The sequence below is a fragment of the Mustela erminea genome, chromosome 1 (assembly GCF_009829155.1).
Source record: "Mustela erminea isolate mMusErm1 chromosome 1, mMusErm1.Pri, whole genome shotgun sequence".
Taxonomy (NCBI): Eukaryota; Metazoa; Chordata; class Mammalia; order Carnivora; family Mustelidae; genus Mustela; species Mustela erminea.
This window is the reverse complement of record NC_045614.1, coordinates 197444653-197516741: the sequence shown is the minus strand read 5'-3', so window position 1 is coordinate 197516741 and position 72089 is coordinate 197444653. Positions and strand designations below refer to the sequence as shown.

The 72089-nt window shown below is 36.5% G+C and overlaps 1 pseudogene; it reads right to left on the bottom strand.

Moving 5' to 3' along the window:
* Nucleotides 1–15218: 15218 nt before the first annotated feature.
* Nucleotides 15219–52615, bottom strand: LOC116592015 (annotated as a pseudogene).
* Nucleotides 52616–72089: the final 19474 nt, after the last annotated feature.

Here is a 72089-nt window from a genome sequence, read left to right as displayed (position 1 = left end):
TGGAAGAACTGGTGTCTCTCTCATTTCTAAATCTCTAAGTCTTCTAAAATTCATCATCCTTACCACTCATTTGACACTTCAAATACATACAGCTTCATGCTGGTGTAAATTGTTTTATTTCTATTAACCAGACTTCCTTTGCAAAAAATAAACCTACTTGCAAGGGATGAAACACCACTTTATACTTAGTGGGCACACAGTTTTGGCTGCTTAGAAGACTTGCAGTTTCAACAAAAGCAAATTCCCAAGTCAAAAGCAGAGCTTAAACAGCTCAAATCTCATAGATAGAATTAGAAGATTCTTATCACATCTATAGCGAAGTACTCTCTCCTGACATATGGATGGCACTTAAAATGCTCCAAAAACTCTTTAGTCTTGTGTCAAAAGGTGTTTTGAGCTGCAAAGATGGTCTCCCACCTCAGGTCTGAACTTTCATCTGCCATTCTGAAATCTAAAACCTTTGCAATCAGAATTTTCCTATAACTCATTTGAATGAAAAAATATGGTTGGAATTATAACGAAGCTATTTAGAAGGTTTTCTTTGTGTTGTCTTGCTATTTTTAATTCCAATTAATGTGTGTATGTTTCACCCACTTCCTTTCAGAAACATTACTGTGTACTGCCAAGACCCTACTGATGTGTCAAGCAGTAAATATCATATCTCTGACAATCTATCTTACTAAAATATAGAAACCCTGAATTTTGAAACACATTCAGCCCCATAGATTTTGAGTAAGGGATTGCATATCTGTACTATTTATTGACCACATACTGTAGGCCACACTTTCTCAGAAGTGTGCATATGCAAGCAATTGATAAAAAATAAATAGAAGCAAATAAAATCTTCAGTAAATTGGACCAAAATAATTCCTAGCATGGTGAATCTGAGCCTCATTTTTAGAAAACATAAAAGAATTTTTCAGATTCAGTAGTTTAATAAGAATTATAACAATAAAAATCTTCTAAATAATTCAGATTATGTAGAGTCTGTTTCTGTGGAGCAGAGAAAATATACAGTGAAAAAATAATCCATATACTATCTCCTTCATCCTGTATATGTTCTCATATTGGTAATTCATTTTGAGGTTTGGCACAGTTTATTAATATTTAGTGCATCTAACTCAGTGCTTTGCACATTGACTTGAAAATATGTTTGAGAAGTAAATTTAAATGACATTTTAAATTAAACCAAATTAGAAAACATTTTAAAAGATACACACAATAAAAATAATTGTATAATACCTATAAGACAGAGAATACTGAAAAAATATTCTTTTTTCCATAGCTAAAATGTGAATGTTTAGATTTTTCTAGTTTAATAATGCTCAATGACATTTAAATCTATTGCATTTTTAACATTCTCGATTTTTTTTTGTTCGGATATCCAAATCTTCAGTATTTATTATCTCGTTGTTTATCGTTCTTTGCAATGTACAAGCCATCCTTAAGAAACAGAGAGGTAGTGAGAAGGAGAGACACGCACAGAGAGGGAAAAAGAGAAGGAAAGAGAGATTACATTCACTTTCACAGTGAACATGATCTTTACATTTATTGATATAAAAATTGAATTTATTATGTGATTGACTTTAAAAAGCCATTAAGGGTGTAAGTACAGAGAAATTTTGTTTCTGATGCTTCTTAATTTTCTTCCTTTAAACTGAAAAGAATAATTTAAAAAAATACAGAAAATCAAAGCCTTATAAGCTGAGCTTCTTTTCAGCAAAACTAGAAGACTGAGATTATCCTCATAATTTCACATTAATTTTGAGTCATCCCATATCAACCCAGAGTAGTAGAGCCCTTGTGGGAAGACTCAAAACTATGAAGAAAGCAGCAAGGGAAAATAGGAATGGTCAGGAGGTCTTAGCAGTGGCAGATCTCAGAAAAAGTTAGTAAAAACATATTCCCAGAAGGGAAGTATCTCACCCAAAGTGGAAATCATTTTGAATGGGGCCAAGGTCAACCAGAGTACGAACAGTGGACAAGGTAGAGTGAGAAGGAACATGTAGCCTAGAGGTGGAAAATCCCAGCTTATACCAGCACATCTTTCCACCCTAAAGATAAGCATGGTCTGTGCCTTGGAGTCAGGAGCAAGGAGAATCATAGGTAACTCTGAACTGCACAAGAAGCTGTCCTTAAACCAGGGGAGGTGGGAAGAGAGGCAGGAGGACTACATGGGTGCATCATGGTTTACTGAAACAGTCCATCAGTGTAGCAACAGAAAGGAAGGCATTAACTGGAAAATCCCCAGGTCTACCTGACCCCTTCCAATGTCCCCTTCTCTAATTATCCTGCAAATAGGACAGGTAAAATCCAACTAAACATGAAATTTTTCAAAGGAATTGTCAAATCTACCATATAAACGTACCATAAAAAGTTTGAGGGTGGGGACAGCCAAACTTGTCCACAAGAGAAACAATAACAACAAAACTAAAAAAAAAGAAGAAAGATAAGTAGAGGAAGAAGAAGAAATAAAGGTAAATTTAGGCATAGGTAGAGTTCGAACATATTGAAGTGGAACTTGGGAGAGTTAGAAATTGTCACTTGAGGAGTAAGAGTAGGAATAGACTAGAGTGAATAAAATAGAGTTTGTGGGGGCTAGGATAAGCTCATTTGAGTTTTGTAGCTTTAACAGGTTTCTCACGTTATCTGAAAGTTGAGCAAAGTAGAGTGATCCAAGGAAATGTTCCTAAACTGAAAGATGACCCCCACTTTCTGGTAGTTCACATTATGCTGCTTCATTTTTATGAATACTTATTTTTTACTAATCAAAAGAAATCCAAAAAGGATTTCTGCTTTTGGGAAAAAAAAAAAAAGCTATTATTATACTAATTTGGGTACTTCGTAAAAGACAAGTGGCAAAAAGCAAACTCTCGGAAAGCAGGGGATACCTATAACTGGAAAGGAGATCAATCACCTAATTTGGGCTAAAAATATGATTTTTTTCAAGTCTACTGATTGATTAAAAATATTGCACATTACTTCCTGTAACCTCTCTTGTTAAAGGAATCAAGTTTTCTTTAAAATATTAAACAAAGCCTTTTCAAGCCATTTGATAGTTACCATTTATAATTAGATAAAGAACAATAAAATAAAAAGGAATATTGTCAAGATTTAATTTTATTTTTGAAGTTTCAACATGTAAAAAACCCATTGCCCTAAAAAACAAATATGATAGTAATTAGAATGAGTAATTTATTTTTAGTATAAACTATAATAAGGTAAAGCTGAAAAAAATAAGTTAAAATTATAGTAAACTAAAAATAATTTTATTACTGGGATAAAGAATTCTAATTACACTAAAATCATAATCTTTTAAGAAATATTTTTTTCACTACTTGAAATACAAAATTACCAAGATAATTTTATACAAAAGAACAATATTACACTATTATTTTCTTACTACTGAACTTCTGACATCACTCTCTACTGACCAGGATAAAGAACTATTTGAGTAGAAAACAATTCTATTCATGCTTTAAATTATTGAGGCAAAAGAAGATATGCAAATAAAAGAAACTGATGTCTAGTATTGTATTTTTAAAAAATATTTTATTTATTTGAGAGAGTGTGGGAGAGAGAGAGAGAGTCCAAGAAGGGTGAGGGGCAGAGGAAGAAAGAGACTCCCCATTAAACAGGGACCTGGATGTGGGGCTTGATCCCAGGACTCTGGGATCCTGATCTGAGCTGAAGGCAGAAGCCCAACAGTCTAAGCCACCCAGGCACCCGTAGTATCATATTTTTGATAAAATTCTCACCGCTTTGTCACTGCTCTAACTTTATGCAGACATCTGCTTTGTCAAATACTATTTTTTATTCATTGGATATTGTGTAAAGCAATAACGTTTTCCTGCAACATAATATTTCACCTCTGCTGTCAATACTATTTAGCCCCTAAAGAGATGTGGGGTGGGAAAAGGGATAATTAAGCCCTAGAAATGAGTCTTTAGGAAAACAAAACAAAGCAACAATAAATATATTTGCCAATATGAAGAGGTAAAGAGAATTACAAGAAAATAGTATGTCCAAAGTTGTTACCAACTTCTAGACGGTCTGAGAGAAATTAAAGTAAATGTGTTGCCAGAGAAGCATGTGGCCCGTATGCATGAACCTGGGAATCAAATGACTTCTGGTTAAGTCCTGTAAAAACCTCAGATCCTGTTGTACTAGAATGGTTTCTATAAGCTAATGCCAAGATTTTGAAGATTACTTCCTGTTATGCTGTCCAACTCTCTAACACACTACAGTTCAAGTAAGTACTCTTAACACTTTGGAATTGAAACTGGATCCAGTTACTTAATATATGAGCATAAAAAGAAAAAAAAAAGTTGTAAATTGTCCTTTGCACTCAGCTCAGGTAAAAGGCTTTCTCCAGTCATCTTCAGTTATATGTGGCTTATAGGTCATGTGACTGATTTTCCCCACTGACCTACACAGTGTTGATTTAAATCTGTTTTCCCAGTGTAATTATTAACAGCATCCTTCTAACTCTGGAACTGGTTTGGTTTGAATAATAAATTGAAAAGGGTGTCAGGAGTCTGCTATGCACCTGACTTTCTTTCCTATCTGGGGATAGGATGAGGAATAAAATGGTCTTGTAACATAGAAGACACTACTTCACAGTTAACAGCATTTTGCTTCCCAAGGGACATTTGGCAATGCCTGAAGATAGATAGATGATAGAGAGATAGATAGATAGATAGATAGATAGATGGATGATAGAATTTTTTGGTGGTTACAAATTAAGAATAGGAGGTGAGGCTGTTGTTACTTGAATCAAATCAGAAAAGGACATGAATGTTTCTTTTTTTGTTTTTTTTTTTTTTTAAAGATTTTATTTATTAATTTGACAGAGAGAAATCACAAGTAGACGGAGAGGCAGCCAGAGAGAGAGAGAGAGGGAAGCAGGCTCTCTGCTGAGCAGAGAGCCCGATGCGGGACTCGATCTCAGGACTCTGAGATCATGACCTGAGCCGAAGGCAGCGGCTTAACCCACTGAGCCACCCAGGCGCCCTATGAATGTTTCTTTTTAAAAAAATCTTACTAAATTATTTGAGAGAGAGCATGAGCAATGGAGAGGGGCAGAGGGAGAAGGACAGGCAGACTGCTAGTGTCCTTTACAGCAAAGGCAGCTCTTTCCTGGCTCCTTTCTCCCAGGGTAACCCTTAGGACCGGCTATATAAGTGTGTAGGGTCTGATGGAAAGTGAAAATGCAGGGCCGCTTGTTCAAAATCAATTGTTACAAACTTCAAGACAGTGACAGTAACATACTAAGCCAGGCTTAATCCTGAGGGATGGCAGAGATTACACACACATGATTCGGGTGCTGATGCCCATTAGCAGTAGAAAGTTAATTTCTTTTTTTTTTTTTTTTAAAGATTTTATTTATTTATTTGACAGACGGAGATCACAAGTGGCAGAGAGGTAAGCAGAGAGAGAGGAGGAAGCAGGCTCCCCGCGGAGCAGAAAGCCCGATGTGGGGCTCGATCCCAGGACCCTGGGATCATGACCTGAGCCAAAGGCAGAGGCTTTAACCCACTGAGCCACCCAGGCACCCCAAAAATTAATTTCTAATGAGTTAATTTTTTGAAGAAGCAATCAAAAGGTTGAATGCCTAACTATATTTGATTCAACAATAGTTTATTTAAAGAGATGACTTTGTAAATTTAAAACATTCTGCCAATTGGGTTAACTTGGCTAGTTACATATTATTATTTTTTTTAAATAAAAACATTGCTGAGGGGTGACTGGCAGGCTCAATCAGTAAAGGATGTGACTCTCGATCTCGGGGTTGTGAATTCAAGCTTCACACTGGGTGTGGAGCCTCCTTAAAAAAAAGGCTGAAACATTTTTGAAAACTGAAAGCAATAATGTGGGCTTTCTTCTTTCTCCTTATGTCTTAATTTTTTTTTTATTTGAGTATAGTTGACACAATGTTACATTAGTTTCAGGTGTACAACATAGTGGTTCAGCTTCTCTATACCTTATGCTATGCTCAGCGCAAGTGTAGTACCATCTGTTAGTATGCAGCGGTATTACAATATCATCGGCTATGTTCTCTATGCTGTGCCTTGTATTCCTGTGACTTACTCATTCCATAAACGGAAACTTATATCTTCCACTCTTCTTCACCCATTTTGCCAATATCCCCCACCTAACTCACTTATTTATTTATTTTTATTTTCAGAATAACAGTATTCATTATTTTTTCACCACACCCAGTGCTCCATGCAATCCATGTCCTCTATAATACCCACCACCTGGTACCCCGACCTCCCACCCGCCCCCCGCCCCTTCAAACCCCTCAGATTGTTTTTCAGAGTCCATAGTCTCTCATGGTTCACCTCCCCTTCCAATTTCCCCCAACTCCCTTCTCTCTAACTACCCTAACTCACTTCTGATAAACTTCAGTTTCTTCTCGGTATTTACAGGTCTGGTTCTGCTTTTTGCTTCTTTATTCATTTTGAGTTTTTTGTTTGTTTTTTGTTTTTGTTTTTGTTTTAAGATCCCACATATGAGTGAAATAATATGGTATTTATCTTTCTTAGTCTGACTTATTTTACTTAGCATTTACTTAGCATCATATCTTCCAGGTCCATCCATGTTGTCAAAGATAGCAGAATTTTGTCCTTTTTATGGCTGCATAATATTCCATTATATATACACATATATGTATATACACATATATATTTACATAGATGATATATATATGTTGAGATACATGTGTACGTGTGTGTGTGTGTGTATATACACATTCATTTATCAATGAAGACTTGGGTTACTTCCAGATTTTGGTTGCTACTATAAATAGTGCTTCAAGAAACATAGGGTTACATATATTTTTTTTGAATTAGTGTTTTCATTTTCTTTGGGTAGATAGATACCTGATAACAAAGTTATTGGATCATATGGTATTTCATTTTTAATGTTTAGTGGTTGCCCCAATGTACATACCCAACAACAGTATGAGAGTTCTTTTTTCTCCACATCCTCACCTCACTTGTTTTTGTCTTGTATTTTTATTATTTTTTTTTAATTTTAGCCACTCTGACACCTGTAAGTTGATCTGTAGATCTTTGGAAAAATATCTCCTGCTCATTTTTAAATTGGATTGCTTATTTTTTTTGAGTTGTCTGAGTTCTATATAAATTTTGGATATTAACCCTTTGTTGGATATGTCATTAATTTGCCCTTTTTGTCATTAATGGTTTCTTTCATTGTGCAAACATTTTTTTAAAAAATTTTGATCTAGTTCCAATTGTTTAATTTTGCTTTAGCTTTGTTTGTCTTAGAAGACATATCTAGAAAAATGTTGCCACAGCCCATGTGACAAAAAATTATTGCCTGTGTTATAGGATTCTTATGGTCTCCCATTTAGGTCTTTAATTCATTTTGAGTTTGTTTTTTTGTATGGCATTAGAAAGTGGTCCAGCTTCACTCCTTTGCATGCAAATGTTTTCCCAGTACCATTTGTTGAAGAGACTGCCTTCTCTCCATTGCATATTCTTGCCTCCTTTTTCATAGATTAATTGGACATATATGCATGAGTTTGTTTCTGTGCTCTGTATTCTGTTTCAATGATCTAAGTGTCTATTTTTGTACTGGTACTATACTGTTTTGATTACTAAAGTTTTGTAGTTTATCTCTAATCAGGTTTGTTTTCCTTTCTCATAATTGCTTTCGCTATTTCAGGTCTTTTGTGGTCCCATACAAATTTTAGTATTATTTTTTCTAGTTTTGTGAAAAATGATGTTAGTGCTTGACAAAGAATTACACTGTTTCTGTGGATTGCTTTGTCTCCTGTGGACTTTTGAACAAGGATGTCCACAATTATCAGTTTTATTCAACATAGTACTGGAAGTCCCAGGCACAAAAATCAAATGAGAAAAAGAAATAAGAGACATCCCTACTGATAAACACATTAAACTGTCACTATTTGCAGATAACATGATGGTAAACATAGAAGTAGTAAATGAATCCATCAAAGTTTCAGCATGCAAGGTTCATGCCCAGAAATTTGTAGCATATCTGTACACTAATAATGAAGTTGCAGAAAGAGAAATTAAGAAAATAATTCCATTTACAACCTCACCAAAAAGAATAAAATACCTAAGGATAAACTTAGCCAAGGAGGTGAAAGTCCTGTACTCTGAAAGCTATAAAACACCGATGAAAGAAATTAAACATGACACAAACAAATAGAAAAAGATATTCGATGTTCATAGATTGGAAGAATTGATATTGTTAAAATGTCCTTCTACTTTTAAGGAGAGGGAAAACCCATAATGATATTTAGCCTAAAAATTGCCTAATGTACAAATACACACTTGCTTCATTATCTGCTCTGGTCCATCAAAGTTAGAGCACGTCATGTAGACCGTTAAGTATATCCTTTGGCGACATTTACATTAGTGCTCCACCAACATGTTGCTAGAATACTGAAAGTTAGAAAAAATTAACATAGTTGTTCTCCTTCACATGCCAAAGCATATCTACATTACCACTTCAAACATTAAGGCTTAAGATACTGGATCAAGGTAACGTCAACTTCTGTAAAAAAAGAAAAAAATTCTTCACGGTATTTCCAGATCTGGCATTGTCAAAGGGCATGCTTGTCATCATTGTCATTTATTTCAAAATGTAAGGGACATACTTCTCAAATGTCTTGTTTTATCTACTATTTTTTCCTTCTCCCACTTACATTAACCCACCCGACCTTATCTAATCATAGTGTCCTTTCTACAAGTATGCTTTCTTTATATTTGGTTGGCAGCAATAATTCAGAAATTTCCAACCTTACCTCTAAATCATAATTTGGTCACAGATGAAAGAAAAACTCATATAATCATTTGTTTTCTCAAGTCCATGTCCATAGACATTTTTCAGAGATACAGGTTTTTTTTTTGTTTTTTTGTTTTAAAGATTTTATTTATTTATTTGACAGACAGAGATCACAAGTAGGCAGAGAGGCAGGCTGAGAGAGGAGGAAGCAGGCTCTCCTCCCAGCACCCTGAGACCATGACCTGAGCCGAAGGCAGAGGCTTAACCCACTGAGCCACCCAGGCGCCCCTCAGAGATACTATAGACACCGGAGCCCATTCTATAACAAGGTTTTTGAGGGGAGACAGGTTTTCACATTCCGCAGAGCAACTTTTCCTTCTGTAAAGGTAGGCAGCGCCTCCACTTTTAATTCATTTAAACAGGGCTTCTCAACCTCTTGTGCTGAATAATCATGGGAAGGCTCTTCTGTGCACTGTGGGATGTAGATTAGCATCTCTGGCTCTGTTACCTACAAATGGCAGTAACACCTTCCCAGGTGCAAAAACCAAAAATATTTGTAGACATGGTAAAATGTCCCCTGGAGGGAAAAATCACCCCTGGTGGAGAACCACAGCTCTAAAACAGATCTAAAATAACTATATCAGATTTTCAGGCTGAATTTCCCTTTTACTTCCCAAAGGAGCTCAGTGAATTTTCATGTGATAATCCATAAAGCTACCTTAAGAAAGCATATTAGACAAATGAAATAGAGATTCTATTATGTTGATATAATAACAAATCTTCCCAATCCGATGACTGTTTTTATTTTTTTATATTAAATTTAAAAAGAGTTACCTTTAAAATGATTGGCCTGGAATTGTTTCTCGACATGTTAAGCTTGCATATTACCTCCACTGTCATTGTACTAATCTCACAAATTGTACTGAGGTCAAAATGTGCTCTTCTTATATGCCAAAACAGGGGAAGAAAGGCCGCATTGTCTTTGGAGCTGAACATTTGTTCACTTCTCACACATTTTCATATAATCATGTCATCTCAGGCTGTTTCTACTTAACAATACAACCATTTGAACAAAGAAGAAAATCAAACAGCTGCATAAAAGATGAACCCATAACTGTTTTAAGTGATTTTTTTTTTAACAGTCTCCTTGCACAGATTCCCTGGATCTCTTATGTTTATGATTGTCTTTACCTCCAAAGGATGAAGCAATCGCACTGTTGTACTTGAAGAGTATAGATAAAGGGTGAATTAACTGGCCGTTAGGATCGATTCAATTCAATTGGCTGACCTAGAAAATATACTTAGATATATTTCAATGAAGACTGAATTACATACATCTACACAGTTAATTTCCTTATTTAAAAAAAGGTCTCCTAATAATTAGCCTTTATTTAACATCTCCCTATTTTCTGTCACTCAGGATAAATTTTTCTGAAAACAGAATTCCACAGAACTCAAAGAGCTAGAGCAGGACAGACAATTGTGGATTTAACATTGTTTTTACATATTTTCTACTAATGGAAATAAATAAAATGATTAGGAAAGAATAGTCACTTCAACCACAAACTAGTAAGCTTAAGTTTTTAAACAAGTAAAGTTAGATTATAGAAAACTTTGTTTATTTAAAATTTTTTTCTACTTGTATTTTTACTTATTGATTGCTTAAATTAAAAATGAGAAATGATACACTTTTAAACTATCAGTGAAAAAATTATTTCTCTATCTTGACTTTTGTTGCATGTTTTTATTCTATTTATTTATTTATTTATTTATTTATTTTTGCGTCACACTGTGATTAAAATTTAAGGGGAGGTAACAATGGTTTACTAAACATGATTAATAATTCACTAAGTCCGAGCTTTGCTTTAAATGATGTTTATATTCCAGGGAGGTTCTTGAATAAGATTTAGTAAAAGCTTTGATTTTCTAGTATTGGTAACAGAAGACCATGAAACTCTGTTGAAAGGGGACTCCCTTAATGTCTTATATTGGTATAGCATCTAGAAATGCCTCTACCTTGTAATCCAAAATAAAAAAGGATAAGAGTATGCAAATAGGAAAACCTCTAGCATACAGATTCCTGAGTCACTCTTGGTATTACAGTTCTACCACTTAAAAGTGAATTATTTCAGAAAAATATTGCAATCAAGACATGAAATATAATAGACAATCAATATGCAGGATGCCAGCAAAACATCATATAAACTATGCATTTTTCCTTGTTAAAGTCTTATGTGAGCCATGAATTATGCAAAACAACCAAGAGATCCTATTAAAAAGGCGATACATCTTCAGGATCCTAAGACATGAAAGACCATTTGAGCTTTACTTTCAAGGTTATTACAGAGTTATCAGAAATCCTCAGAGTCTGAAAGTTTTAAATGGAAGTAAGAATATATTGCAAATTATCTGCTGGGAGAAGAGAAACACTGCAGAAAAAAATGATTTTTGATGAAGTAATAAAAATCATTTATTTAGTAGGCTACTGATTTGCTCAAGAGCACAATTTATAAAGCAATAGCCCGATGCCCACAGTGATGTCACTGGTTGGAACGTGGGTTTTGAAGAAGTCTCCATTCATATGCACAACGTACCTTCCAATGAAAATTTATATTTACTTGTCTGGAAAAATTCAGCATAGTTTAGATGTGTCTTTTAATACTTTAAAGTATGATTGCCAAATTATTGGTGTTATTGATAATAACACTGCCACTCAAGCATGACTTAGGAGACTGATTAATTCTGAGAAATCACAGAAGAGTGAGTTCAGATGGTCTGTTATGAGCAAGATAATGGATTTAACACTTAGAACAGGTGCCTTGTTTGTAAGCCATCCAAATTCTTGGACCAGATGTAGCGAAACTAGGTTGTCAGTGTTTCTTTAATATAAATATAATCCTCTCCAGTTTATTAGTTTTTCCCTTAAATTATTTTGGCAAAACTGGGGTTGATGAATTTTAGTCAGATGTGTCTACCGAAGCAAAAGAATGGATATCTGGTTAGCCAATGAAAGGAATGATAAAATGTCTTTCAGTACAATTTAAACAATATAATTTTTATCCCCACAGGATGTCTGATTGCAATAGTCTCATATGCTGTTGCTCAGCCCTCCCCGTACAGTTTCAATTTAAATAAATGCATACTACCAGGGTACTTACAAAAAAAGGATTAGAAAGAAACAAAGTATAAAATTCAATGTGATACTATAATTGCAAACACTTGGAAACACTTAGCTTAATTGAGTCAGTTTAGGACTACCTTCCAAAGGGTTTATTTCTCTCTCTCTCTCTCTCTCTCTCTCTCTCTCTCTCACACACACACACACACACACACACACACACACACACAACCCTGACGCTCTCTCTGTGTCACCATTAGTGTTGTGCAATTACTATATTCCTTGCCACAGCCCAAGTTCTCACTGAAAATGGTGAAACGGATAGCAAAGGAAGGTTGTTACCCCATAAATCAACCAAGAGTCAGCATAGCGACTGGCTACAGCAGGGGCTTTGGAACCATAGTGAGATGTGATCTCAGGTGAGTAGGTTGGTGCATTTGAGCCTTTGAAGAGCTGTCTTCCCTTTAAAATGGGCTGAGAAGCTAGCATAATACTTAGGGTTGCTTCAACACATGCTGTCCCTGTGCTTTCAGCTGTTCTGCTTTATATCACAAGTGTGCTATTCCTGAAGGCCTCACATTCATTCTCCAGCAACATTGGCCCATGGGCAGAAGGGACGGAGGCCTTCCAGCTAGAGGAAAGAAGTCGTCAGAGTACACGCCTAGGCCTTCTATATTAGTCAGCCAGGGCTGCTATAACGAAATACCACAGGCTGGGCCGTTTAAACAGATTTTTCTCACAGTTCTGGAGGTGAGAAGTCTAAGATCAAGGTGTCAGCAGGTTTATTTTCTCTGAGGCCTTTCTCCTGGCGTGTAGATGGCTGCCTTTGCACAGTGTCTTCTATGAACTCTCCTCCATATGCACACACTCGTCGTATCTCTTTTGTGTGTCCCAATCTTCTCTTCTTATATGGACACCAGACAGATGGTTCAGGGCTCACCTGTATGATGTCATTTATCTAATTACTGCTTTTAAGGCCCTATCTTCAAATACTGTCACATTCTAAGGAACCGAGGCCTAGGACTTCAACATATGATGGGGGGCGGGGGCTTGGGATATAAGTGAGCCCACAACACTCCCTCTGCTTCTGCGGTTTCCCTAAGAACCATGTATATCCTCCCTGAGTACATCGCTTCCTGGATGTCTACAGTTCTCCAGGGACACTAGCTACCACTGGAGGGATCTGTTTTTCCAGCTTCTGTTGGTCACTTGGGCCACGTGCTCTGACAACCCCTGTTCCTCTCATTTTTCCCTCCCCTTGAAAACTGGTACAGGTTTCTATTGTTGTTAATTGGGATATTCTACCTTCCCTTGTTTAGTTGTTCTGCTCTTGATCAATTCCCTCAATTAAATTTTCTTAGTTTCAAATACAGCTGAATCTCCTTTCCTATAAAAGAAAAAAATAAATAGATACAGATAAGAAGTAAATGAATCAATGTTTGCAAAGTCAGGAGAACATAGCATAATAAGTACCGTGCATGTGTTTTAATAAATGAACAATATTTCCTCATTCTATGAATGACCTTTGTGCAACTTCTTCATTTCACAGAAGATTTACTTTATACACACTTTAAAGTTGCTCTACTCAAGCTCTTTATTATTTGTTATTAGTTCTCTTTTTGATAAATTATTGTTTCTGAAAACCAAAGATTTAGAGTAAAGCTTGAAAAATTTTGTTTTATTTTTCAAAATTAAATAAAAAGAACAGAACAGGTTTTCTGGGCCCAATTATAGTCTTTGCTCTGTTACTTCTAAAAAGAGGTATTTTTTTTTTCTCTTTTACAGTGATGAATGAGTTAACATGTGGGAGTTTTCACAGGTTTTAAAAATCTGTGTTTTCATTCTAGTTGTGCTTTTTTACAACTGTGCTAGTCACCACTTTCTCATCTGTAGTTCAGACAGGGCCATATCCCACTTGAAATTTCATGTAAAAATTAAATGTGAGTTGCTCTTTCAATCTCACTCTTTTCTTGTCTTTTTCTCATCATCATATTGTTATAACGTGACTAAATTTTGCCCTCCCTTAGAGAAATCTCATTATGTCATGCTTTTAAAATGTGAATAAAATCTTACCCCCAAAGGTTTAAAATTTGGCAAAAAAAAAAAAAAAAAAAAGGATTACACCACAAAGAGGTTTTATTAATATATCCTTTTGATATTTCACGTCATAATTTCTACTATGTAACCTGGCTGCTAGCTTCTGTCTGCAAAAATAATTCTCAAGGGCGCCTGGGTGGCTCAGTGGGTTAAGCCGCTGCCTTCGGCTCAGGTCATGATCTCGGGGTCCTGGGATCGAGTCCCGCATCAGGCTCTCTGCTCAGCAGGGAGCCTGCTTCTCTCTCTCTCTCTCTCTCTCTCTCTGCCTGCCTCTCTGTCTACTTGTGATATCTCTCTCTCTGTCAAATAAATAAATAAATAAATAAAAATAATTCTCAAAATTGAAGCAACTTGTTCTCTTTTCCCTTTCTCTTGGTCTTTCTGGTGATTTTACCGTTTGCTCAATCCATTCTCCAATGAAAATCAATGCTTAGATTCTCCTCCTCCTTCTAAGTTTTTTTTCCTCCAACCCATGATCATCCCAAGTATGAATCCAGAAACAAAGCAGCATCAACCCAGCAAAACACACCATGACAAATATACTTTACCATTTTTGTCCCTATAGTGTAATTGTGTAAGTATACTCATTACCTGCCAGCGTAACAAACAAGTAAATCAACAGATGGGCAAAGAAAACACACACACACACACACACACACACACACACGACCAGACAGCTCTTTTACTTTTGCTTCTATGATCCTGGATTTTAACCAGATGTCACCAAAGATCTCTTGCTTTACTCCCAAACTTTATTTTCACCTTTCTTACTCCCTTATCAATTATTCCATCTTCAACTCAATAAATTCCAGTTTTTTCCCTTGTCATTTTATTCTAAATACTCTTATCAATGTTTCCAATGACTTAGTTAGTATTCCCATAAATAGCTTGTCAATATGATCTTCTTTGACCTTTCTATATGTTCAGTATTCTCAGTCACTGAACTGGGGTTTTTTCTTATATATTAAATATATATATGTATATATATATATATATATATATATATGCTGGACAGTGGCTCATAGAACTAAGTATGAGCCTTAGCTGTGGGCTAGAAATGTCCTTAATAAACATCCTTGTTTTTCTGTTTTGTCTGCCTCACTGGAGTGGGAGAAACTTAAGACTAAAGCAAATAACAGTCTTTCCCCACATCGGTTCAAAGCTCACCTGCACATGGAGGGAAGGAAGGTGACGTCCCAGGCAGACTAGAGTAAGAAAGGAGTTTATAGATTTATAAATGCCAAATAAATACCAAAGGCCACCCAATGCCCCCTCCCAGACAGGGCTGTCTCCCCCAACCCTAGGCTTCTAGGGTCTGAGACATCTTGGCCCCAAGCTACAGCCCAGGAGCAGCTGCCAGTCTGGGCTACCAGAGAACTGAGTAGGGATGATCTGTCCAGCCAAGATTCACTCCCTCTGTGTGAGGGGCCCCCATAACCACAGGCCTGTGTCCCCGTATAGGACCCTAGAGGGGCCAGATTCATGGGGAGAAGGTGGTCATCTCAAGTGAGACCTGCTGCCACAGCTCCTTGGTCTGTTTGCTGCGCTTGAGGTTCTGCAGGATGTCGTTGAACTGCATCATACTCATGGGTGTCAGGTGGAAGGCGCTGTGGGCACTGCAGATCGCGTTCACAAAGTCATCGTACTTGGCAAGGGTCAGGAGAATCAGGCGGTGGTGGATGTACTGCATGTAAGCCTGCGGGCAGCGCTGCGCCAGTTGGTGGAAGGCTGGAGCACGCAGGTGGTTGTGGGCATGAGAAGGGCTCAGCCGCTGCATGGTCTCCATGATGATCTCCCAGCTTTGCTGCCAGCCCAGCAACCATTTGACATCATCAGTGTAGGTGGGGGGGAGCGGGAGAAGTTGTTGGGGTGATCGGTGACCCAGCATCTCCAGTGCCAGCATTTCAACACGGTAGGCAGCGTGCAGGTGGTGTAGGCTGTGTGGGTTGACAGGCTGACTGTGTGTCTCCTCCTCGGGTGGTGGAAACACCCCGCTCACCAAAGGGCTGGGCTGCGTAGTCAGGACAGGCAACGAGACACCCTGGATGGCTGGAATTATTTGGTCATAACTTATGTCTTTTTGCAGGCTCCTTTAGTGGATTGAAAAGTTGGTTTTCTGGAAGTTTCTATCCTGTATTTTACTGCCTCTACACAGCTTGATATGTAAGACCTTACTTAAATTATCTAAATAATAGCTACAGTTAGAGCATCATTTATTGCCTATATTTACAAAATACTTATGTCTGAAGCAGATCTTTTCTTCAGGTACCACTTGTCCATATAATTAACTATATGTGAAATATCTGCTAGAGGAAGACCTTCAGGCAGGTCAGTATATTAAATATGTGGACTTGAACTCATCATGTTCTCCCCAAACCTGTCCCTATAGCTATGAATTGTTCTATAATGCAAAATAGTTTTCTAAATCTAAATTATCTACTCCCAATACTCTAAGTATTTTTAGATATACAATCTAAATACATAAACTATCTTCTTTCCATTAATATTGCTATGAAATTTCCTCATATTCTCATCATTTTTATTTAGTGATTTACAAATACCCACCTCATCTTCCTGTTCATTGCCTTGTCTGCCTTCTGCTTGGAGCACCCATTCCCACCCATATCATGTTTCATATAGTTGTAGACTGTCCTTCTATAAACACAGACATGATTAGTTCTCTGTACTTAAAATAATTCCAGTAACTCAATAAAAGCACAGAATAAAATTCATGTTCTTACTTGGTTATAAGATTCACTGTGCCTTGATTTCTTCACAGAATTTCTAGTTCATCATTTCATGTTTTAAATTCTGCCCTCTAGTTATACAAACAGAAGTAGCAAAAAGAAGTAGCTTCTAGAAAACAGAAGTAGCTTGGGAATAAATAAATATGCCATAAGATCTCCATTCAGTAATTTAATTACAGTTCACCTCACTGTTGGGGATCTCCTAACAACTTTTTTTGTTGTTGTTGCTACTAGTTCCAATCAGTATTTTTGTTTGTCTGTTCATGTGTTTTTTAAAAATCCATTTGTATGCATCCACTGTTAGGAGACCTCTTTTGCTTACCTAATATGTATAAATTTTTTAAATTAAAATAAGATAGAACAGTGTCATCTACTACATTAGATTGGCATACTCTATAGCAATAACCTATGTCTTGCTAAATTGCCTGCCCCAGACCACATTGTAACTGGGGTTGTTGATATATTGAAGTTCTGTCAATCAGATGCAATCTCATAAAATCTAAATTTAGAGTTTATTTATGAAAAGACAGAATGCCACCCCTTGGTACTACATGGACTATCCATTCACATTTAATGATCTAACAGAGAAGGTGTGGTTCTAGAATGGAATGTGGAAGTAGTGTGTCCCTAATCCATTGACAGAAGTGACGATTGTATATTTCTGGAGACAAGAGCTACACTGATGGTTTATTTATTTTTAATTTTTATTTTTTAATTTTTTATTTCTTTTCAGCATAACAGTATTCATTGTTTTTGCACCACACCCAGTGCTCCATGCAATCTGTGCCCTCTCTAATACCTGCCACCTGGTTCCCCCAACCTCCCACCCCCTGCCCCTTCAAAACCCTCAGGTTGTTTTTCAGAGTCCATAGTCTCTCATGGTTCACCATCCCTTCCAATTTCCCTCAACTCCCTTCTCTCCATCTCCCCTTGTCCTCCATGCTATTTGTTATGCTCCACAAATAAGTGAAATCATATGATAATTAACTCTCTCTGCTTGACTTATTTCACTCAACATAATCTCTTCCAGTCCTGTCCATGTTGCTACAAAAGTTGGGTATTCATCTTTTCTGATGGTGTATATGTATATGTACATAGTGTATATGGACCACATCTTTCTTATCCATTCATCCGTTGAAGAGTATCTTGGTTCTTTCCACAGTTTGGCAACCCTGGCCATTGCTGCTATATCATCCTCAATGGGAAAAAGCTTGCAGCCTTCCCGTTGAGATCAGGAAAACAACAAGGATGCGCACTCTCACCACTCTTGTTCAACATAGTATTAGAAGTCCTAGCAACAGCAATCAGACAACAAAGAGAAATAAAAGGTATCCATACTGGCAAGGAAGAAGTCAAACTCTCAGTCTTCGCAGATGACATGATTCTTTATATGGAAAACCCAAAAGACTTCACCCCCAAACTACTAGAACTCATACAGCAATTCAGCAACGTGGCAGGATACAAAGTCAATGTACAGAAATCAGTGGCTTTCTTATATACTAACAATGAAAATACAGAAAGGGAAATTAGAGAATCGATTCCATTTACTATAGCACCAAGAACCATAAGATACCTGGGAATAAACCTAACCAAAAAGGTAAAGGAACTGTACTCAAGGAACTACAGAACACTCATGAAAGAAATTGAAGAAGACACAAAAAGATGGAAGACCATTCCATGCTCTTGGATCGGAAGAATAAACATTGTTAAAATGTCTATACTGCCTAGAGCAATCTATACATTTAATGCCATTCTGATCAAAATTCCACTGGTATTTTTCAAAGAGCTGAGGCAAATAATGCTAAAATTTGTATGGAATCAGAAGAGACCCTGAATAGCTAAGGAAATGTTGAAAAACAAAAATAAAACTGGGGGCATCACGTTACCTGATTTCAAGCTTTACTACAAAGCTGTGATCACCAAGACAGCATGGTACTGGCATAAAAATAGACACATAGACCAGTGGAACAGAGTAGAGAGCCCAGATATGAACCTTCAACTCTATGGTCAAATAATCTTCGACAAAACAGGAAAAAATATACAGTGGATAAAAGACAGTCTCTTCAATAAATGGTGCTGGGAAAACTGGACAGCTATATATAGAAGAATGAAACTTGACCATTCTCTTACACCATACACAAAGATAAACTCAAAATGGATAAAAGACCTCAATGTGAGACAGGAATCCATCAGATCCTAGAGGAGAACATAGGCAGTAATCTCTTCGATATCAGCCACAGCAACTTCTTTCAAGATATGTCTCCAAAGGCAAAGGAAACAAAAGTGAAGATGAACCTTTGGGACTTCACCAAGATCAAAAGCTTCTGCAAAGCAAAGGAAACAGTCAACAAAACAAAGAGGCAACCCATGGAATGGGAGAAGATATTTACAAATGACAGTACAGACAAAAGGTTGATATTCAGGATCTATAAAGAACGCCTCAAACTCAACACACACAAAACAGACAATCCTATAAAAAAAAATGGGCAGAAGATATGAACAGACACTTCTCCAATGAAGACGTACAAATGGCTGTCAGACACATGAAAAAATGTTCATCATCACTAGCCATCAGGGAGATTCAAATTAAAACCACATTGAGATTCACTTATGGTTTGTCTCCCTCCCACTCCCATCTTGTTTCATTTATTCTTCTCCTACAATAAGTGACTCTTAATCTCACAAAACAAACTGAGGGTTGCTGGGGGAGGGGGGTTGGGTGAAGGGGGTGGGGTTATGGACATTGGGGAGGGTATGTGCTATGGTGAGTGCTGTGAAGTGTGTAAACCTGGCGATTCACAGACCTGTACCCCTGGGGATAAAAATATATTATATGTTTATAAAAAAAATAAAAAAATAAAAATAAAAAAGAGGGGGGGAAAAGATATTAAATTTCCCAAATTTAAAAAAAAAAAACAACACATTGAGATACCACCTTACAGCAGTTAGAATGGCCAAAATTAGCAAGTCAGGAAACAACGCTTGTTAGAGAGGATGTGGAGAAAGGGGAACACTCTTACACTGTTTGTGGGAATGCAAGTTGATGCAGCCACTTTGGAGAACAGTATGGAGATTCCTCAAGAAATTAAAAATAGAGCTTCCCTATGACCCTGCAATTGCACTCCTGGGTATTTATCCCAAAGATACAGATGTAGTGAAAAGAAGGGCCATCTGTACCTAATATTTACACTGATGGTTTATTGATTCCCCAACATCCTGATTGTGACACAGAGGCACCCATTCTTAAAATTTTTCTGGAGGTTGTAACCAGACCTTAGAATACTCTGCTTTGGATTTATCAGTGATTGTGAAATGCACTGATCCCTATCTTAAGTCCCATTCTACTTAAGCAGCTGAATATCTTCACAACAATTCTATCAGGTAAATAACATAATTGTTTTCATTTCATAGATAAAGAGACTGTGCTCCAGATAGTAAATCTTCCAAGGTTACACAGACAGCAGGCAGTGAATCCAGAACATGAACTCCTGCATTCTCTCCTGAATTCTGCCCAAACTTCTACATCTACATTTTCTTCTATATTGCAAAATTTGCCACAGTCCTGTCTTGCAGGCATTGGAAATTGATTTCTTGAGAACATTTTGGAATTCCATTCCTAGTGGTAGATCTACATTAAAGGAAGTCACATCAGAATGCCATCTGTTAACACAAAAAGAGATGTCCTTTCCACATAGATGGAAATGTTTAATTCAGCCTAACTAGCACTATTTTTTCTGTCCTGTGGGAGATCTATGAGGGAAACAACATCATAATTAAAGTTTGCTTGGTAATATTCAAATAATAATGAAAAAAATTAAAGGAATAAAATATATAATGGCTTCCATATCCATACCCATAAGAGGTGTGGTCTTATATATGGGAGTGGATTCTTGGAAGTTATTTGACTTTAACTTCTTGTACAACTCCTAATGATATAATCAATTTTAACAATAGAACTAGAGTAATTTATTTTTAATTTAGGTAAGCCCACTCCTATAGATAGGTATTTGATTAAAACTGTCTACATTTGGGGTGTCTGGGTAGCTCAGTCGGTTAAGCATATGACTCTTGATTTTGGTTCAGGTCATGATCTAAGGGTCATGATATGAGTCGTGAGATTGAACCCTATATAGAGCCCTGTTTGGTCTCACTGTCTCTCTCTAAAAAACAAAAATAAAAACCTGTCTGCATTAGCTTCTATGATTTCCTTGTATCTTAATTTTTTCCATTGGCTGAACTTTCTTCTGAGTAACATTTTCTTTCTTCAGGTCTGATACTTACATTCAGTAAATATATTGCTTATGTCTTCAGGCTTTGAGACTATTGTTTTCTTCTTGAATTCATTTATCACTCAGAAAGTAATGTTGTTTACCTTACCTTGAATTTCTTACAGAAAACTTAGTGTCACCTCCCTTTACCCAATACACTTACTGTCCTTAATTCTAATCATCCATTATCTATTCTTCCAATGAGAGTGAAAGCTCCAGAAAAGTAGAGACTGTGTCACATTTATCTTTGTAGTCTCAGTTCTTAGCATAACACAGAGCAAGATCCCAAAGCACCCAAAATATTATTATGAAAGAAATAATAATATATTTGAAGGGACTTTGCCAGTTATAAAATGTACACTAATACAGGATATTGATATTGTGAGGTTTGTTGTTCAAAACATACTTTCAGGACTTCAAGATAATTTCAACTGTGTTTGCCAAAGAGCAAATTATTAGAAAAATTTTTATATTCTTTATTTTTTATACATTTCCATAGTGCTAGCTCCCAAGAACTAAATATGGTAAATTGTCATTTTGAGCTCTGAGATAAGAGAAAAAAGATAAATGTATATTATTTCAGCACTTCACACTTTAGAATTGCTCCTAAAATGCATTCTGAAAAATGTGAACACTCAATTGCCTTATTTGGCATTTTCAAAGAAGAACGAGCTAAAGAAAATATAAGATTAATTTGAAATATCCTTACTTATAATAACTTATTTCCAGTGTTTTGCCATAAATATGCCATGGCAGCCTTATTAACTGATTTAATCTAATTAGTGTCAAAGGAAGTTACAGGTCCTGAATACAAGATTGCATTCAACAGTAGCCATTAGGACCAAAATACACATAATAAGAAATGTTTTTCAAAGAAATGTTTTCATTGTGAGGATTCCTGGAAAGATTTTATGGGATGTCAGTTTAGTTCACTCCAACAAATATTTTCTGAGAATTTATCATGTACACAATGTACTAAGTTCTAGGCAGACAGAAATAAATTAAAAACAATCTCATCAAAGAGTTTATAGTTGGAAAATTAGATATTCAATAATAAAGTTGTAATTACATATGACAAGTGCTTTAGGGAAGAAAAATGACTTTAGGGAAGAAAAGAGGAAGATATATAATCCTGCCTTGAAGATTGGAGTTGGGATAGCGATAAGAAATACGGAGACTTTCTGGTTAAGGTAGATCTACACCACATGCTGAAGAATGAGCAGCCTGAATCCAAGAGAATGAAAAGGAAACAGTCTTTTTTTCAAACCAACGGACTTGTGAAGTTGCAGAAGCTTGAAACTAATTGGTAAGTCTGGGAACCAAAAGCAGATCATCAAGGTTGGAATATAAATTCTGAGATGGGGACCAGTGGAAGATTACATCTTTTTTCAGTGAGAGAAAGCATCCATGTCATAGAAGTCCTTGTCTGCAAGGATTAAGAGTGGGTAGCTGAGGCTTCCTAAAATACCACTATAGAAACAGTGTTTTGCACAAAGATGTTCTATGCATGTTACTGCCTTATCATATGCTGTGCAAACATTTAGCAATAAAAACATAAAGTAGAACACTTTTAGTTTGTTTTTAAATAGTTGTCTAAGTAACATTGAATTTAATAAGTATTATAGATAATACTTGAACCTGAAAAATGTAGAATCAGTGGAAATTTCTGCATTGTCATTAAGCAAGTTTCACTGGTGGGTTACATTTGTACCCTATTATTTTATAAAATGTGTCTTTTGAACTTGGCCAAAATTATAACCGGTCTAGCATTCATGCCACCAGGCAGTCTGGAAATTAATGCTGGAAAAATGAGGGTATAAGCTTTACCATAAAGTTGGAAGATCTTTCTTTCTTTCTCCCACACTCCCCCACTTTTTTTTTTTTTTTTGAAGATCTTTCTAACTCACTTTCATTGAAACAAATCTCACATGGAGATTACCTCCTTAATCTGTCATCTATGTCTGCATGCTTTTCCCCACAAGACCTTTTTGAAACTGTAGTATAAAATACTCTTTTTAGGGCACCTGGGTGGCTCAGTGGGTTAAGCCTCTGCCTTTGGCTCAGGTCACAGTCTTGGGATCCTGGGATCGAGTTCCACATTGGGCTCTCTGCTTAGCAGGGAGCCTGCTTCCCCCCCCCCCTGCCTACTTGTGATCTCTCTCTGTCAAATAAATAAATAAAATCTTAAAAAAAATACTCTTTTTAAAACAGCAGTTTTATCCTCCACTTCTACCCTCAGTTTAGAACTTTTTAATGGATTAACATTACATTTAAAATTACAAATTAATGTTTAACATAGCCTATCAGGCCTTGCATATTCTGTTCCCTGTAAGAATCTCTCACCTCAAGTTTTGTTCCCAGGAATCCTCACCCCAAAACCAGGGCCACTGACCTGTTTCTGTCTGTCCCAGCACTAAACCATTGAATGAGAAATTCTCTCTGCCCAAGATGTTTTCCCTAATTCCACCAAATTCCACTCTCTCTCATCAAGTTCATTTGTACTCAACTTTCAGACCTCAACTGAATGGTCTCTTACTTACAGAAGCCTCAACCAACCTCTTTACTGGTCCAAACAGTCTTTAGGGGGTGGCTTAGAGCAGGATTTACCTCCCCTTCCAAGCACTTACTCAGTTGTAATTTCACACTTTATTTTTGCCATTGTTACTACTATCATTTGAATAATAGTAATTCCCCTTCTACAAACTAAGCTCCATGGGTACAGGGACCAGAAATCTTTTAGTTCACCATTACCTCTCCATGGCAATGTTTAATGTACAACTGCTATAACAAAGAGTTAAACTCAAACTTACAGTAAGTACATTTTTTGTATCTTGAAATATTTGCTGGTTCATATGGATCTTTAAAATGGGTTACTGGTAGTTGTTGTTGATTACTCCTATCTGTGATGTATTTGAGGGAGTACATATTGAGGGAAGATTTTTGAGCCAGATTGATCGGAATTGTTTTGAGTCTTAATCTGTTCTCTACCAAAGTAAGGAGTGATATAAGGATGGGATTCTTTTTCTAACTTCATGCTTAGTTAGAAGGGGTTTCAACTAGGTCCTTCCTGGAGCTTATTATATACTTTATGTCATCGGAAAGGCACAGAGAATGAGATTCTGACTCATACTTGAGGAAAGTAGGGACCAATGGCAATAGGAAGACGATCTAAACCTTGAAAACAACTACACACCAGCAGCAAAACAAATATGTGGATTTCTGGATCCTGGTAAGGCAGCCACCATAAGGAAGTCAGCACGAGAGATAGTCTACAGGATGATAGGGTATCAACAGTAGGAGGTTGTAGCCTGCTTCACAGGGAGAAGATGCTAAAGTGTGTACATCTGGGTGGCTGGTTAAAAGAAAAACCAAGCCCATATCACAAAAACTGAGGGAACTAGCAGAGAACTCAGATAATACCTATGAAGGAGAAGCTTTAAACATTTATTCATGAGAATACAAAGCCATCCTTCATAGTACCAATGAATTAACTATTTTTGATTTCTTTACCTCCTATCTCTCCAACCTCTCTGTTCTTGAAGGTGTTAAAATAGCAGAAAAAGAAAGGGAAATTGGTAACTGGCAGTTGAAGAACCATAGTTCTACTTCAAGGCAGCTGGAAACCCACCACAGCTGGCTTTAGCTGGGGAAAAAAAAATCATCATTGAATGATGCTTACAGTATTGATCTATGTATTGGATGGTTTTAATTAGTTAATTGAAGGTGTATTTTCATTATAAAGTGACTGACTTTCTGCTCTTTAATAGTGATAAAAAAATGTCATGGAATCATTCTAGCTTTTCAATCAGGATTAAGGGGAGGATATTCACTTTTGGAAGTTTTAAAAAAGATAGAAGAAAGATGTTAATTTATAACTACATCCCATGAGTGCTACCAATTCAGGGTACCTGTTGCATAGTACCTTATGCACATTTGTTGAATAAGTGAGCTGCATTTTACCTTGCCTTTTATTAATAAGCTGTATGACCTCGGAAAATATCTGATACAATTGGCCTCCTGTGTAAAAGTTAGAAAGTCCATTGAATCTCATAATCCATTTCTAGTCCCAAATGTCTACTATTCTTTCATAACCTCAAATGCTTGGAAATCACTCTGTAGAAAGTTTAGAATACTATAATGTTACCAACTACTTATAACTACTTTGCACTTTTAATACAGAGATAACAAATGAATAGCTATATATACCGGACATCATGGAACTGAACATTTAGCTGAGGGAAAAGAAAATAGATAATTGCAATATATTTTATAAATGAAAGAGCATAGAATATAAGAATATCATATAAAGCATATTTACTATCTTTTTAAAACAGATGTTAGCTTTTGGGGCACCTAGGTGGTGCAGTCAGTTGAGCGACCAACTCTTGGTTTCCCCTCAAGTCATGATTTCAGGGTGGTGGGGCTGAGTCCTGCATCAGATTCCCTGTCTGCAGAATGTCTTCTGGGGATTCTCTCTATCTTTCCCCCTGCCTTTCCTGCTTATGCTCTCTCTCTCTCAAAATAAATAACTAAATAAATCTTAAAAAAAAAAAAACTTAATGGTTTCAAAAAATAGATGTTGGCTCTTTGTATGCAAAACTTTAAAACCAGAATTATATTCAGGATATTGAGAACTTCCAAGTCAACCTAAATTAGAACCCAAAATAAATATCTGTTATATAAAACTAAGAAGATCTTTTTAAACAATGTGTTTTATAAAGTAGATTTATTTCTTTATTTGGTTTCATGAATTGCTTATTTGTGTGGACAATCATAGCTTAATGTTATGTTTCTTCCAAGCACCTTTGAATGCTTGACCAGTTTAATCTCCAAGTATATGGATTCAATCCAAAAAAAAAGGGTGTGGTGTGAACTGTAGGATTAGTTGTGTAAGGCAGCATTTCATGAGTATGTAGGGAATGACATAAACATCATATCTTCTATTTGTTTCTGAGAAAAGGAAAATATTTGGCCCCTTTCTTGTTAATTCCAGTCAAATTTTATTTTGATTAATATTATAAAACAGACTTCATAAAATATTAAGTAATTTTATAACATGAGTACATTTTATTTAAAAATGTTTGGGAAAAATTTAACAGGATTAAACTTTGAAAAATACAATCTTGGGGAAATAATATAAGAATAGATTTCCAGTGGGAAGAACAACCTGGACTATTGTACTGCCAGAAGATATCTAATAGTCACAGGCAGTGGATTAGACATCAAATATAATGTAAAAAAAATTTAAGATTTGTTTATTTTAGAGAGAGAGAGCAGGTGCACAAGCAGGGGGAAGGGCAAACGGACAGGAAGAGAAAGAATCCTCAAGCAGATTCCTCACTGAGTACAGAGACCATAGCAGGGCTTGATCCCAGGTCTTGAGATCATGAACTGAGCCAGAATCAAGAGCCACGTTTAACCAACTGAGCCACACAGGTGCCCCTCTAATGTGAATGTTTTTTATTATTTTTTAAAGCCTTAAAGTTTTGAATTTTCTATTCACTTTATTTTGAAGCATGTAGAATTTTCAATTCAATTGCATGAATTTGTGTAGGGCTAAGAGAAGTCATAAATCTGTAAAATACTTTTCATTCGCATAGACTGTTGACTCAAATGAAGGTACCCATTCAAATTGAGGGGGGGAAATGACACAAAAAGTCCAGATTATCTGTTTTATTTTAAGACAGCTGGCTTGGATTTTCATCACAAATTTCAATGTGTGTGTGTATGTATGGTAGGGGAAGGGTTTCCCCACATCAACAAGCAGTGCTCAAGATATTGGCTAGGTGTCCTGCAGTTCAACTCAACTCTGACACTATCTACCCAGGGATAGCATCAGATTCCACAGAGGGCAGAGCCCCACAAGGCTCCCCTCTCTCCAATTTCAAATACTAGTCACAAGTCCAAGTTGCTGCTTGGTATTTCTGACCAACTAACTATAGATTGCAGATTTCCATCATCATTTCCTCTTTGGATTCTATTAATTTGCTAGAGAGGATCACACAACTTCAACATTTTGCTTACTATATTACTGATTTATTACAAAAAGATATATCTTGGGAACAGCCAGATGGAAGAAATGCATAGTGCAAGGTATGGTGAAAGGACACAGAGCTTCTGTGTTCTCTGGTAGTGCCACTGTCCCCAAATCTTCACATGTTCATCAACCTGGAAGCCCTCCAAATTCCATACCTTGGGGTTTTTATAAAGGCTTCATCTCATTGGCATAATTAATTAAATCATTGGCCATTGGCCACTGACTCAACGCCCAGTCCCTCTCTCCTCCCCAGAGGTTAGGAGAATGGCACTCAAAGTTCCAGCCATTTAATCAGTTGGTTGCTTCCTCAAAGCCCTCATCCTTGGGAGATCTAAAAGTTGACTCATTAACATAACAAAAGACTTTTTTGGTCTCTCTCACAAATTCAGAAATTCCAAGGATTTTTGTAGCTCTATGCCAGAAGGGATAAAGACTCAACATATATTTCTTATTACAAATCATAATATCATAGCAACTTAGAAATTGTTCTTATTATTGAAAACACAAGAACCACATTTTTAATAATAGTAAAATTAAAGACATTCAATTGTTTTAAAAATATTTATAATATTTTGGAACACTTAAGCGCATTAGGACACAAGTGAGAATAGCTTAGAGAACAATATCTACTATACTAAACATAAACTAGGGTACAAATTTAAATTTTGGTTAACCATGTAGAGTTATTCTCTCAGTAAAAATTCAGAATGATAGTAACAAATGCAAGTTTTAAGAAGTCTGACATGATTCTCAGACCTGTACCTCTGGGGCAAATAATACATTATAATTTAATAAAAAAGGAATTAACAAAGCAAGAAAAAAAAAAAAAGAAGTCTGACAACAGAAAATTAAAAGGAAATGCAGAGGCATTTGCCTGGCTCAGTTGGTAGAGCGTGGGACTCTTGATCTCAGGGTCTTGAGTTTAAGCCCCATGGTGGGTGTGGTACAAGTTAATTAACTAATTAATTAATGGGAATGCATACAAGATTTTGTAATAGTCTCAGCAGGCACTAGGTAGAGTGTGAAATACTGACATCGGTAGTCAATCAATGTATAATTCAGAGTAATTAAGCTTGTTAACACCAATAGAAAAAATTTCCCCCATTTCTTCAGCTCCTAGAATTGTACCCCTTCTTTTTCCTCATAAAAACCCCTTACTTTCTTTCTGTCAGCTGGACACTGGGTTTCTACCTGAATCTGTGCTCCCTGAAATGCAGTTCTCTGATCCCAGGGAAACCTTCCTTTACCTCTCATTGTGTGGTTCTTTATCTTCAGGTTAGCAGATGCTAAGTAATACAATATATAAGAGGTAAAAATGGCAGATAAATATTGGTCGGATAGAGGGCGGGCCAAAACAAATGCTGCTCTAGTCAACATATTCTTTCTTCACAGTCCTTCTATATACTGAGAAGAAAAGTACTTTCATAATTTACTATATACAATTTAGAGCATTTATTACTTTCATAATATATCTTACTTTATACAACACTTTAAGGTCTCTTCAATGCGTTCTCTAAGGTTCTACATATTCTTTGGACACATCAAAGTGTAAAGACATGACGGATGCCATCTAATAAATGGTCATATATTTAGGCTCCACTAAAGATTACAATTCCTTAAAAAAAAAAATAAAAGAGCATCTGCCAGGGACTGAAATTAGTAAATAATAACATGAGCACTCTCTGTGTGTGAGGAAGTCTCGAGTTTCGGTCAGTTTGTTATATAACCTCCCTGCATCCACCAATAGTGGCAGGACTAGATCACTAATTCAATCTCTCTGTTGGTTAAATTGTGCCTAAACTAAAAATGATGCCTAGAGAAATTAAGAATCTCTTATAACATCACAAAGCTACACACTTTATTTTATTTCCCCTGCCTGGTCATTTCTTCTGTCTATTAATAAAAATGTTTTACAGATCTTACAAATGTTCTAAATGTCTATACTTTCCTTGCAGGAAGGTAAGACTTTTGTAGGACTTCATTATTGCTGTGGAAGCCAGCCTCCAGTATTGCCCCAGTAATGCTCAGAATATGACTTTAATGCTAAATCATAAAAGGGATGTTGACGTCTTTGCTTATTGCATCCCTCCCTTTGGGAGAATTCAGCTGCTCCATTCTAAGTCATCCCTAACACCCCTAAGGATAGCACTGAGTGGTGAAAAACTGAAAACTGCCGACAGCCTGATCAGTTTGCCAGTTCTAGAAATGAGCCCATCACAAAAACAGATCCTCCAGCCATGTCAAGCCTTCAGATCTCCGCAGCCACAGCCACAATCCTAATAGGAACCTTGTGAGAGATTCAAAACTAGAACCATGAACTAAGCTACTCCAGGATTCCCCACCCACAGACAATGTGTGAGATGATGTTTATCATTTTAAACCATTAAGTTTTTGGATAATTCATTGTGCAGCTAGGTAACTAACACAATTGCTAATCATAGTGGCAATTTGCATACTAAAATTCATTTACAAATTGTATGTATCAGTACATTTTATTCTTTATGGTCACTTTCCACTTGTTCTCCAGATATTTAAATTTTATTTTTACATTTATAGATGTTAGAAAAAAAAAGAAAAAACTACTCACTCCACACAATGGATGATTTCCTCAAGAGAAAAATAGTGAGTCAATGTTAATTTCTTCCAAATTCTTGGTATTCATTCCCTCAGAAATATTTTAAGAGTCTATCATGTGCAGATGGAGGTAATAACATATAAAAGGCTTTCCCTCATGTAGATTACATTCCAGAGTGGGGACATAGGAAGTAAACGATGAAGTAAACCAGACTTTGGTGAGTATCATGGAGAATAAAAAATCCTCTGGCAGGAGGAGAAAATTTCTGTGTGACATGAGCTGACTTACATTTTAGTAGGATCCCAAGGCTGCCAGCACCAACAGGCAGAGTTCTGGCACCTCACATTGTTGACACAGCTACCAACAGATGCTGGAAAATGCAACTGCTGTGTCTAGAAATTCAGCATGGTACCTGATTTTTCATATGAACATTTCCAGTTGAAAATGGATAAGGTATCCAATTGTTGGATTTAGTCATGTGACTAAACTCTAACCAGAAGATATCAAAAATGTGGAAAACAATAAGGAGTCTGTACTTTTACCCCATTTTCCAACTAATAGGTTAGGCTGCCATAGAAAGTCAAGAACCAGGGTGTGGCTGGGTGGCTCAGTGGATTAAGCATTAAACTCTTGATTTCAGCTCAGGTCATGATCCAGGCTCCTGGGATAGAGCCCCACATTAGGCTCTACACTAAGCTGCGAGTCTGCTTGAGATTCTGTTTCTCCCTCTGCCACTTCTGGGGGTGGAAGGTAACTCACGCTCTCTCAAATAAATAAATAAATATTAAAGAAAAAATGTCAAGGACCATGCTGCCATGCCGAGTCCATTCTTTTTGTTGAGTGTTGGGACAGATGTTGAATTCATACCTATGGTAGGCTAATAAAATGCAGATGACTCCTTGGTCAGAGACAAACACCATTTATCACTCATATTTGTTCCCTACACATCAGTTCCCACAGGGAAATATGAGAGCCAGAAGTTATCTGCATATGCTGTGAGGTGCCTCACAGGAAGGAAATGTCAGAATGAGAAAACTCTGATCTTATGTAGGACGGCTCATGACCTGTCTACCCTCCCCTCCAGAGAAAGAAAGAGCAACAGGAATATTATCTTTATTGCAGAATATAAGGAGATATGAGAGTGAGAGAGAAAACATATCTATATATATTATCTTGGGATATAAGCAAATCTCCTCCAAAAAAGGGGAAAAAAACCTTAAAATCCTGGACTGTTTCCATACACAAAAATTGACTACATACTTTGGCTCAAGGGACTCCAGCTGCACAGGGATGAAATCCATGGGAAAACTCTTCCAACACAAGGAAGGCTAAGGAAAAGAACATAAGGCATTTTTGGATTTGGTAGTGAGTTTTTGGGCTCTTCTTCAAAAAAGTGGAAGATTCTGCAAATATACAGAGCAAGTCAGATGCTGGATAAACAAGAGGAATAATAACTTCTAAAAATGAACTAAAATGTGGCTGATGTATTGGCACCACAATGTGGACGGAAACTTAATTTCTTCTCATGTCTTCATTATTCCACCATTTTGGTTGATTCCAACTTCAAGCTGTTAAAAAAGATAGTACAGCAGTCCCAGAAATCATGTAAAAAAAAAAAAATAACATCAACAATAGGAATGGCAGAAGCAAAAATAGTGGAGTTTTAAAAATAGAAGAGATACTGTTATTTTCCTGTGACTTTCTTTTGTGAATGAGGAAACTTTTATTAGAAGTCTTTCAATGGAATTACTTCTGGTTCTGTTGTCTAGAATCGGATCACATGTCTTTTTCTGACACTGCACAGGGTGTAGAGTTTGGGATTTACTGGGGTTGGCTTAAATTAATCAACTAAGGTGGATATGGAAATGACCACCAGAGGGTGCAGTGGGAATGGCAACTTCCTGGCTTTGAAGGCTCAAGAAACATTCTGAAATACCAGACTGGTAGGTTAAGTAGGAACTACATGGTTGAAGGGAGTGAAAGAAAGAGTTGCCAGTAGAAAATACAGCACAGGAAAATGGTGGGGGCAGGCATAGAGTTTTTCTAGGAATAAAGGGGACTTCAATTTAAATGGAACTTTGATTTCAAGAGTATAGTTTCCAGAAATAAGACCAAAGGGACAGGTTAAGTTTAATCACAAAGAATCAAGTATAAGAATGTTTAAATTTCCTAAGGGCTCTCTTTGTATCTGATTCCAAATAACAATTCCAGCACAACTGATTCTTTAACTCCATACAATGACTCTCCTATACTAACATGAATTTCAAAATTTGGAGTTACTGTTATAAAGTTTATTTATATTTATTTCAGTCTTCTGACCCCTTAATGGTGAATAACTTTTTATTATTCCATAGTGTCCTATGTGAGACTTGGTTCAAGGTGAGACCAATGCTTATGGGTAATGAGGGGATGGTGTATATTAATCATGACAGAACAGAAATGTTGGAAAGGATAGCAGTTTAGAAGTTTTTTAAGAAATTTGTAACGTGATGGTTTTGTTATCTCTACTTAATAGTTCATGTTTCTTCCTCTTCCAAATATTTCCAAGGCCCTTAAGGAGAATTTTTTTTTTTTTTAATTTACCAAGCATTTGTTTTGAGTTTCTGATTTTCTTTACTTGGAATTTTTTTTTTTTTTTTAATTTACCAAGCATTTGTTTTGAGTTTCTGATTTTCTTTACTTGCACGGCTACAACAAACAAGACGGTATGGAAGATTTTTAAGAATAAAGAATTGTGACCAATTATACTTTCACAATGGTTTAGCAACATTAAGATCCTCTGAGGTTTATTTTCATGAGTATTAACTACATGAAATATTCTGTCCAGAAAAGATTTTCCCTTCTTCCTTCATTTTTATCCTATCACAATGTAGTAAGATATTATGCTCTCATTGACATTATTAAAATGGGAAACATTTTTCAGAAGAAATTCCTGAGTCAAAATGAGTAAGAGAACAAAATCTTAAAACATACATGATTAAATTAGATAAACAGTATGAGTCAAAATATAATTTTGCAAAAACAAACACAGTACACTTTTTTTTTATTCTAAAATGACACATTTCTAATTGAACACACAAGACAATGAGACAAATTTTATGGTATGTTGCTTCTTGAAAGTAAGTTATCACCTTACATGACTGTAAGAGATTTTGGCGGATCCATATTTCCCTTTTAAATGCAGTTCTTTTTTTTTTTTTTAAAGATTTTATTTATTTATTCGACAGGTAGAGATCACAAGTAGGCAAAGAGGCAGGCAGAGAGAGAGAGAGGAGGAAGCAGGCTCCCCGCTGAGCGGAGAGCCTGATGCGGGACTCGATCCCAGGACCCTGGGATCACGACCGGAGCCGAAGGCAGAGGCTTTAAATGCAGTTCTGTCAAGGGGTAGAGGTGGGGTCATAAAAATCATATATACTGTATGAAGAAGGATTATAAAGAAAGAAATAAGCAGCTTTCATGGAATTGTCAGAAACCCTGAACTCTGATATAATAGTTACACATCTTAGAAATGGACAATCAGGGGGTGCCTGGGTAGTTCAGTGGGTTAAACCTCTGGCTTCAGCTCAGGTCATGATCTTAGGGTCCTGGGATTGAGCCCCGCATAGGGCTCTCTGCTCAGCAGGGAGCCTGCTTCCCCATCCCCCTTCTCTCTGCCTGCCTCTCTGCCTACTTGTGATCTCTGTCTGTCAAATAAATAAATAAAATCTTAAAAAAAAAGAAATGGACAATCAGTGGAACCAAAACATGTTACTCTAAGAAAGAAAGCAGATGTCCTTTCATACTCTGTTTCCCATCCTGCTTTTGGGAAGGATACAACAAAACTGTATATTGTGGTTTAGGAGAATTTTTATCTTTTTTTTTTTTTTTAATAAGATTTTCCTTATTTGAGAGAAAGAGAGAGAGAGTATGAGAGGAGAGAGGTCAGCGGGAGCAGCATATTCCTTGGTGATTAGAGACCCCAGTGTGGGACTCAAGGATCATGTTCTGAGCCAAAGGCAGTCGCTTAACCAACAGAGCCACCTGGGTGCCCAGACGAATTTTTATCTTGAGAAGACTATGATTGGTGGGTTCAATTCAGTATCAAGTGATCTAATTAGCTAATAAGAAGGAGAAGTATAATTTTAATTTCCCTGGTTTAAAGAAATAACATGAATGCACCATCATGAGATTTTTTCCCCCAGGTTGGCCCTGTCCTGCTCACCTTATGGAATTTAGGTCTTCATGGCAGATGTTCTAATCAAGAATAAAAATTATGGCTCTGAATAGAATCATTCAAAGTCCAAGTGTAGGAAAATTAAAAGGTAAAGTATACAGCAGGCATAGGAACTGAAAATAAGCCACTGTCAACAATGCCATCACCTCTTCCTGCTTCATTTGGCATCAGCAGTGGGTGATGGAGACTGCTGGAAGGAGGCAGAGCACGGACAGCCCCCAGGAAATCAGTGGAAAACGTTAGAACAAAATCAAGTGATAACTAGAAAGTACTGAGAAGATTTCACTAACATATTTCTCCAAAATTGCAATTCTTTTTTTCCCAGTCAAATGGGCATCCGACACCAATGATGACAACTAGATTATGATGTATATTTTTGGATGTAAAAGTAAGCAGTTCTGTTTTCTTATTTTGTGGCTTTTATTCCTTTGGTGATTTCATACTACTATCATCACCTTCACAATTTTCTCTCTTATATATTTACCTTTGAAACTAAGCTTCTAGAGTGGTGAATGTTAGCTGGGTGGTGTGGAGTGTGTTCATGGTTGGTAAGAGAAATAATTTTTCTTTTCCATCCATATTCAGCTCTCTCAACTTCTCATAGAAGGATGCTGAAAATAACATTTCTACTTAAGTATTTATAGCATTGCAACTCTTCGTGTCCAGCAGAAAGAATACAAAATTTGTTCAACAATGTCCAGCTTGTTTCAGGATAGGCAAAGTGGAATAATTCATACATGCATAGAAAAACCACTGAAAAAGATGTCATGAAAATTTTGAAAGCCCTGTGCCTTTTATTATCTCCAATTTCCCTCTCTTGTAAAATTCTATTCAATTACCCATTCCTTTATTCTTAGCACATATGTTCTCAATTTGCACTGTATCAATTTGCATTTATTTGTAGATTGCTGTTGGTAAAACATTTCTTAATGTTGTGTGAATGTACATTTATTTTTTTATCTCCACAACTGGATTGAAATTTCAAACAGGACAAGCACTTAATTGACTCTCTCTGCCTGTAAGCTAGGACAAGTGCTCAATAAAAGTTTATTGAAAATGAAAACTCTTGCCTCAAAACCACTTTTTACCACCAAACACGGAAACCATAAAGGAAAAGATTGATTGACTGGACCACACAAACATTTTAACTTCTGTGCTTTAAATACTGATGAATGAGCAAAATTGAAAAGTAAATAAAAATGGAGAAAACAGTCAGCCTTTATAATGTACAAAGCTTTAATCATTACTAAAGAGGTTAATTTAAATCAGTAGTAAAAAATGAATACTTCAACATATGAGTGAGAAGGACTTATGATCATGCAATTTGCAATGAAGATGATATATACATACATATGTACATGGATTTATTATAATCATAAGAAAAAGACACTGAAAGCAATACTAATGGAAGAAAATATTATTTAAACAAATGCAAAACTTGGGGCTCCTGGGTGGTTCAGTGGGTTAAGCGCCTGCCTTTGGCTCAGGTCATGATCTCAGGGTCCTGGGATCGAGCCCCACATCGGGCTTCTTGCTCAGCGGGGAGCCTGCTTCTCCCTCTCCCTCTGCCTGCTGTTCCCCCTACTTGTGCTGTATCTCTCTTTCTGTTTCTCTGCCAAATAAATAAATAAATAAAATCTTAAAAAATAGCTGATATTCATACTTTAAGTTTTTATTCAAATAATTACTTCACAACATTTCCCTTTATCAATAACTTAGACCTTCTAAACTTAGACTTTAGTTCTTGTATGCTAACATACAATAATCACCCAAACGCAATCTAAATGAGATAGACAATATTAATCCCCTAACAAGATCAGAGTGTATAAAATTGTTCATTTTTGTGACTACCTCTACTTTTTTTTTTTTAACTGTGTTCAGGATTATTTTAAACTTGACTTATTTCATAAATTAGTAGTATTAAATGCAGTATATTTTTTTCTTGCTGGAATTACAGATAATACTGATGATTATGTTATAAATAACTGAATTTCAAATCACACACTATTCCATAGTAGCTAGGGTATCACAGAAAGTCGGTCATCGATCTATAACTGGTACTATGCTAGATTCAGAATGACCAAAGAAAAACAATTGTTCTATATAATAAGTAATCAATCAGCAACTTCCTAGAAATGTAGGGGTAGCATTAACAGGACCCTTTGGGGGTATCACCTTTAATGGATTAGAGAAAATAATGTTAACTGCACTTTAAGTTTGCTGTTGTTTCTCTTGGCCTAGCATATTTTCTACATTTTTTTGTGAACTAAACATCTGTTTGCTTTGCTTGTGGTTATAATACCAAGAGAAAGAAGTGAGACAGATAGCAATTTGGTGGTTATATCTTTCCAAGTGCAAAGATGAAGTAATAAGAAAAATAGTGATCATGTTTTGAAGTAGTGCAACATGTAATCCCTTAAAAAATTGAAGTGCCTCACATGTAGCAGAACAACTATGGCCAATTCAAGTTGGTGGCTACAGGGTATATTGGAAAACTACTCCAGAAAGATTAATGGAGAATACTTTTTAGGAGAAATAGTATGGTTATTCACAATATTTAACTTGCAGAGTCATGAAAAGGTTGAATTTGAAAGCAAACCTAAAAGCCTGTTTACTTATGGCTCCTATGCCTACTACTTAACTCTAACTCTCAATTGTGATTTTCTACACATAATTTTTGGTAGATTTATGGCTATATATATATATATTTTCCAATTTTTGTTCTCTCTGGGGCAAGCCGCTCAGTTTTCAACTGCTGCTGAAGTATCTCTTGAAGGTAAATAGAACAGTTGAAAATCTATGAATAACTTACTTTCTGGAAGTAAGAGAAAGGTTCTCCTACCACTTGTAGTTTTCAACAAAGGTTCATACCAAGAACCCAAAGACTCAGACTGAGGGGCTAACTCTACAGCTCAAGATAAAATGCAGCACTCCTCACGTCTCTGATCTCGTTGTGATAACAGCCTCAGCATTTAATAAAAGGGCAATGTGGGTCCCACTACATGACATTCTGGAAAGAAACAAAACTATGAGACAATAAGAAGATCAGTTGTCAGTAATGGGGGGTGGCGACGAATAGATGGAGAAGAGGGGATTTTTAGGCAGGGGAACTATTCTGTATGATACTGTAATGGTGAACACATGTCATTATACATTTGTCAAAACCTATAGAATGTACAAGACAAATATAATGTGGACTCTGGAGCTAAAAATATATCACTATTTGTTCATCAATTATGATAAATGTACCACACTAGTGGAAGGGTGCTGACAGAGTTTGTAGAAGTTCATCCTTTGTGCCACTCAGATCCACCTGTTTCTCATAATAATTCTCTCTGTGTACCAATGCTTCTTTTTCATGATGGCAGCAAAGCATAATTTATTTAGGAGAAAAAAAAAAACCTTATAAGAGAAAAAATAATAGAAAATCCATAGCAGTCGCTGTTGCAGTTGGTACTGAGGCTACAAATAATACTCATCATGTTCTCTTCTACCACTTGGCCAGGTGTAGTTTGCTCACTGCATGGGATAAACCAGACCTTCATTCTCAAGGGATTGAGACCCTGTTTCCATTGTCAATCTATGGTTACTATGATTGTTACCCAATGTAAATATGCCAAGAAGAGACCCAAAGAGTCAACTCAGGTCCAGCCATACACCTTCCTGTTCCTACTGTGTTGCAACTACCCACCCTTCCATGAAAACCAGAATCAATTACCCCTGTAAGAATATTAACTCTGAATGGTGCTTACTGATTTGCTGTCAGGTGGATAGGAAATGACCAAACAGCACCAGTAAAGATAGATTTAGTGAAACCCTAAGAAAAATTCAGTTGACCTAGAAAGGGTTTGTCTGGGAAGTTTTGCTTGGCTAGGTTCTGAAGTTGGAGATGGGGTTCAGGTCCTCACAATGTGTTATTTTGGCTAAAGGAACAGTGCCTAATATATCCTAATAGCATAAGAAGTAAACCAAAATATGTGAACATACTGAAGAACTCTGCTCTGATCAAACGTATTCACATTTTTGTAGGCATATAAACCCATCTATTGGCAAAAGTAAGGCTCAAGTCCAAATCATACTTCACTGGGCAAGGTAATAAACTCACCCACAATGGATGGAAGAGAGAATGACTATTTGCTGAACAAAATTTATATATATATATATATATATATCTCCCTGGTACAAAAAGAAACAGTGATTCTACTGCTATAACTCTTCAAACTATCAGAAGTAACTAACCAGATGATAACTTGATAGAGTTAGAAAAGTTTTAATCTCTGCAATATGAATACTATGCTGCATTAGGAAGAAATTCTTTTCCTGAATACTGAATGCTTAAATTTGTTTTTCTTAAATAAAAATCCCAAGACTAAAGTAAATCTTCAAGTTCAGCTTCCTTAAAATAAATTTAACTTCATTGTAGAAAAAGTGTTACTGAGGCAAAATTTTAAATATGGCAAGCTGAACATCCCTATTAGAAAACCAATCGTCTATGTCAGAGAATGTTGGCAAGGAATCCCTATCAGTGAGCTGTATAGTTATTACTTACATTGAGAGATACCACATCAAAAACATCATTTGTGCCTTAGGATAATATTTAGAGTTTGTATTTGGAATTCAATGTTAATACGTTGAAAATAATAAGAAAGAGATTCAAGACCTCTTTTCAAATTTTCTACTCTTCCTGTGATAACCACCATTATGTTGTAAAGTGTACCTTTTAAATACTGATGTACACGATAGAACATTTTTCTTTCTTATAATCATTTTTATGAAGCCTGTTATTTCATCATATAAAACTATGTTTCATATCTATAAATAATGTAACCATGTCTGAGACAATGGTCATAAATGGCTTTCTAACATACAGCCATCCACAAGCTGGTTACTATATGTGACATAAGAAATAAGACTATAGAAACCCTGAATGGAAAGACCTCATAGGTGTGAAATTAAACTAGAACTATTAAAGAAATCTTCACTCAAGCCCTTTAGATTATCTATTATTTCTCCCCATAATATCCAACCCTCCATCTGAACACCACACTCTAGAATGATGATTAGATCCTACAAGATGGTAGAAATCCAACCAACATGAAGTTAGTGGTGACCTTTACAGCCAGCAGACACTCCTGTTGAACAATGTGAATTGGGAACAATTTTCTAGGAGTAAAATCAGATTGACACTTTGATTTTAATAGATCATGAGGTAAGAAACTAAGTCTGGAATTTAAATTAAGATTTTCGCAAGTAAGAATTCCACTATATATTATATCTCATCCTATCATAACAAAGCCCATGGTAACCCATATGTTATTTAAAATACTTTCTACAGATTGATTAGACAAATGTATAGTTCTGTTTAAAAAAATTAGAATTTGATGATCCATTTTGCTCTATTTTCCCATGTCTATCATTGGTAAGAATGTAAATCTCTTATTTGAATATACTGTCGTTCTATCTTTTTAGCTGTGACATATATGCAAGTTGATGACCTCTGCTATTTTGAATATTAAGCTATAAATAAGAGAAATAAGAAAATGACTTACTTTAGCTGGAAAATATCTGAATTCGGTCACATTCATGTATGAACTATTTTCTGTCAACCTCAGAGACATTTAAAGGAAATTTGTGTTTTCTCTTGGAAGTTATTAGATCTATAGAAATATTGCTAGGTATTGTGTCATCTCAGCACTTCAGCATGGTGATGAAAACAGGTTCCTCTTTTTGCTCCATTTTAAAATCTGCTATCATATTGAAAAGAAGAATGAGGACTTGTGATATTATTGTGTGTAAAATGAAGTCATATAAACTAACTTCACAATTACGTCAATCAGATAAAAATCCTATGTGCTGAAAAACTACCTTAAATTTCTAACCACTAGCTTTTGTCAAAGCAGAATTTTTTTATGCAGACTAAAAAGTTTGTAACTTGATGCTTCCATATATATATATATATATATATATATATATATATATATATATACACACACACATACACACACACACATACATACCCATATACAAGAACACGCCATACTTAGTCTATGTTTGGACATACATCCACTTAGGACTTTCATGTATGACATGTATGTTTTGCATGATATAATCTGTATAATAAGATGAATAGCATAATAAATACCCACAACTATGAATAGATATCACAAATCTAAATGCTTTCTGTTATAAGTTGAATTGTGTCTCCCTCATGAAAATATGTTAAAGCCCTTAATTCTAGTACTTCAGAGCGTGACTTTATTTGGAAATAGGGTTTACAGAGGTAGTTACATTAAAAGGAAGTCATTAGATTTGGCCCCAACCCAATATGTCCTACATACTTTTCAAAAGGAGAAATTTGTGCACAGGGACAGACACACCATGAGGAAAGACAAAGTAAAGCCACACAGGGAAAAGATGGCCATGTGACTGGAGAGATGCCTTTAATGAGCCATGAGACAACAAGGATTGCAGATGTCAGGGGAGGATAAAAGTTATGCTGTCCATGGTTCCTCTAGCTGGATTAAGAATCAAATTTACATGGGGCAGATTAATAGGAGAAAGAAATCAAAGTTTTCTATGTGTCCATGGAAGCCCAACAATGACATCAAGACCTAAAGAAATGGACCAAGACAGACAGTTCTTATGCTTTTTAAACAGAGACACTAAATCTGTGAGGAATAGGATAATAAAAACTTAACTTTGGATGTCAATTAGTAAGGAATTCTAAACAGAATTTGGGCTATGGAAGAAAATGGGTAAAAGTGAAAAGTGTGTATATAGCCTTCTCTGTTTTGAAGTCCCTATCTCTAGTGATAACGGATTCATCTCTTCCATACCTCCTGGTTCAGGGAGGGTAGCTTCACATGGGAGATTTATTTCCTGCTTTCAGGGGTATTGAGGACAGGCTGAGTATTCCTTCTTCACAGATGTCTCTTAGATAACTTTTATTTAAAACAATCAATATGCCAAAGTGATGCACTTAGGGCAACCTGTCCTTTGCTTCTACACAGACAAATAGCAGAACTTAGAAGAAATAAGTAAGGATTCTCCCCTAGAGTCATCAGAGAGAGCACTGCCCTGCCAGCACCTTGATTTCAGACTTGCAGCCTCTAGAACTAGGAGAGAAGAAATTTCTGTTGTTTTAAGCCTCCCAGCTTTTTGACATTTTGGTTCAACAGCCCTAGAAAACTAATATACCTTCCTGTGCATTTAAAAAATAACTGTACTGGCTAATGAAGATACTTACATGAATCAAATTCAGCCCTGGAGACTTTGTTTTGCATCCTTAAGCATAGATGCACTTTAATCAAATTTGTGGTAAACACAAATGTGAAATTGCTAGTTAATATCATAGATGTCAGCATTAAAGATTTAGAATTATCTCAATACTCTGGAAACATGGGTTGAAACCAAGAGCTATCATCTTAATGGGGATAAATGAAGTGTGAAAATGCACAGACTCCAATTGATGTTAAAAATCATGGAGCGCTTGCTAGTCACAAGTATGAGGCAACAAGGACATCAATTGCTTTAAAAATTGACATAATTTTAGAGGACTACATTTAAAATATTTCAATCATGAGAACTATTCTATAATTCCTATCCAGGCTGCATGGAATAATATGTAAAAATCATGTCTAATTAGAAATGTCACAATATAAGTGAGATTATGCAGATTCCAGTTGTCAGGGTAAAGACATCTGTTAAAATAGCAATAAGCCCTGGAATGAATGAACTGACCTGCATTTTATTACAAACCTGGCTGCAAACTGTATGATTTAAAGCAATTCACACATCTTCTTATAGCTTAGAACCATATCTCAAGCAACAGGCTTAAACTCAGTGCTTATTTTCTAAGATCATTTAGAGCTACAAGAGTCATCCTTTTATTTATTCATATAAAAGATATTTATTGAATATACTATGTGCTAAGAATTGTGGTATATTTTAAGACTTTAATAATGAAGAGGGAAGATAGGTTTCATTTAGCAGGGAACTTATTTCAATGTTTGAAAACAGACAATGAATAAGTGGTAAGAAAACTAACATGATTGTAGGTACTGTAATGTTGGGGGGAAAAATATGAGACCATAAAGCATGAACGTGGCATAAGGGATCACAAATTTGTTGAGCTGTATGGAAAGTATTTCATGAGAATAGTTCACGGAATTGTGGATATCATCTTGAAAAGAAAATGTTAATATAAGAAATCATAGTACCTTGAAAATATCTAAACAGATAAAATTTTTCAGAAGGAGATTTGTTTTGTGTGGCCCATAGGTAGAAATAATAGCAGTAAGTGAAAGATAATAGTCATAGTTTTGGATTCTTTAGAAGATCTTTCTGAAAAGTATACAAATAAAATAGGATGGATTTTCTTAATATCATGAGTTCCTTAATGATAACTTGACAGGATATTATAGCAGAATTCCAACATTGACTACAGTACCTTCAATCACTGATATTTAGCATAATTCTTATAACATAAATAATATTGGGCTCATAAATTTGAATAAGATGCTCATCACTCTGGGGGAAAAAAACTGAGAAAAAGTAGCAAACCAATAGAGTTTTAATTTCAGTTTTACAACCTGAGAGAGTAACATAATTACTTCAAATGTTTGTTTTATCTAAGGGTGCTGGTATGCGGGTGCATGTGTGCGTGCACGCGCGCACGCATGCGCACTTCCCTTGAAGTCATGCATAATTGTTCAATCAAATTTTTAATGGGTAGATAATTAAGAAAAAGTGGGAACTGAATCGCAGAAGTGGAGTATCAACTATTTTAGCATGAAGACATTATGAACAGGAGATTTAGGAATGGAATGTGCCCGAAAGATGGACAAGCGAAATGTCGAGTTTATTAGCGTTGTGTTGGAAGCAGGTTCTCTTCTATCTAATTGTTACTCTGGGACTTTTTTTTTTTTTTTTTAAGATTTTATTTATTTATTTGACAGAGAGAGATCACAAGTAGATGGAGAGGCAGGCAGAGGGGGGGCAGGGGAAGCAGGCTCCCTGCTGAGCAGAGAGCCCGATGTGGGACTCGATCCCAGAACCCTGAGACCATGACCTGAGCCGAAGGCAGGGGCTTTAACCCACTGAGCCACCCAGGTGCCCGTTACTCTGGGACTTTAATGTATTCTCCCTGCAGAAATGTCAGACCTGGAGATTTAAGGGTGTGGCAGAGAGACACTGAAGAAAAAAAAAATCCAGTAATACTATATCTGCTACATTATAATTTTAGGCTTACCCAAAATATGAGTTCAATAGGACTCCAAAGACCGATATGACTCCAAAGACTTTGAATATTTGATTCAAAATCTTAAAACAATTCTTTTTCACACTAAATTTTGAAATTATTTTGATTTCACCATATCTTTTTTTTTTAAAGATTTAATTTATTTATTTGACACAGAGAGAGAGAGATTACAAGTAGACAGGCAGGTAAAGAGAGAGGAGGAAGCAGACTCCCTGCTGAGCAGAGAGCCCCATGCGGGGCTTGATTCCAGGACCCTGAGATCATGACCTGAGCTGAAGACAGAGGCTTTAACCCACTGAGCCACCCAAGCGCACCTGATTTCACCATATCTTATTTTTTTTAAACCAAGACTGCTGATTTTCATTCTTGGTTATATGTCTGAATATCTGGGAAGCCATTTCTTATTCTCTCATCAGTTCAGTAACCCATTTATAAATGGATATGATATTTAAATAGAGACAAAGGGCCATGTTAAAATTAATACATTTTTACACGGCACACTAAGATTTTTGCTTACTGCCTCATTTAAGAAAAAAATAATCTCGGCCTAAAAATATCTTAATGATAGAATAGAATTATTCCCAAAAATTTAAGTGTCAGCTCTGTCCCAGTAATTTTTCAGAACTAAGTAGATATCTGAATTTCAACCAGACATTTTATACCAAGGATCTCCATCCAGTACTCTTTGATGAGTCCTAATTCGAAGGAGACAGTGTGGTGTAGCTGATATGAGCTGAAGGGTGTTCTTTCTTGGTTTCTGGAGGATGATGCAGGGGAGAGTTATGAACAATAATTACAGTACAGACTACAAGGCTGCAATTAGGGAGACTGTTAATAACATGGGCATCCTAATAGGGTGAGGATTTTCTTCCTTTCTTTTCATATTTCCCTGGAAAATCTACTTAAATAAAGGAAACAATATTCCACAGTTTTCCAAATGTATTCAATAAAAGGGGAAGAGAGTGATGCCATTAAGTTGGTAACATAGGAGGTTCCTGAATTTCCCTCCTCCCATGGATGCAAAGAATACACAGATACACATGGTGCAATTTCCACAGAGAGAAACCCAGAAGCCAGATTTGAATGGCTCCTACACACTGACACTGAGAAAATGCCCACACTGAAACAAGTAGAAATAAATAAGACATTCTCACCATAAACCCTACCCCAGCACAGTGCCTTACAACTGGGCCTTCCCAACTCCCAGGTTTTCCCTGACAAGCAAAGTGTTTGGACCACACATATAACTCCCCAACTTTTAAGGCTGCTATCTAAGGGACAGGTCCCCAAATCACCCAGCTCTCCTAGCCAGTGAGGATTATATTCATGAGTGTCACAGGAAAATGACAAACACATAAGCAGTTGTTAAAGGGACACACAAGCACTACCTCTGGCTATTGTTTCTAGACTCCGTGCAGAGGGAGCTGACGGAAAAAGCCATCTCTCAGTTTTTCCATGGAAGCGTTTGAGTGCATACCTTACTAGCTATTGTTTGAAGGTTCAGCTTCTAATTAGCCTGAATCTAGTGCTGATTGAGATCCTTCCAGGAACCCAAAGGAGCCAGTTGGCCCCATCTTCCCTCTGTCTTGCTCAACAGTAAGACCGAATCTTCAGGTTCATCCTAGGAAGATCTCACTCATAACATTTAATAATTCAGTAATACAACATTTAGGATTGCCACCCAAATGGCGTCTTCCCCACAATTACCTATCTCTGATGGGCAGTAGGGCATGCATTCCTGAGTCACACAGAACAAAAAAGAAGCAGTTTTTAAATGAGTGCAGAAACACTCTGCAACTACCACCCAGGCTCAGCACAGAGGACAAAGGCAAAAGCTCCCATCTCCCAATTTTTCTTGAAATGAGTTGACTGAATACTTTCCCAGCTGCTGGCAAAAGTTCCAGTTTCTAATCACCCTGCACATGGGACCTGGCTGGGATCTTCCCTGGAGCCTGAATGAGCTGTGGGCATGTCCCCCATTGTCTCGTCCTTACCCTACATACACATTTCTCCAACAGAATAACCAAGTCTTCAGTTTCTCCCTAGAAGAAGCTTGTCCACATATATAGCACTCCAATTTTCACTTTCAGTCAGAGAAACTGGATCCCAGATCACTGAGCTCTGGAAGCTGATGAGGCTCAGCAAGCCACAGTCTCCCAGGATCACCCAAACCAAGAGGTGGTTCTATTATGGAGCACAAAAATTTTTCGCAACTATTTCCTCTGGGTCAGCACAGTGTGAGTGAACGCACACCCAGTTTTAGTTTCTCCTTGAAAAGGAGCTAGATTGCATTATCTCACGTCCACTGCTGCTTGAAAGTCAGGTTTCCAATTTGTCTGCATTGGAGAGCCAAAGGATGAGACAATTATATCTGGAATCTTGACCAAGCAGATGGGCATTTCTTATGGTTTGGGGACAATGATGGGTTTTGGTACACCTCAACTATTAGAAGCTTCTGAGAACAAACAAAGAAACAAAAAAATGGCTTGGACAAATCACCAAGGTTTGAGAGACAATCAAAATCTCAGGCCAGGCTGATTGACAAGATTCAACTCCTACATAAGACCATTTTGTCAAGACTAGGAGAGATAGCTGTTTTATCTACTGCATGGAAACCAACATAGAGAGTCAAAAAGAATAAATAGGGAAATATGTTCCAAACAAAAGAACAATATCAATATTCAGAGACTAACCTAAATGAAATGGAGATAGACAATTTACTCAATAGAGAGTTCAAAATAACAGTCATAAAGATGCTTACTAGGGTCAGGAGAGCAGTACACGTACAAAGTGATAATTTCATCAAATAAATAAAAATATAGGGGTGTCTGGGTGGCTCAGTGGGTTAAAGCCTCTGCCTTTGCCTCAGGTCATGATCCCACAGTCCTGGAATTGAGCCCCGCATCAGGCTTTCTGCGCAGCAGGGAGCCTGCTTCCCCTTCTCTTTCTGCCTGCCTCTCTGTCTACTTGTGACATCTCTCTGTCAAATAAATAAATGAAATCTTTTAAAAAATAAAAATATATTGGAAAGTATCAAACAGAAATCATAGTGCCGAAGAATACAAGAGATAGACGAAAATCTCAGTAGAGAAGTTCAACAGTATAATAGAGGAAAAGCTCAGTAGAGCAGTTCAACAACACGCTAGACCAAACAGAAGAAAGGATCAGTTAAATGGAACACAGGGCAGTATAAGTCATGTTACTCTATTGTTACATGATGGAAGAGTAGAAGTTCAGTTTTGCTTTTCTCCCATTGATAACCAATATGTTTTGATCAACATAAAATAACTGGACATTAAACAACTCTGTAACTATTGTGTCTGTATCTTACTCTTTAATCATCTTCCCATTAGCTCATTTAAACTTCTCTGTTATTGTAAAAGGATACAGGAAACTTCTTTAATAGGATTTTTACCCAAATTCCTTTGTACCCACTCGCTTGTACCCAAGCAAGTTCCCAGTGGTCTTCATGAGCAAGTACAGATTCCTTTCACTGTTCATAGGCTATTTATTTTCTTGCTTCTAACATCCACTACAGGATGTTCTCTTACTACTCTGTAGGTTATGTCCTTCTGTCATTCTGTGAATTATTAGGTATCGTTAGAATTCTTCTCTTTTCTATCTCCATCATTTTGTGTATGGTATTCCAGCCATCTGGAATGTACTACATCTCACCTCCCTACCTGCTCTAACATATTAGCATGTACATAAGAACATGCACACACACACACACACACACATACACTTACCTGACTTAGGCTAGATTTTCCCAGAGGCAGACTTTGCCAAAAAGATTTGAGTACAAGTAGTTCATTATCACAATGCTTATGATATTGTAAAGGCTGTATCTCATGTATATATGAACAAAAGCATGATACTTTATGATAAATAATAACTTACTAATATTTGTTTAGTATACTAACATTACTGAAGTGTTTTTATATCCACTGCATTAATCAAGGCAGTAGAGTCATTATCCACCTTTTTTTTTTTTCCTCAGGCACCTCTATGACAACTTTATTTTATTTTATTTTATTTTATTTTTTATTTTTTATAAACATATATTTTTATCCCCAGGGGTAGAGGTCTGTGAATCACCAGGTTTACACACTTCACAGCACTCACCAAAGCACATACCCTCCCCAATGTCCATAATCCCACCCCCTTCTCCCAACCTCCCTCCCCCCAGCAACCCTCAGTTTGTTTTGTGAGATTAAGAGTCACTTATGGTTTGTCTCCCTCCCAATTCCATCTTGTTTCATTGATTCTTCTTCTACCCACTTAAGCCCCCATGTTGCATCACCACTTCCTCATATCAGGGAGATCATATGATAGTTGTCTTTCTCTGCTTGACTTATTTCGCTAAGCATGATACGCTCTAGATCCATCCATGTTGTCGCAAATGGCAAGATTTCATTTCTTTTGATGGCTGCATAGTATTCCATTGTGTATATATACCACATCTTCTTTATCCATTCATCTGTTGATGGACATCTAGGTTCTTTCCATTCTAGGTTCTTTGGCTATTGTGGACATTGCTGCTATAAACATTCGGGTGCACGTGCCCCTTTGGATCACTACGTTTGTATCTTTAGGGTAAATACCCAGTAGTGCTATTGCTGGGTGGAGGTTCCTCAAAATGTTGAAAATAGAACTGCCCTATGACCCAGCATTATCCACCTTTTAACTAAAACAAAATTTTTAACAAACCACAAAGAGAAATGTGTAGATTTAGTATTTTGGAAATTTCTGGCTCTGTAGTTCTGTTCAAGAAAGCTTCAGTTGCTAGGCAAGCTTCTAGAAGAAGAGCATATTTAACATTAGTCTTTGTACTCTCGAGGCTTAGTTTTACAAAACCAGCTGGCTTCCCTCTCCATATAGGCCCATGTTGTCTAATTGAGAAAATCATCTCCACAAGACCCTGGAGTGCCTACTCTCAATTTCTATTTTAACAACTGATATTATATATTTCAACCCAGTGGTCAAGTTTCAGTGTTCTCAAAATTTTGTTCTATGGCATTCTCACTTTGCATTGTGACCTCTGCTCATCATGTGGAGTTAAGTCCCAAGTGATAGACTGTAATGACAGAAAGGGATTTGGAGGACTAATCAGTTCAAATTTCTTGTTTCACAGTTGAAGCTGAGAAAGGATAAGTTTGCCCAAGTTCACCAGCAGAGGAAGGGTGATATTTAAAATATTTAACGACTTGTACAGCTGGGTACCAACCAGTTAAAATGGAGCATCAATAAATCAGAATGAACACTGGTCACTGAGCACAGCTATGCTAGTGCATGGAGAGTAAATACAGACCTTTCAGCAGAGACTATCATATATATCCCAAAAGCTCATGATGCTGCTGATAATGCACCACCATGGCCTCTTCTCTGCCTGCCCCTTTTCTGCATATTTATAAATAGAACTGGTGTCTTTAATGCAAAACTTTCACTACTTTATACTTCATTTATTCTAGAATAATCTAAGAGCAGGAACCACTTGTACAGAAGTTTATGTATACAGGTGGGAAGTTATGTAGGAAAGAATAGGGAAAGGTATTTGTTTTCCAGAGTGGTATCTTTCTGGCTCATTTCCAAATCAAACAGAATGTTCCAAACAAAATCTAATAAGTATTTAAAGTAAAATAAAATTTTTAAAGATTTCTTATTTATTTATTTTACAGAGAGAGATCACAAGTAGGCAGAGAGGCAGGCAGAGAGAGAGGGGGAAGCAGGTTCCCTGCTGAGCAGAGAGCCTGATGAGGGGCTTGATCCCAGGACCCTGAAATCATGACCCAAGCCAAAGGCAGAGGCTTGAACCACTGAACCACCCAGGCACCCCTAAAGTAAAATTTTAAAAAAGAAAGTAAGAATAAGAAAACAGTGGTTCTAAGACAAAGAAAAGTAAGTTACCAGCACATGATGGCTCAAGTAAAATCAAACTAGTACCGTAATGGTCTGAATACTCAAATTTAAAAAAAAAAAAAAAAGTGAAATAATCAATAACAGTAAAAAAGGATGTTTTATATTAGTAATGGAAATTAGATATTATTTCTGAAATTCTTTGCTTTACTTGTTTGAAATCCCTCTAAACATTTCTGATAAATGAGCTTCATTATGATCTTAATCTTGGTATATAGATACATTACTCTAAACATCTTCCAACACTTTAAAAAAGGTTTAAGAGGAAAAAATTGTATATCACAGCCTATTTTTGTATTAATTCTATGAGGGTTTAACTTGGAACTGAATGTGTAATTTTTTTATTTTAATGCACTAATATTATTTTTTGAGGAGATCATTTTTGAAGCTCTCATTGCAACATTAATTTTCATAGAGTTCTATATTATCACATTTGTTAGCAAGAAATTCAGCCCAACGTAGCTTGGAAATAATGATTACTTTCTGAGTGGAAATAAGGGCCATTATATTTGATATAGTTCCTTTTCAATAGTGATTCTTTATCTTAGCAACCCTAATTATAGACCATGAATGTTGGTGCCCTGTTTTCTCTAAGAAAATCATATGGAATTTTTAAACTTTGATATTAAATATAATTCAATTCCCATTTTTAGGGTAATATAGATCCATCTGTTGATTATATTAAAAGTAATTAATTTTAAGTTTGTGTATAAATTTGGACACATTTATACATGTATATTGTGTAAACTGCATTTTTTGATAAATAAAAGTGAAATAATTAGCTAGGAGGATACTAAAATATTTAATGCATCATAAGGAGAGTGTTTTGAATTGGTAGACATAATTTCTCTCTATCTCCTTTAATTAGTTGATAGGTTCTTTGAGGTCAGAGTTCTGAAATATTTGTGCCATCACTTAGTTTCTCCTGCACCTGGCACAATAGCTTGCTTATTAATGTATTTTCAATAATAGTATCATGATTGAAATTATTGAACTTGCTTAGCAAACAGGACACTTCTGTGAAAATTAGAGATGGCAAATGTTAAATTCTCACACAGCAATGTGATTTACAGTAGAGACTTATTATTAATAGTAGTGAGATGCATTCTCTATAACAGAATCTTGTTACTATTGTGATAGAGAACCATCTTTGAAATAGCGTTTTACAAACACTTATTCTTCTAACAGTAGACATAGTTTATGAATTTTGTACAAAATTCAAACATTTTCAGAAGAAGAAGGTGTATCATTGAAAGATTGTTAGTGTATTTATGTAACCATTTAGAACAATAACAAATAGGAGGGTAGCATTCATATTTTTAATTCATGCCAGGGTGCCTGGAAATGCTTTTTATTTAATAATGTACATAAGTTAGTAAAAGATAGTATGTATAAATATGCTCATTTGGAAATTATACTTAGGTAGCACTTAAATTTCAACATAGTCAAACAGTTTAGCTTTGCAAAAACACATTATGATTCTAAGACGTTGCAAGAAGAATCTCCTACTCTTCCCTTTCCAATTATTCTCTTGTAAAGGCTGAGACAGAAGATAAAAAAAGTTTCAAAAAAAAAAAATCAGCCTATAACTTGCCTTTTACCTTGTATGTCCATATCAATTTTTATCACAAAATTTATATTTTTTATACTCCAGGCATTTCTTTTTTTAATCAGTAAAATAAAAAACAATAATGAAGAGTGGAAACATGAAAATAAACTTGAGACTTAGAAAAAAATTCCTTTAATGAGTTATACATAAGCGTGACTTATAAGATGGGTCAGTTCTAGGTTTAACAAAGGTCTGTTAGCCTTTGTGGATGATTGACATGTTTTCTGCACCTTTCAAATGTTGAACAGCCCTTGCAATTTAATATTTAAATTCAAAACACTCTTTAGAGTTGGTGGGGAAAGTAAGAGACAAGTAGAAGCTAAGTGTAGAATTGGATAAAGCATAATTACAAACTAGGTAAGGTGAATTTCTGCAAATAAACTTAATAGTTAAGGGAAGTGATGTGACACAAAAAAATAAAGGTTTCTAGGAAAAAAAACAAAAAATTAGAATCAGTAGCTCATAGACAAATGGATGACTACTAGTTAACTGACTAAACTTTCTGAAGTTTCCTCAGTAAATTAACTTTCAAAAATATTATATTAAATAAATTAATTTTTTTAGAATATATGTATATACACTCATAGATATGCACACACAGATATTCATATATATATAGATAGATAAATGCACACACAACATATGTAATGTGTGCACTTTGATCCAAGGTATCCATTTAGAAGCTAGTTTCTTAGCCTTCAGCTGTGCCCTAAATTTCGTCTTTTGGGCAAGTTACATAGTTGAGCATGAAAGACGGGGCTTTATAATAGGGATCCTGACAGAACTTTAATTATCCTGGTGTTATTTGAGTGCTACTATACTTAATTCTCTCATATACTGATAACAAAAGCAACAGTGACTTGTAACCTGCAGCTAACACATTTTTATTAACTCTTTCTACAATTTTGATATTTTATTATAGATTTTGGCATGTTATTTTGCCTGACTCCCTTTCTGTACTCAATCTTGATTTACTTCAATATATTGAGAAAGGATATTTACTATTTACTTTGTAAATATAAATAAACACTACATTTTTAGGTAACTCAGTGTATTGTTTTGACTCAGTGAGTGATAGCTTTACATAAGATCCTCCAATCAATCCAACTGGTTGTGTTTATGCCCTATGATTACAACCTGGAGCTTATAAAATAACCAGTTATCTCAAGACACTTCCCCATAATACCATTTCTAAAATCTTTAATAGTGAATTCTTAAACTAACCAAAGTATTAACTAAATACCAAATATTGACTAGAATTTTTTTCTAATATTATTATTATTTTTAAAGATTTTATTTATTTATTTGACAGAGAGAAAGATCACAAGTAGGCAGAGAAGCAGGCAGAGAAAGAGGGGGAAGCAGGCTCCCTGCTGAGCAGAGAGCCCGATGTGAAGCTCGATCCCAGGACCCTGAGATCATGACCTGAGCTGAAGGCAGCAGTTTAACCCACTGAGCCACCCAGGCACCCCTGACTAGAATTTTATAAAAAATTTCTTTCAGATTAGCTCCAACCTTACAGTTTAAAGGGGGACACGCCATGTTTGTACCACAATCTCTACTACACACTGTACTCAGCTTTATGTGGAAAAGGTCATGTCTTAATTTAATATTTGGAAGCTTAGTACAGATAGGATTTGTTAAAGGGAATAGAAAAAAATTCATGTAAACTTATGCATTGCTTTGGGGGGACAGGGTTTAATGGGACTGTACATTTGCTTTGTTTTGGAATTATGTATATGAAGGTGTTCAGTTAATTCCTTCCTTTCTCTCCATCCATGTATTGTTAACTCATTAATCCTCCACAACTCTGAACATACCTTTTCATCATTCAGTCATATTTCTGCTACTTTCAGGGTTGTGTCGGATTTCCAAGCATGAGTTGAATGTGTAGAGTTTATGACTTGGTCCTTCATCCTTTCTCATCCCATTTCCAACTGTTGTCACCTCCAAACTCATGCAAAAGTCAAGATCGCGTTTGAATTTCTTTCCCATGATGACTGTGTTTTTATTCACTTAAAAAAAAAAATTTTTTTTTAATTTACTTGGTGAGGAAAAATACTGAGTCAGTAACGCACTTAAAAACATCCAACACAGTAAAGCTCAACTGCCACCTCCACTAAGACACCTTACTTACCCCATGAGACAGTAGGATTTCTCTTGGTTTGTTACCTGTCTCAAGAGATGACTTGAAGAATTTGAAATGCAGGGACTTGAATTGTGCCTCTGTCAGGGACCAGCTGTGGAACACTGAGTTTGTTTGTTTGTTTGTTTGTTTTTGTTTTTGTTTTTGTTTTTACTCTCTGTATCTCAATTTCCTCCTCATAAAACTGGGTTGTGACGATATTACGGGTCTGTAACCTCTCGTTCTATTTTGAAATCCAAAACTCCCCAGAAAGTAAAAGCTTCTTCTATTAACTCAGACAGCTACAAATTCAACCGATCCAAGTTGTTTCCGAAGCTAAAGCTGACTTGAATTAACCTTACGATCTTCATAATACTTAGTGTGAATATTCACATTTTACTCCAGAAGTATTTTATTCCAAGTTGCTCTCAGATCCTCCTGGGCATGTTAAAAATACTTTTCTGTATCCTCAATAGCGGTGTGTAAACAGAATGTTTAGAAACCAATGAACTGCTGTCTTAACAATTAGATGGTGATGGTCCCAGTCCAGTCTAATTGTCCACCCCTTCATGACTTGCATTTTTTAGAACTTGTACATTAAATTTAAAATGAATGCCTAGATTAGATAGTCACTACCTTTGTAAATGTGTCTTAATAACAAACTTGATGAAGAGCAAATCTAATACAGCTTTAAGGGAATTTAACCTGAAGTTCTATTTATTTAAGGACAAATACAGCATATAGGAAATCCTGTTCTTTATCAAAAAGGATTTTCAACTAGGAAGGGAAAAAATGAGAGAAGTAGGTACATTTGAACAAACATGAAGAAGATCCAAGTTAAGGTTAGGTTTAAAAAAAAAAAATCTCTCTCTAGGGTGCCTAGGTTGCTCAGTGGGTAAAAGCCTCTGCCTTTGGCTCAGGTCATGATGTTAGGGTGCAGGACCCTCTGCCTACTTGTGATCTCTGTCTGTCAAATGAATAAATAAAATCTTTAAAAAAAAAAACTCTCTCTAAAATGTGCACCATGAATTTCACTACAATTCTGATTAAACATACCTCTTTTAACTCTCCTTCATATTCTTTGATCTCATATTAGAAGCTTTCCTCCAAAACAAACAAACAAACAAAAAACCCACTTTCCTTTTCTTGGATTTTTTAGTTTGCTTGTTTTAATTTTGTTATTATAAGTCAGATGAAATTTATGCTGAGCCCATCCAAGTTGCCACACCTCAGTCAACTCATAAGTGGGCCATAGGGGAAATCAAAAATGGGTCACAATTATTCCAGAATATATACACAGCATATGGCATTTTATAAGTTTGGGGACTGTGGGCCAAGTGTATATTCAGCCTTTTCATCCAGAATTGAGGATTTAGCTTTGTAATTAAAGAACCAAAGAATTCTAAATGTAGAGGTAGACGAAGGGGGAAAAGTAGAAAAGAAGAACCCATGTTCCCTCTAAGCATTCACAGTTGAAAGTGCCCAGCACCATAGGTAAATTTCCATATTCTTAGTAGAGAAAAAAAAACATAGCAGATACATTAGCCAGCTTAGATTTCCCTAACAAAACACAACAGACTGGGTAGCTTAAACAACAAAAATTTGTTTTCTCTCAGTTCTGGAGTCTAAGATCAAGGTGCCATCAGGGTTGGTTTCTGGTGAACTCTTCCTGGCTTGTAGACAGCCAAATTCTCATCCTCAAAGAGCTTCTACTATGGTGAGCAGAGAGGGATTCCTGGTGTCTATTCCTCTTCTTACAAGAACACTAGTCTTTTTGAATTAAGGTCCCATCTTCAAGACCTCACTTCACCTTTATTACCTCCTTAGTGCCCCAATTTCCAAAACAGTCACATTGGGAGTTGGGGCTTCAACATATCAATCTGTGGTTTGGGAGGGACACAATTCAGTCCATAATCCAGAAAAAGATACCTGGTAGGACACTGTGGATTTCTTGCAGACTCTCATATTTTTCCTCTTTCATCAAGAACCCTGATTTCACAGCGTATCCCTCCCTTCTTCATCTGGCACCTATGCCCCAATAAAAGCTGATCACATCTCAAATTTCAGGATTTGACCAGTATGACTTTAGGTAGAACAGCAACATAATTTATTATCCAAAATAAGACATTTTTAAGAATGAAAGGGGACTGCTATTTAATTATGAAAGAAAACAGGTAACATTTTGGGGGAAACTGCGATGTAAGGTCACAGTTGGGCATGTTTGGTTCAAGAATGAGCTCATGGTTCAGTTTGTGGCAGTGTGTTGTGAAGGTATTTTCTGGGGGTTTTAAGGAAGTCCTACTTTGGACAGGATCTTCCCACACCCCATGTAGAACTTTTAAAAGCTGTTATTTTGTTGTTGTTGTTGTTCCACCTAAAAATAAAGTAGCCTCATGAAGAGAATCTTAGAGGAGTAGAACTAGAGCCACTATAGGACTGAATGTGTTCATCCTCAAAACCCAAATTATCCCAACACATACAGCTGCACTTCTTGGAATAGGAAATTTTTCTTATAATTTAAGTTAGAGAAGACTCTTCTGTCATAGCAAGGAGCATTGCAAATGGTTTGGATTTGCATTGAACCCCACTAGCTCCATTTCTTTCTTTCTTTTTTTCTTCTTTTCTTGCCACGATTATCATTCTTTATTGGCTTAGTTCAGGTAATACCATTATGGTTCCAGTCTCCTTGAGGGTCCTTGGGCTTTAAATCTTGTTCTGCCAAACACATTCATAAGCCCTTCTTCAAACTCTGGCTTTCTAGGACACTGGATGTTTTTAGCTAAAACTAATTAAAATGTTTGAACACAAAACACAGACACTTGGGGGTTTAAGGATGTAGAAAAATAAATCACTATAAAAGTAACAGAGTACCACTAATTAGTGGCTACATTTGAGTAAACAAGTAGCTTTTAACAGAATATTTGCAAAGCGGTGTTTGTAAGTTATTTAGAGTTAAGTGGGATATTTTTAACCTGACTTCAATTTCACAGATACGTCTATTTCTATGTCTGCATCTATGATGGTCTCTCTCTCAATCTCCCAGAATCTATCTTTTTGTCTCTCTCTCTCTCATTCTTTGTCTAATATAATCATATTATATTTACAATTATTATGTATCATTTAATTGCATAATTATTAATGCATTGATATTTAATTATTAGTTAATATTAATATTATAAACATTAATTATATATAATAGCATTACATTGAGGATTTGCAGAAGAGATAAACTGATGTAGAGAATACACTATTTCTCTATGTATTAGATATAGGTATTACATATATATTTTTATATATTACATGTAACATATTAGAAATAGGGGCGCCTGGGTGGCTCAGTGTGTTAAAGCCTCTGCCTTTGGCTCAGGTCATGATCTCAGGGTCCTGGGATCGAGCCCCGCATCGGGCTCTCTGCTCAGCAGGAAGCCTGCTTTCTCCTCTCTCTCTGCCTGCCTCTCTGCCTACTTGTGATCTCTGTCTGTCAAATAAATGATAAAATCTAAAAACAAAACAAAACAAACATATTAGAAATAGTGTATCCAATTGTATAATATATTAGAAACAGTATATCCTCTATACCAGTTTATCTTTTCTACAAATCCTGATTATAATACTAATACTAACTGTCCAAACATAATAGGAAGTATAACAAGTTCATTCTGGATAATACGTTTAACATCGTAACTGGTAACTCTGAAAAGGCAAGTAACCATGGCCAGTCTCTAAGACTTGAGTCACACAAGACAACAGAAGTACAGTTAGAAACAGTGTTTTAGACTGACTGTAACATAATCAGATAATAACATTCTGAATTTGATTTGGAGTAATATTTTTTAATGTCTTCCAAGTAATTCTAAGTGGGAACAAACTACAGGCTAAAAAAGTGCAACAAAACAAAACCTACACATATAAAAATCAGAGACTTTTAAAACTGCCAGACATTACAGTGAGATATAATGACATTCCTTCCAGCATGCATTCTCCATTTCTTCCTTTTAATCAATGAAACTCCCATCCAGAGTTTAAACTGGGCACTTCACAACTTTCCTTGATGTTAAGAATGGTCACATAAATGAGTTCAGGCCAACTGGGAGTGGACCGAAATGGTCATTTCCCTTCCAGGCCTTGGCATTGAAGTGTCATGTATGAGCATGATATTGTGACTTATAATAAGAAATATATATTTGGTCTTCATTCCAGTCCCCAGCACCAGCTTAAAAAACTCTTGGAATTTCCTAAGTGAGAAAAGGGGCAAAGTTGTCCTTTATTATGTTAATAATATTAACATTAGAAACAGATTCCACCCAAGTTTGTGGGTTGGTTGTCCAGAGCCCAAACATATGATTAGAGGGTTAGAAATTTCAGTCCCTCCCTAGACCTCCAGGGAAGGAGATGGAAGTTGAATCAACCAATGATTTATTCAATCATGCTCTTGTAAGGAAGTATCTATAAAGCCCCAAAGTGTGACATTTGGAGACTGGTAAAGATGTAGAGGTGTTGGGAGAGTGGCATACTTGGAGAGGACATGAAACTCTGTACCCTTTCCCCAGACATTGTTCTATGTATCTCTTCTATCTGGCTGTTCCTGAGCTATATCCTTTAAAATAATCTGGTAATCTAGTAAGAAAAATGTTCCCCTGAGTTCTTTGAGCCACTCTAGCAAATTAAGCAAACCTAAGGATGGGGCCATGCACAACTGAAATCTGTAGCCAGTTGGTCAGAAACACAGGCGGCAGTCTGGACTTATGATTGTTGTCTGAGAGTGTGTGGGGACATCTTGTAGGACTGAGCCCCTGCTTTGGATTCTGATGATATCTCCAAGAAGATAGAATCAGAATTGAGTTGAATTGTAAGACACCCACCCAGTGTCTGAGAATTGCTTGGTAGTTTGGGAAGAAAAAACCCACACATTGGAAATGGACACAGAATATTAATGACGTAACCCATTCTCTCTTTTATTTCCTTACTGTGGGCTGGCACAAGAAGATGAAAGACTCATTCTTACTGATGCAGAAGAAGATCATGGCCTACATGATGGAGAGCAACAAGCTGAACTCTTTTTTTTTTTATTTTTTATATTTTTATAAACATATAATATATTATTAGCCCCAGGGGTACAGGTCTGTGAATTGCCAGGTTTACACACTTCACAGCACTCACTATATCACATACCCTCCCCAGTGTTCATAGCCCCACCTACCCCCTTCCCCTCAGTCACCTTCAGTTTGTTTTGTGACAGTATGAGTCTCTTATGGTTTGTCTCCCTCCCGATCCCATCTTGTTTCATTTATTCTTTTCCTACCCACCAAACCCCTACATTGCATCTCCACTTCCTCATACCAGGGAGAGCATATGATAGTTGTCTTTCTCTGACTGATTTATTTCGCTAAGCATAATACCATCTAGTTCCATCCATGTTATCGCAAATGGCAAGATTTCATTTCTTTTTTTTTTTTTAAGATTTTATTTATTTAATTTACAGAGATCACAAGTAGGCAGAGAGGCAGGCAGAGAGAGAGGAGGGCGAGCAGGCTCCCTGCTGAGCAGAGATTCCCAATGTGGGGCTCAATCCTAGGACCCTGGGATCATGACCTGAACCAAAGGCAGAGGCTTTAACCCACTGAGCCACCGAGGTGCCCCAAGATTTCTTTTCTTTTGATGGCTGCATAGTATTCCATTGTATATATATATCACATCTTCTTTATCCATTCATCTGTGGATGGACATCTAGGTTCTTTCCATAGTTTGGCTATTGTGGACATTGCTGCTATAAACATTCAGGTGCACATGCCCCTTTGGAGCACTACATTTATATCTTTAGGGTAAATACTCAGTAGTGCAATTGCTGGGTCAAAAGGTAGCTCTATTTTCAACTTTTTAAGGAACCTCCATGCTGTTTTCCAGAGAACAAGATGAACTCTTGCTTAACTTCGTGGAGCAATGCTGAAATACCAACCATTTTTTGTAAGCAATTAGATTTTTTCTGACATCAATTTAGCCTTTATCTTCCATATATACTCAGTAAAATCCACTGCCATTTAAATACTTGCATGTGGTAAACAAATCATACCTTTATCCTTATCTTTAATTTGTGTGTCTAATATAAGATCAAATCCAGTCTCTTTTTTTAATTTAATTTAATTTAATTTTTTCCAGTGTTCCAAAATTCAATGTTTATGCACCTCAGCCAGTGCTCCATGCAATACGTGCCTTCCATAATACCCATAACCAGACTCACCCAACCCCCCCACCCCCTCCAAAACCTTAGTTTTTTCTTAGAGTCCACAGTCTCTCATGGTTTGTCTCCCCCTCCAATTTCTCCCAACTCACTTCTCCTCCCCTTCTCCCAATGTCCTCCATATTCCTTATGCTCCACAAGTAAGTGAAACAATATGATAATTGACTCTCTGTGCTTGACTTATTTCACTTAGCATAATCTCCTCCAGTCCCGTCTATGTTGATACAAAAGTTGGGTATTCATCCTTTCTGATGGAGGCATAATACTCCATAGTGTATATGGACCACATCTTCCTTACCCATTCATCTGTTGAAGGGCATCTTGCTTCTTTCCACAGTTTGGTGACTGTGGTCATTGCTGCTATGAACATTGGTGTACATATGACCCTTCTTTTCACTACATCTGTATCTTTGGGATAAATACCCAGTAGTGCAATTGCTGTCATAGGGTAGCTCTATTTTAAATTTCTTAAGGAGTCTTCACACTGTTTTCCAAAGTGGCTGCACCAACTTGCCTTCCCACCAACAGTGTAAGAGGGTTCTCCTTTCTCCACATCCTCTCCAACAATTGTTTACTGTCTTGTTGATTTTGGCCATTCTAAATGGTTTAAGGTAGTATCTCAATGTGGTTTTGATTTGAATCTCCCTGATAGCTAGTGATGAAGAACATTTTTTCATGTGTCTGTTAGCCATTTGTATGTCTTCTTTGGAGAAGTGGTTGTTCCTTCTGCCCATTTTTTAATGTGATTATCTGCTTTGTGTGTGTTGAGTTTGAGGGGTTCTTTATAGACCTTGGATACCAGCCCTTTGTAGTGCCATTCGTGAATATCTTCTCCCATTCAGTGGGTTGCCTCTTTGTTTTGTTGGCTGTTTCCTTTGCTGTGCAGAAACTTTTGATCTTGATGAAGTCCCAAAAGTTCATTTCCACTATTGTTTCCTTTGTCTTTGGGGACATGTCTTGAAAGAAGTTGCTGTGGCCTATTTCGAAGAGATTACTGCTTATGTTCTTCTCTAGGATTTTGATAGATTTCTGCCTCACGTTGAGGTCTTTTATCCATTTCAAGCTTATCTTTGTGTATGGTGTAAGAAAATGGTCAAGTTTCATTCTTTTATATGTAGCTGTCCAATTTTCCCAGCACTATTTACTGAAGAGACTGCCTTTTTTCTACTGGATATTCTTTCCTGCTTTGTCAAAGATTATTTGACTATAGAGTTGAGGGTCCATATCTGGGCTCTCTACTCTGTTCCACTGGTCTAGGTGTCTGTTTTTGTGTTAGTACCATGTTGTCTTGGTGATCACAGCTTTGTGGTAAAGCTTGAAATGAGGCAACATGATGTCCCCAGTTTTTTCTTTTTTGACATTTCCTTAGCAATTCAGGGTCTCTTCTATTTCCATAAAAATTTTAGGATTATTTGTTCCTGCTCTTTGAAAATCAAATTCAGTCTTTTCTAAACATATTAATCCAAACATGAAGCCCATGGACACACACACACACACAAACACACACACTTAAACTTACACACACATTCAAATAATAGAACAAAGAAATCTTAACCATTTTCTTTCATATAAGCACATCTTACTTCATTGAATATGTTTAATGAGGATTTCCTTCTCAGCACCTACCAATAAGTCAATGTTAGCTTCCACAATCACTAGGCACAGGATACTCACAGAGATCTCCTTTACCGTGGGGCTTAAGAAGATCTGATTTATACATTTATTTTCAGGATCAGCTTTCCAACATCCAAATTGTAATGAAGTTTTGAAAAGCATTTAACCTTCATGAGGCATCTGAAAATAAGTTCTTATGAAAATGAAGAGCTTGGCACCCTCCAGAGGTCCTAGATCAATCCTCATATTCATTCTCTTCATTTTCATATTCACATGAAATTCCTGGTAATAGTAGTGTAGGCAACAAAATCTTCAATTACTGCTGGACAACAGTGATGTATGCATGCTGAAACTTGATCAAGCTGCACTTAATAAAAACTTGAATCTCAATATCTATTTGAGTTTTAAAATGCATTAGATTGCAAAGGGAAATTTTTTCTGTTTCATTAATTTTATAGTGAATGGCAATTTCCCACACATCTCATCCTACTGAATAAATTTGTTCATTAACACAAAACAATAATTCATACAATACTTCATCTAGGTGAGTACTCAATTTTTATGTGCAGTCATGGTGCATTTAAAAAATTTATTTAACATTTTAGAAATGAATTTTAACCATAGCTTTGATTTCTTATGTCACGTGGACTCCTTTCAAAGAACAAGAATATGCTAGATACTCTGATTTAAACAAGAACAACAACAAAAAAAAAAAAACAAGAAATATCCAGTTTGGAAGAAATAAACTCATATAATTTTATATAAACACAGAAACATATGTATGCATATGCATGTAAATATATGTAACTATATATGCAGATATGTATATGTGGGTGCATATATATAGTAAATATGTATTGCTTATACAATTGATAATGTGCAAATAGACGTCTGTCTATATATACAACTGTATATTATTAAAGGCATTGCAAAGCAACAACATTCATGGCAGAAATAAATGTCACCAATTTTAAAATTACAAGTATCTTCGGGGTGCCTGGGTGGCTCCGTGGGTTAAGCCTCCGCCTTTGGCTAAGGTCGTGATCTCAGGGTCCTGGGATGGAGCCCCACATCAGGTTCTCTGCACAGCAGGGAGCCTGCTTCCCCCTCTCTCTCTGCCTGATTCTCTGCCTACTTGTGATCTCTCTCTTTCTCCATTGAATAAATAGATAAAATCTTAAAAAAATTATAAGTATCTTCAAAATGTCAATTATTATGTCAGGCTGATGATTCTGATATAAAGTAGTCTTCATCTTCAAGGAATTTTTCATTTTAGAAGGCTTTTGATTTTAATTCACACAAAAAAAGTTGTACTTCAGTGTGATAACTGTTATCATACCTATAAAAACTGGGTATTATGCAATTTCTGGTAAGAGGCATTTAACCAGGTCTGATATGGGAAGAGACTGGAAGAGGTAAGATTTTTAAAGTGGATAATTTTGAGATTATCTTGAACTTTAAACAGGAGATAGAGAAATGCACACAGGCTTAGGCTATTTCAACATAGAACAGAAATGCCTGTGCAAAGAGAAAGTGTAGGTGAACTGAATTTGTTGCCTCACACTGTGTCTCTTTGGAATGCGGATTATTTGGGGTCAAGCATTTTATTTATTTTTTTAATTTTTATATATTTATTTTTATTTATTTATTTTTTCTTACCATAGCACATACCCTCCCCAATGTCCCTCATCTAGCCATGCAATCCCTCCCACCATCACCCCTCCAGCAACCTTCAGTTTTTTTTCCTGAGATTAAGAATCTCTTATGGTTTGTCTCCCTGTCTGGTTTCATCTTGTTTCATTTTTCCCTCCCTTCCCCTATGATCCTCTGTCTTATTTCTCAAATTCCTCATATCAGTGAGATCATATGGTAATTGGGGCCAGTCATCTTTAAAAAATAGAAGTCTCAATACTACATCAAAAACAAATGAGGAGCACCTGGGTGGCTCAGTGGGTTAAAGCCTCTGCCTCTGGGTTGGGCCCTGGTCTCAGGGTTCTGGGATTGAGCCCTGCATATGGCTCTCTGCTCAGTGGGGAGCCTGCTTCCTCCTCTCTCCCTGCCTGCCTCTCTGACTGCTTGTGGTCTCTGTCAATCAAAGGGATAAATAAAATCTTAAAAAAAGGGGAGGAGTCAAGATGGTGGAGAAGTAGCAGGCTGAGACTACTTCAGCTAGCCGGAGATCAGCTAGATAGCTTATCTAAAGATTGCAAACACCTGAAAATCCATCGGCAGATCGAAGAGAAGAAGAACAGCAATTTTGGAAACAGAAAAACAACCACTTTCTGAAAGGTAGGACCGGCGGAGAAGTGAATCCAAAGCGACGGGAAGATAGACCCCGGGGGGAGAAGCCAACTCCCGGCAAGCGGCGGAGCAACTGCGCACAAAATCAGGACTTTTAAAAGTCTGTTCCGCTGAGGGACATCGCTCCAGAGGCTAAACTGGGGCGAAGCCCACGCGGGGTCAGCGTGGCCTCAGGTCCCGCAGGGTCACAGAAGGATCGGGGGTGTCTGAGTGTCGCAGAGCTTGCGGGTATTGGAACGGGAAATCCGGCTACAGAGACAGAGCCGACAGTAAGCTCACAGCTCGGGGTTACCTTGAACTGGTCGCAGGCTCGGTGAGCTCGGAGCGCGGCCGGAGGTCAGGCAGACGGGAGTTACTGGGCGCTATTCTCTGAGGGCGCACTGAGGAGTGGGGCCCTGGGCTCTCGGCTCCTCCGGCCGGAGACCAGGAGGCCGCCATTTGTATTCCCGTCCTCCGGATCTCTACGGAAAGCACTCAGGGAACAAAAGCTCCTGAAAGCAAACCCGAGCGGATTACTCACCCCGGCCCCTGATAAGGGCGGTGCAATTCCACCTGGGGCAAAGACACTTGAGAATCACTACACCAGGCCCCTCCCCAGAAGATCAACAAGAAACCCAGCCGAGACCAAGTTCACCTACCAAGGAGTGCGGTTTCAATACCAAGGAGAGCAGCAGAATTCCAGAGGAGGAGAAAGCAAAGCACGGAACTCATGGCTTTTTCCCTATGATTTTTTTTAGTCTTGCAGTTAATTTAATTTTTTTCTTTTTCATTTTTTGTTTTTTTTCTCGCCTTCTGGTTAAATTTTTTTTAACTTTTACCTTTTTCTTTTTTAACGTTTTTTAACTAGTTTATTTAATATATATATTTTTTCTTTTTTATATTTTTCTTATTTGTTTTCTTTTTTTTTAATTCTTTTCTTTTCTTTTTTTTTTTTTCTTTCTTCCTTTTTGAACCTCTTTTTATCCCCTTTCTCCCCCGTCACGATTTGGGATCTCTTCTAATTTGGTTAAAACATATTTTCCTGGGGTTGTTGCCACCCTTTTAGTATTTTACTTGCTCCTTCATATACTCTTATCTGGACAAAATGACAAGACGGAAGAATTCAACACAAAAAAAAAAAAGAACAAGAGGCAGTACCGAAGGCTAGGGACCTAATCAATACAGACATTGGTAATATGTCAGATCTAGAGTTCAGAATGACAATTCTCAAGGTTCTAGCCGGGCTCGAAAAAGGCATGAAAGATATTAGAGAAACCCTCTCGAGAGATATAAAAGCCCTTTCTGGAGAAATAAAAGAACTAAAATCTAACCAAGTTGAAATCAAAAAAGCTATTAATGAGGTGCAATCAAAAATGGAGGCTCTCACTGCTAGGATAAATGAGGCAGAAGAAAGAATTAGTGATATAGAAGACCAAATGACAGAGAATCAAGAAGCTGAGCAAAAGAGGGACAAACAGCTACTGGACCACGAGGGGAGAATTCGAGAGATAAGTGACACCATAAGACGAAACAACATTAGAATAATTGGGATTCCAGAAAAGAAGAAAGAGAGAGGGGAGCAGAGTGTATACTGGAGAGGATTATTGGGGAGAATTTCCCCAATATGGCAAAGGGAACGAGCATCAAAATTCAGGAGATTCAGAGAACGCCCCTCAAAATCAATAAGAATAGGCCCACACCCCGTCATCTAATAGTAAAATTTACAAGTCTCAGTGACAAAGAGAAAATCCTGAAAGCAGCCCGGGAAAAGAAGTCTGTAACATACAATGGTAAAAATATTAGATTGGCAGCTGACTTATCCACAGAGACCTGGCAGGCCAGAAAGAGCTGGCATGATGTTTTCAGAGCACTAAATGAGAAAAACATGCAGCCAAGAATACTATATCCAGCTAGGCTATCATTGAAAATAGAAGGAGAGAGTAAAAGCTTCCAGGACAAACAAAAACTGAAAGAATTTGCAAACACCAAACCAGCTCTACAGGAAATATTGAAAGGGGTCCTCTAAACAAAGAGAGAGCCTACAAGTGGTAGATCAGAAAGGAACAGAGACCATATACAGTAACAGTCACCTTACAGGCAATACAATGGCACTAAATTCATATCTCTCAATAGTTACCCTGAATGTTAATGGGCTAAATGCCCCTGTCAAAAGACACAGGGTATCAGAATGGATAAAAAAACAGAACCCATCTATATGTTGCCTCCAAGAAACTCATTTTAAGCCCGAAGACACCTCCAGATTTAAAGTGAGGGGGTGGAAAAGACTTTACCATGCTAATAGACATCAGAAGAAAGCAGGAGTGGCAATCCATTTTATCAGATCAATTAGATTTTAAGCCAAAGTCTATAATAAGAGATGAGGAAGGACACTATATCATACTCAAAGGGTCTGTCCAACAAGAAGATTTAACAATTTTAAATATCTATGCCCCCAACGTGGGAGCAGCCAACTATATAAACCAATTAATAACAAAATCAAAGAAACACATAAACAACAATACAATAATAGTAGGGGACTTTAACAGTCCCCTCACTGAAATGGACAGATCATCCAAGCAAAAGATCAGCAAGGAAATAAAGGCCTTAAATGACACACTGGACCAGATGGACATCACAGATATATTCAGAACATTTCATCCCAAAGCAACAGAATACACATTCTTCTCTAGTGCACATGGAACATTCTGCAGAATAGATCACATCCTCGGTCCTAAATCAGGACTCAACCGGTATCAAAAGATTGGGATCATTCCCTGCATATTTTCAGACCACAATGCTCTAAAGCTAGAACTCAACCACAAAAGGAAGTTTGGAAAGAACCCAAATACATGGAGACTAAACAGCATCCTTCTAAAGAATGAATGGATCAACCGAGAAATTAAAGAAGAATTGAAAAAAATCATGGACACAAATGATAATGAAAATACAACGGTTCAAAATCTGTGGGCACAACAAAGGCAGTCCTGAGAGGAAAATTTATAGCGGTATAAGCCTTTCTCAAGAAACAAGAGAGGTCTCAGGTACACAACCTAACCCTACACCTAAAGGAGCTGGAGAAAGAACAAGAAAGAAACCCTAAGCCCAGCAGGAGAAGAGAAATCATAAAGATCAGAGCAAAAATCAATGAAATAGAAACCAAAAAAACAATAGAACAAACCAACGAAACTAGGAGCTGGTTCTTTGAAAGAATTAATAAAATTGATAAACCCCTGGCCCGACTTATCAAAAAGAAAAGAGAAAGGACCCAAATAAATAAAATCATGAATGAAAGAGGAGAGATCACAACTAACACCAAAGAAATACAAACTATAAGAACATACTATGAGCAACTCTATGCCAATAAATTTGACAATCTGGAAGAAATGGATGCATTCCTAGAAACATATAAACTACCACAACTGAACCGGGAAGAAATAGAAAGCCTGAACAGACCCATAACCAGTAAGGAGATTGAAATAGTCATTAAAAATCTCCAAACAAACAAAAGCCCAGGGCCAGACGGCTTCCCGGGGGAATTCTACCAAACATTTAAAGAAGAACTAATTCCTATTCTCCTGAAACTGTTCCAAAAAATAGAAATGGAAGAAAAACTTCCAAACTCATTTTATGAGGCCAGCATCACCTTGATCCCAAAACCAGACAAGGATCCCATCAAAAAAGAGAGCTATAGACCAATATCCTTGATGAACACAGATGCGAAAATACTCAACAAAATACTAGCCAATAGGATTCAACAGTACATTAAAATGATTATTCACCATGACCAAGTGGGATTTAATCCAGGGCTGCAAGGTTGGTTCAACATCCACAAATCAGTCAATGTGATACAACACATCAATAAAAGAAAGAACAAGAACCATATGATACTCTCAATAGATGCTGAAAAAGCATTTGACAAAGTACAGCATCCCTTCCTGATCAAAACTCTTCAAAGTGTTGGGATAGAGGGCACATACCTCAATATCATCAAAGCCATCTATGAAAAACCCACCGCAAATATCATTCTCAATGGAGAAAAACTGAAAGCTTTTCCGCTAAGGTCAGGAACACGGCAGGGATGTCCATTATCACCACTGCTATTCAACATAGTACTAGAGGTCCTAGCCTCAGCAGTCAGACAACAAAAGGAAAATAAAGGCATCCAAATCGGCAAAGAAGAAGTCAAATTATCACTCTTCACAGATGATATGATACTATATGTGGAAAATCCAAAAGACTCCACTCCAAAACTGCTAGAATGTATACAGGAATTCGGTAAAGTGTCAGGATATGAAATCAATGCACAGAAATCAGTTGCATTTCTTTACACCAACAGCAAGACAGAAGAAAGAGAAATTAAGGAGTCAATCCCATTTACAATTGCACCCAAAACCATAAGATACCTAGGAATAAACCTAACCAAAGAGGCACAGAATCTATACTCAGAAAACTATAAAGTACTCATGAAAGAAATTGAGGAAGACACAAAGAAATGGAAAAATGTTCCATGCTCCTGGATTGGAAGAATAAATATTGTGAAAATGTCTATGCTACCTAAAGCAATCTACACATTTAATGCAATTCCTATCAAAGTACCATCCATCTTTTTCAAAGAAATGGAACAAATAATTCTAAAATTTATATGGAACCAGAAAAGACCTCGAATAGCCAAAGGGATATTGAAAAAGAAAGCCAACGTTGGTGGCATCACAATTCCGGACTTCAAGCTCTATTACAAAGCTGTCATCATCAAGACAGCATGGTACTGGCACAAAAACAGACACATAGATCAATGGAACAGAATAGAGAGCCCAGAAATAGACCCTCAACTCTACAGTCAACTAATCTTCGACAAAGCAGGAAAGAATGTCCAATGGAAAAAAACCAGCCTCTTCAATAAATGGTGCTGGGAAAATTGGACAGCCACATGCAGAAAAATGAAATTGGACCATTTCCTTACACCACACACGAAAATAGACTCAAAATGGATGAAGGACCTCAATGTGCGAAAGGAATCCATCAAAATCCTTGAGGAGAACACAGGCAGCAACCTCTTCGACCTCAGCCGCAGCAACATCTTCCTAGGAACAACGCCAAAGGCAAGGGAAGCAAGGGAAAAAATGAACTATTGGGATTTCATCAAGATCAAAAGCTTTTGCACAGCAAAGGAAACAGTTAACAAAATCAAAAGACAACTGGCAGAATGGGAGAAGATATTTGCAAACGACATATCAGATAAAGGACTAGTGTCCAGAATCTATAAAGAACTTAGCAAACTCAACACCCAAAGAACAAATAATCCAATCAAGAAATGGGCAGGGGACATGAACAGACATTTCTGCAAAGAAGACATCCAGATGGCCAACAGACACTTGAAAATGTGCTCCATATCACTCGGCATCAGGGAAATACAAATCAAAACCACAATGAGATATCACCTCACACCAGTCAGAATGGCTAAAATCAACAAGTCAGGAAATGACAGATGCTGGCGAGGATGCGGAGAAAGGGGAACACTCCTACACTGTTGGTGGGAATGCAAGCTGGTGCAGCCACTCTGGAAAACAGCATGGAGGTTCCTCAAAATGTTGAAAATAGAACTGCCCTATGACCCAGCAATTGCACTATTGGGTATTTACCCTAAAGATACAAACGTAGTGATCCAAAGGGGCACGTGCACCCGAATGTTTATAGCAGCAATTTCCACAATAGCCAAACTATGGAAAGAACCTAGATGTCCATCAACAGATGAATGGATAAAGAAGAGGTGGTATATATACACAATGGAATACTATGCAGCCATCAAAAGAAATGAAATCTTGCCATTTGCGACAACATGGATGGAACTAGAGCGTATCATGCTTAGCGAAATAAGTCAAGAGGAGAAAGACAACTATCATATGATCTCCCTGATATGAGGAAGTGGTGATGCAACATGGGGGCTTAAGTGGGTAGGAGAAGAATAAATGAAACAAGATGGGATTGGGAGGGGACAAACCATAAGTGACTCTTAATCTCACAAAACAAACTGAGGGTTGCTGGGGGAAGGGGGTTTGGGAGAAGGGGGTGGGATTATGGACATTGGGGAGGGTATGTGCTTTGGTGAGTGCTGTGAAGTGTGTAAACCAGGTGATTCACAGACCTGTACCCCTGGGGATAAAAATATATGTTTATAAAAAATAAAAAATTAAAAAAAAAACACCAAACTTCTCTCAAAATAAAAAGGACATTTTAAAATAATAAAAAAAAAAATCTTAAAAAAAAAAAAAAAAGATGTACTGGTATGGTGAGTAACATAATAAAAAAAAAAAAGAGTAAAGAAAAGAAACAGAAGTCTCAAGAAGGTTTTCATTTTGCCTTCACTACCAACTGCCTAAAAGAATTAGATAGAAGACCTGTTCTAAGAAGGGAGCAATCACTTCAGATAGCTACAGTGCAATATTAACTAGTTGTGGTAGATGAGGAGGAACTTGGCAAACTATTAAAACTTCTCTCTATGTTCCATTTTTCTGTATGTCCCATTGTTTCTGTATGGCCCAGCTAAATATGTTCACCAAACATTCACTCTTTTCATCTTCCTGTAAATTGTACTCCTTCCCTTTGAAGTCCCTAACTCCTGCTTTCTTCCCCTTAGCTCAGGATGACATATAAAAGCCTCAACTGAGTGACTGCCCATGGGCTTCATATTCCTGTGGAGTCCTATATGTAAGTAATTAAATGTGATTTTCTCCTGTTCGTATCTTCCATATTGATTTAATTATTAAAATAACCAGAAGAATCTTCAGGAGTAGAGAAAAATTCTTCCTCTCCAACACAGAACAAGCAGGTGACTGTATGTAGATTGCTCTGTGTAGAGAATAGTGTGCAAATGAGGTCATGGGCCTTGTGGAAACTGGATGCTCCTACTATAGCCCCCCAGCATCTCCGTTTCCATCCTCTCAACAATTTTGATCATACAAACAACCCCTGTAATGAAGAGGATACTTTTGAATTTAAAAACATGGAAATAAAAACACTTTAAACTGATAACTAATTTGATGGGAAACGGGTGGGGAAAATGGGATAAGCTTTTTCATACCAGTATTTTTTTCTCCTCAATACTTCTTTTGCTTATTCAATGTGTCATAATTATTAAAATATATTCTAGTATATAAAGATAAATATATATTTTCCTTGAAGAGAGTATGCACAACTGAAAGAAAGTTTGTTAATAAAATCATGCATTTAAAAATTTCTCCTGATTAAAAAATAATACATGCATACAATTTTCTGTGATTTTTATTTTAGCTCCTTTTCCCCACCTTTGTATTTAAAATATAGAGACATGACTTGTGAAAACGTTTAATCTAAGACTACTTGAAATTCACTAAAAGTCCACACTTGCAAACTATAAATACAGTTTCCTCTTTCAAGTATTTTTCTTAAGTAATAGTTTTCCCCAATCTATTTTCCTATTCACTCTTGTAAATTTTTGCCTTCAATTACATTGCAGGGGATTGCCCCTTCATCCCCCAAAATTTGGTTATACTTTAAAAGCAATTTAAGTTTTATGTTTATAGATTCAATGTCATATGGCAGAACACTACGAGTGGTTTTCAATTTAATGGCTCATATTTGTAAACATTATTTGTCTTGCAATTCAACTCACATCTAGCAAATTGCCTTTTAATGATCTACCTTACAAACAGGTATAGTGTGCAGAGTTACAGAGATTTTTAATAGCTTTGCCTGTGGCATCTTTTTGCAAAGAATGAATTGCAGCTACTGCTTTATTTAAAAAAAAAGAAAAGTTATATATTGCAGGTATCCAGATTTTCTATAAACCTAAAAGAATTAAAAATAAGGCAAATAAGAGTAATTTATCATTACTTCCATTAAAGCAACCACCAATGCTATGTCTAAAAATAAGATGATTTTGAATCGAATGTCAAAATCAAGTCATACACAGGAAGTAATCTTTGGGGAAGTTAAGTGACCAGGCTGTCTGCACCTTGACACTTTTAATATATCTATATCTATATCTATATCTATATCTAATTTTGAATTCTACTTCTGTCAATAGCAATGCTTGAGCATTATTAATTACTCTGGCCATTAATTACTCTGGACAGTAGCACACTTGTCCCGAAATTCTCAGTGTAAGTTTAAGCTTTGGTAACTTCAGATATATAAACAGTATAACCTTAAGCAAAATTGAAAATTGATATTTCATTTTATTGAGTATTCATTTATTTTTGTAAATTTCTAATACAAATTATATTTTAATTATTATTATTTTTCATTTTGGTCTTTCAGATTGAAAGTGGTGACATTGTCTAAAAAATACAAAGTAAAAACAAAAAACACATATTTCAACATCTAAAACTTCAGTTCTTTACTTTTACAAACTATAGACCTAGGAATGGATCTTAATTCTGGTATTATTTGTAAAATCTTGGAGAAAATATCAATTATCTCAAACAAAAACATTGAACCAATTATACTGCCATTCAGGTTTCCTGTAAAATTTAATAAAAATATATATGCAGTATCTATGATGTTACATGAAATTTGGTAGGTACTACTTAACTTTAGACATTGTAGCTATTTTTGTGGATTATTCATTTGGTTTTCTTTCATTTAAAACACACTAGGTAGTTAAAGTCAACTAAGGAGAAAGCTGTAATATATAAATGGAAGCCACAATGAAATGTATTATTCAATTAATAATGGCCTTTCTAATTACAAACCACACTACATTTCTTTAAGCACAGACCATCTTTTGATATGCAAAGTAGTATTGAGACAATCAGTTTAACTTCCACTTTTATTCCTCATCACAATTCAATATAGTGCAGCAAGGTCATTAGGACCCTGATTTCGGGATCAGACAGAATTGAATTACATTCTTTGATCTAATACATAATAACTGGGCATCCATGGGCAAATTTCTTAATCCACAATTACCAAAACTCAATTCCCTCAGCTATAATGTTTGGACATTTAACCCAACACAAATCCATGTACATAATCCAGACTAAATGCAAGTTGGTGTAGCCACTTTGGAAAACAGTGTAAAGATTCCTTAGGAAATTAAAAGTAGAGCTATCCTATGATCCTACAATTGTACTACTGGGTATTTACCCCAAAGATACAGATGTAGTGAAAAGAAGGGTCATCTGTATGCCTATGTTCATAGCAGCAAGGGCCACAGTCACCAAACTGTGGAAAGA